This window comes from Crassostrea angulata, chromosome 2 (genome assembly GCF_025612915.1).
Source record: "Crassostrea angulata isolate pt1a10 chromosome 2, ASM2561291v2, whole genome shotgun sequence".
In the NCBI taxonomy this organism is placed as follows: Eukaryota; Metazoa; Mollusca; class Bivalvia; order Ostreida; family Ostreidae; genus Magallana; species Magallana angulata.
Genome location: NC_069112.1, coordinates 6,269,359 through 6,323,720, shown reverse-complemented (window position 1 = coordinate 6,323,720; position 54,362 = coordinate 6,269,359). Strand labels below are relative to the sequence as shown.

Here is a 54,362-nt window from a genome sequence, read left to right as displayed (position 1 = left end):
ATATAAGTTTTCGAGACAATGCCAAAGTTTTTAGGTTGGGGCAAGTCCACGGGTTAACGTTGCATTTAACAATGATGAGAGATGTTTGGTTCCTTCTGCGGTCGCCCCAACGGTCACACCGTAAAACATATTATAAAGATTAATTAAGTAATAATGAAAGCTAAGTTGACCGATTAATACATTAAAAACTAAATATTCGAACAGCGTTTTCCATTTTTGAAAACCGGTATATTCATCATCTGGGACCGAAACAACTTGTGGTCGAAACTGTTGGGTGGCGAAACGTCTAAGCTTCGCTGTGACGTATGTCAAACAGACGATAGACAGATTTGGGAAGAAGAAAGGAAAGTTTATTTCTATTCGTTTAGATGATTGTTCCCCGTGGAACAAAAGGTTTGTCATATCATATATTCTACAATGTAGTCTACTTCTTGAATATACTGTAGTGAAATGTACATTATTATGTAACTACTTATTATGCAAATGACCTCTGACCTTGGTCCACTACGCGTCCCAATACCAACTGAGGCGAATTCAACAGAGCAAGCGCTCGCGAGCGCTCGCCAAAATTCTCTATACCCGCAACACAAATTTTGGCGAGCGATCGCTCTGTTGAACACGCCTCTGGAGCTCCAGTATTCAGTTCAGTTCCGCCCGCCTACCCGTTAACACCTACAGTCTGTATATTGTATTGCCTGATGTCTATGTCCATGTCCATGTCCATTGTTGTTCGTCATAAGGTAGGGTTTATTGCCTTATGCACATGTACTGTGTAATATGTTTACATAATATCGGTTTCACGACAATACCATGCCAGTGACAATATATGTGAGATAAAACGCGATATTTTTAAAAAATCAACTAGGCCGATGTAACGTTACATATTGAATTAAAATGGCTACCCGGAAATCGTGTCATTCATATATATGTAAAGTTTTCAAGAAAAAACTGTTGTAACTTAGTTCAGGCAAGGGAGGAGGGGGTAAGTTGTTTCAATCCAACAGCTGTATGTACCGGTAGATATAATAGGTGATTAATGATTTCAGTAAGAAATATAACGTTACCACAATCTTGATGACCTACATTTTTTTCTCTAAGCTTTTATACCACACCCTGGAAAATTCCCATTACTTAATTCTATTATATGATTATATCTAAGAATGTTCGTACCCTTAGTCCCAACTTTTGAAATGCCCCAAGTAAAGAAAGGAAGTCGATGATAATATAATTTTTTTTATTGATTTTCACTCGTCATTAACTGATTAACATTATATAAAATTCAAATAAAAAATCTACAGTGGAAATAAATTGCGTCGCCGTCCTTAAACATGTACTACGGTCAGAGAAACAAACTCTAAAAGTTAAACATGTATAACATGTAAGAAATCGGGTCAGTTGTTATCAATGTCTTAATCACTTACCTGAATTATAAAAAAAAATATAGAAAAAAGTTGACATTTTGTCAATTAACTGAAAAATGCCTGCACCAGAGTAACTGCTTACACCTTTGGTATTTCAACAAGTGTGATATGATGTCCATCAACTATAATTGATTACATTTTTATACCATGAAAGATTAGTAGTAAACCTTTTACATTAATTTGTAAACAATGAAAAAATTGTGTTCTACCTCTATATGAATAAATCGTGTATACATCAAATAGGGAGGTTGAATGGGGGATGACCCCCCCCCCCCCCTCCTCAATTTTTTTTTTTCAAAATCATCTTTTATCTGAAATTTTTATTTGGAACAGTTTTAATAATTATAGTGAAATTTGACCTTAAGAACAATCAGTTTCAGCGAGCAGTAATACGGAATCGGAAAAAACTACAGTGTGGTGATCTGGAAACTCAGTTTAAACTCTGTAAAATTGACAGCATCAAGAAAGAAAAATTGATGGGTATATAATTTAATTCTGGTTGTAATGCACTTTCTGATTGGCTAAAAAATTGTGTAACCCGGGGTATTTGGGTCGGTCTTAAGTCCGTTGTGGATATAAAGTTGAGATGAATTCAGTTTACTTCTTTATTTGATGTAATCAATTACAAAATAGGTATAAATAAACCTTACAATGAAATAAATGCGAGTTAGCGGACAGATAACTCTTACAAGCATGTAGTTTTGACAAAATATGAAAATATTCCTCTTTACAAACTAGACTCAAAAATATTTGTGTCTATATTTAAATTATCTGCTTATTACATAAATAAACAATAATAATCACATCTGTATAGATAGAACTGTACGTTATCATGTCAAACTTATTTCACATGAGTTTATAATTTAATTGTAGAAATATTAATCAGTTTCATAATACTACTAATACTATGATATATATTTACATATAACTATACGTTAACTAAGCTTAAACAATGTTTAAACAATGCTTACCTCACATGAGGTGTAAAGGTTGATTAGGAACAATATTCAGGATGTACAAATAATACTGTAGTTGATAATCTGATAAATAATGTAAATTTCAAGTAAACACAAGTAGACTTCCAAATAGAAACCGGTTTAACAAAGAAATTTCCCACTAAAATTGTCACATGACCAAAAAAGTAACAGCTGACCAATTTTATCCAATAGAAATACAGGAATACAGGAAAAAGGGTATTCCTTCTAAATATAGATGTTGCATTGCCAGAGTTAAAAATAACAAAAGATAGGACTCTTACATTAAGGTTAGATAACTGTATTAAATATTTTTGTTAAATATTGCATTGACTAAATAATAATAATATAAAAATAATACACTGTACCAATATTCAAATACTTTCATGTTAGAAAAAGATTTGAACATAATCACCAAAATTATGCAATAATACATATAATATTATAAACATATTTAATTCATGAAATTTCGCTCTACCACATTCTCCCCCTGTTTGCAATATGTCGTCCCGACATTCACAGAATTCACTTCACTGAATTAGACGTCAAAATATCAAGAATCGCTTTTCCTGCCTCTGGTCGTAAATGTTCTAATAACGGAGAACTAGCTGCTAATGATGTCAGGCAATGGATTCGTTCCTACCAGTCTGGTGTTGCTGTTCTCATCGACTTCGAAATCTGAAAATCGCCAGTCCTATAACTGAGAGGGAATCGTCTCTCCCGTGTGGATCTGCGAAGTGGAACCATTGGTTGCGTTTCCTCGTCTTCGGATTCAGTATGAGATGCATCTTGGTTATCAGGTGCTTCTTCCTGATTCGTCTCATTCTGCGTAGCGCTACTGTCTGTACTGTCCCTCACAGAGATATCTTCTTCAACACTCACTGTGTCCCTCGAAGAGTGGGCGTCCCCTTGTGTCTCTGCTGGATCTTGATCTGCTTCAGTCTGAACTTGAGATTCACCAATAATATTTGAATTATTGTCACTTTGTTCTTCTTGACTGATCACAGCGTACCTCCATTCTGACTCATCTTCTGAGAATGTTTAAGAAAATCATCAGTTTTGGAAGGTTCTGTAGGGTTAATTGTAGGCTCCTTTTTCAGTATTTTTGATTTTCTCTTGACAGGAATAGGTTTTTGGAGTTTTGGGGTAGGTGTGTCCTTAAGTATTCCTATGGGTAATAGAAGGTTGCGGTGTAATGTTCTTCTACGACCTTCTCCGTTTTCCTTCTTGACCACAAACACAGGTATATTCTCATTAGGTTGTCCAATAACTATATAAGGATCTGGTTCCCACCTATCTGCCAGTTTATGCTTTCCTTCAAATGCAACGATCTTCACTAAAACTCTGTCTCCAATTTTCACTGTACCTCCTCTGATTTTGGAATTGTAACACTCTTTCTGCTTGTTTCTGGCTTTCTCTGCTGCAGCTGTTGCTAGTTTATGGGCTTGGATTATTCGTTCTCGTAGATCCTTGATGTATTGAGTAGATGGTTCTTTTTCGTTCACTCGAAGACCAAATGCTGCATCGACTGGTATTCTTGGGTTATTTCCGAACATCAGAAGATATGGGGTTTGTTCTGTGCTTTCATGTCGAGTGCAGTTATAAGTATGTGCAAATGGTTTGACGTATACTTTCCAATTGGTCTTCTTGCTGGAATCTAGTGAACCTAACATATTTAACAGTGTACTATTAAAGCGTTCACACATTCCATTTCCCATGGCGTGGTAGCTGGTAGTTCTGGATTTTTCCATACCCAAGATTTTACAAAGTTCTTGAATCACTCTGCTTTCAAAGTTGGCTCCTTGGTCCGAGTGTATTCTTTCTGGGATGCCATAATGTACAATGAAGTTGTTATAGAACATCTCTACTGTCGTCTTAGCTAATTGGTTTCTTGTTGGAATGGCCATGGCGAATCTGGTGAAATGATCAGTAATTACCAGTATGTGTTTATAGCCTCCTTTACATAGTTCTAAGGTCAGAAAATCTATGCAAACCAATTCTAATGGAGAGGTGGTTGTGATGTTCACTTAAGGTGCTCGTTGATTGGTAGGAGTCTTTCTTCTTGTGCATCGTCCACATTCTTCAATCCAGGTCTCTATGTCTTTGTGCATTCCTGGCCAGTAAAATCTGTCACGTATCAAAGATAAAGTTCTATCCTTACCAGGGTGGCCCATGTCGTCATGTAACGCTTCAAGTACTGTTGACGCATGTTCGATAGGTAGCACAAGTTGATGTCTGGTTTCTTCATCTATATGTGTAACACGACGAAGTACTCCGTCTATCAGTTTCAGGTGGTTGAACTGTCTGAGTAGAGGATTTGATCCTATTTCATTCTTGGACGGTTTCTGTTCATTTCTCACATACTCTATGACATGGTGGATGTCTGGATCTAAGGATTGTGCTTTTTCCCAGTCTATGATGTTTCCAGTGCAAATTCCTCTCGGGTCTATATCATTAAGTATAACATCGGATGAAAGAGTCAATGATTCTACGTACGATGAAGTAGCAGAATTGCAGATAGCTTGGACTGTCTCGATACTCATCAGAAGACGACTAAGAGCATCTGCGTCAGCATTACTTCTTCCTGGTCTGTACTTGATATTGAAATTAAATGCTGCCAGTGCTGCTAACCATCGATGACCCGTCGCATCAAGTTTCGCTGTTGTTAACACATAGGTAACTGGGTTATTGTCTGTAAAAACGGTAAATTGCTGTCCATAAAGATAGTCTTTAAATTTATCACAGATGGCCCATTTAAGTGCTAAAAATTCTCTTTTATGTGGTGGATAATTCTTTTCTGCTTTGTTTAATCCTCTCCTGGCATAGCTGATTACACGTTTATGTCCGTTTTGTTGTTGATAAAGTACATCTCCTAGTGCATCACCTGAAGCGTCCGTATGAAGTTCATAGGGAAGTGAACTGTTGGCGTATCCTAGAATAGGTGATGACGTCAGATGTTTCTTGAGCATCTCGAAAGCTTGGTCTTGTGCTTCTCCCCATTTCCACTCTTTGGTCTTTGTCTTCCTCTTTGTCTTTTTCATTGGTGTTGGCATGAGATCTGTCAATGGTCTGCTAATTCGACTGAAGTTTTCAATGAATCGCCTATAGTAGCCGACAAATCCAAGAAATTTTCGTACTTCCTCAGGAGTTTTCGGTTTCGACCAGTTAATTACTCTTTCTGTTTTATCTGGATCCATTTCCACACCTTCTTCAGACACGACATGTCCAATGAACTTCACTTTTCTCTTAAAGAATTCACATTTTTCTGAAGATATTTTAAGATGAGCTTCTCTGATGCGGTTGAATACTAATTTGATGTTTTGAAGTTGTTCCTCGAATGTTTTGCCAAAAATTATAATGTCATTTATGAAAACACAGCATATGTTTAAGTTGTAGTCTGTTAGTAGATTTTCCATAAGTCTTTGGTAGGTTGCTGGAGAATTGGTCAAACCGAAAGGCATACGATTATATTCAAAGAATCCAAGTAGTCCAACGGAAAATGCGGTGCGTTCTTTGTGATCTTCATATATTTCTACCTGATGAGATCCAGACTTCATGTCGATGTGCGAAAAGAATTTGTTACCAGATAAACAGTCAAGTAATTCCTCAATCCTTGGAAGAGCATATCTGTCTTTTCTTGTCAGTTTGTTTAATTGACGGTAATCGACACACATCCTAAGAGTACCGTTTTTCTTTCTCACTAACACTACATTAGACGCATATGGTGAATGTGATGGTCTGATGATACCAGTGTCTAATAATTGTCGTAGGTGTGATCTCACTTCGTCGTACATGGATGACGGAATCCTTCGGTATCTTTGTTTGAAAGGAGTGTTGTCTGTAAGGTCTATCCTGTGTTTTACCATGTGTGTATGGCCGACATCATTATCTCCCTTGCTAAATACATCTGAATAAGTCAATAGGAGATATTTTCCGCTTTGTAACTGTTCTGTGGTTAAATCACTTTCTGTTATATCGACTTCATCTAACAATTCTGTTGTCTCAGATTTCCACGGTTGTAGATTCTCGACAATAGCAGGCTGTACTTCACATATGATTTGTTTAGGCGGTACCGTTATAGTTCTTGTAGTAACGTTAGACAATTTTACAGAAATTATTCCGTTCTTCTTATAACTATACGGTCTCAGAGTGTTCGTGATATCAATATCTTTGAAGTCCGGTGTTAAAGTAGACGACTGTAAAACTGATGAAGTTTTATGATACGGAATTTCTTCGTCATAATATCCGTTTACATCAACAACACTGTTTGGCGGGAGTGTAATTCTATTCACTGTTCTTACAACTGCAAGTCTATAGTTCCTTTTTCTGAGTAGGTTTTCACGTATTTTCAAACATCTGAAGCTGAAGTACAATGGTGTAGTCAGAGATAAATTCTGTAAATATTGAACTCCATGTTCTTCTTTGAGTAGTTGCATCATGGATTCCAAAACGTTAGTTCCAATTAAAGCAGGTATTTGTTGACTGTATTTACTGTCAGGTACCACTAACATTACATGTTCTGATGTATGATATATGTTTTTAGGTATTTCCAAGTTAACTTCTATGTAACCTTTGTAAGGTAATTGAGTTCCTCCTGCACATTCAATCTGTATAATGCTGTCTAAAGTTTTCATGTCAACACTTCGAGATAGTTCTTTGTTATAAAAGGATTCACTTATAGTTGATACAGTGGACCCTGTATCTATGAGAGCTGGTATCTTTTTTCCGTTGATAAAAATTTCCGTTTCTGTAGGAGGTCCAAATATCCCTGGTGGTATTGGTGTTTTCACATAATTGTTTGTAGTAATGGGACCACGAGATATTCTGTTATTCCAGCCTAATACCGGCTCCTCTGTATAGGCTTCCTGGAGTTTAAATTGCGACGTGAATGGTCTAGTCTCACACGACATCCTATGGCTATGTGTCCAGGTTGTCCACATTGACGACAGATGATATCTCCCCTGTTTCTGTCTGCAGTTGGTCCTCTTTGCTGTTGTTGGAACTGGTTGTTGTCAGCTGATGTCTGATACGTGTTTGAGTTTCTCTGTTGTTGTCCATTGTATGTTCCTCTGTATTGTGTTCCTCTGTAATGTTGATTTCCTCTGTATTGCTGTGGAGCGTTTTGCTGTTGAACGGAGGACACTAGCTGTTGCACCATTCCCTTTAATTCTTCCATGTCACTGTTTTCTGCTGTACTGTTTGTTGATTTGCATATACTGGTAGCTGTATTTGATTTGGATGTTTTCTGGTGATCTTGCTGATGATCTTTTTCGATTTGTCTCACTTATATCTTGAAGTTCCTGTCTCAGTCCAGTCCAAAGCATTGAATGTATCATGGAATTCACTTCACTTTGTCAAACTATTCCTTTCTCTAATCCCTTTTCGAGGATTTCCTCCAGTCTCCTACTCTATGCTGTGATGTCTTCATCTCCTCTCTGTCTTGCTCCATAAAATTCTGATAATAACTGTTGTTTATTTTCTACACTGCCGTACACGCTATCTAATGTTTCTAAAATATCGCTTAATGGTTTATCCAGGCCTTGGTACATGACTACTCTGGCTGCTGATCCTGTAAGCGACCTTCTGATGGCGAACTATTTTTGTTCTCTTGTGAAGCCTGAGTCTTTTAACACCATCTTCACTTCATATCTCCAGATGTCATGGGTTGTATCTCCTTTGTTATCTCCACCGGAGAATGTTCTTATTTTCGGGGGATACGGATACAAAGTTGTCACAGATCGTGTCCTTGATATGCTGGATCCCTCGGATGGTTAACTGAGTGGGGGTATCTTTGGTTTTACATCTTGTCTTACCCCTGTTTGTTCCACTTTACTAGCACCTTTTGTTTGGGCTATATAGTCTTTCATCCATTGTCCAAAGTCTGCTGGGTTATTTCCCTTTGGATTTAGTCCCATTGATTGAAATGTGTGCAGCATCCTCTCATAGACCGCTTTGTCAACTGCTTTGGACTCAAAAGGACTAGTCGGCTGAGTTTTGATGACTTTATCTTCCTCGTCGCTCATGATGAATGATAATTAAATTCAGAATCACGATAAATTTGCACTTGGAATTCACTTATTTCATTCACACTGATTTCACAATTTGCTTCACTTATATTGATATATTTCACAAAACACATGCACTAGAATTTCCTCTCAGAATTCCAGAATTCCCAGAGAAATCACTTAAAATCATTATTTCCTTTCACATAATATCACTAAAATTCACTATCTATACTCAGAATGATATACTACTATTCTAAATACCAACAGACCAAAGTAAATGAATAATAATGTTCGTTGAGCATGTGCTGTTACTACCGAAAATAAACAAAGTGTCTGTAAATCTAAAGTCCAAACCCTTCGACGGCTGGTTAGTTCCGGAAAATTCACTCACAGTCTGTCGAGGATCGAGCCCCACGTTGGGCGCCATTGTAACCCGGGGTATTTGGGTCGGTCTTAAGTCCGTTGTGGATATAAAGTTGAGATGAATTCAGTTTACTTCTTTATTTGATGTAATCAATTACAAAATAGGTATAAATAAACCCTGCAATGAAATAAATGCGAGTTAGGACAGATAACTCTTACAAGCATGTAGTTTTGACAAAATATGAAAATATTCCTCTTTACAAACTAGACTCAAAAATATTTGTGTCTATATTTAAATTATCTGCTTATTACATAAATAAACAATAATAATCACATCTGTATAAATAGAACTGTACGTTATCATGTCATACTTATTTCAGATGAGTTTATAATTAAATTGTAGAAATATTAATCAGTTTCATAATACTACTAATACTATGATATATATTTATATATAACTATACGTGAACTAAGCTTAAACAATGTTTAAACAATGCTTACCTCACATGAGGTGTAAAGGTTGATTAGGAACAATATTCAGGATGTACAAATAATACTGTAGTTGATAATCTGATAAATAATGTAAATTTCAAGTAAACACAAGTAGACTTCCAAATAGGAACCGGTTTAACAAAGAAATTTCCAACTAAAATTGTCACATGACCAAAAAAGTAACAGCTGACCAATTTTATCCAATAGAAAAACAGGAATACAGGAAAAAGGGTATTCCTTCTAAATATAGATGTTGCATTGCCAGAGTTAAAAATAACAAATGATAAAACTCTTACATTAAGGTTAGATTACTGTATTAAATATTTTTGTTAAAATATTGCATTGACTAAATAATAATAATATAAAAATAATACACTGTACCAATATTCAAATATTTTCATGTTAGAAAAAGATTTGAACGTAATCACCAAAATTATGCAATAATACATATAATATAATAAACATATTTAATTCATGAAATATCGCTCTACCACAGTTGTTTAATATCATATAAAGAATGTTGCCTACGTCATGATAAGATTAACGTCAAAAATTTATCAATACACCTGACGTTACGTTTGAATTTTGTACAATTTTATGTCATTTTAAGGGCCAAATGACTGTTTTTACGTACAACGAAGAGTAAAAATTTAAAGTTTAAGCAATGAATTCAATATTCATTTGTTTTTTTACGATATAAAATGGTTTGGGGCAGTTTACGCTTTATAAACTGCGAAATTATAAATTTACACATATATCAACCATTTTAGTTTATATTTTTCATCCTGCTCTTGTAAAAATCAAGCCATGCAGTTGGGTTTTTATTTCAATTTTAAAGAAAAAGGTTAAGAAACATGAAAAGTAATTAAGAAAAAATTGGACACAATAAATGCAAAAATGAACCCAAAAATATTTTTTAAAATATTAAGCATTGCATCATATAAATGTGTATACATGTATATGATGTTAAATCCAGTGCTTGCGTGGGATATCATCAAATACTAGTGTGTAACAGTTGATGGTCTCTTTACAGGTTCCCTGTGTCTAACTGTTGACTGATAGATCTAAGAGAGAATATATGTTGTATAGTATTCATGTAAAATCACCATGTTCATGTAGCTATAATTTTTATTTTTAGGTCACCTGAGTCACTCAGGAGACCTACTGTCGTCGTGTGTCATTCATAGACATTTTAGTATACATCTCTTAAATGGGTATGAGGGCAGAAGTCATTGTGTTAGTCCTGGGGTAAGAACTGTTGCCCGATAGCATAGGCCGAGGTCAACATCAATTTCTTACCAAGGAACTGACAATATAACTATTGCCCACATTCCCATTTGATGATTGATGTGTTAGACGAGGAGAAACATATCCTTGTGGTAATGTGTGGGCTGGGATATTGTCCAATTATCTGCCCGGGGGACAGTAAAAAATCAACCAGGGTTAAAGGGAATAGCAAAGCATGGGCCATAAGCCAGTATTTAACATGTATACATTGATGGGTTCCCATTTTGCACACATTTGATAATAGGTGTTAATTGTATTTTGATAGCAATTACAGTCTGTTCTCTACATGGGGTAAAGACACAACTACATTTTACCTATGTTTTATAATTTAAAAATTAAACGATACTTACAAAGTAGACGCATACTTCGGAGAATTACAATCAAACTTCTACTTTTGTAAGTATCGTTTAATTTTTAAATTCTCCATCAGTATGCGTCAGCATCGAGATCACGTGAGAGATTTAAAGTGTGGCCACAGCACTAAATATGAGAAATGGACTTAGCAATAATGTCCTAATTTCTACTGAAAGCATTAACAAATATTCTAGTTTACCAAATTTATTAAAACAAACATTTTCAACCTATTGGGTTGAATTGTCACTTGTGGAATATTTGGATAAAACTGACAGTCCAAAATTATCACTATTTACAGTTCTGTGGTAAAACTTATGAAATGTTCCTGAGTTAGACCATCCTGCAGCATCCATGATACCGGTGAGCGACCATAGACTTTGCAGCACTAGTGGCAGCGGAGCGTGGGCTATGTGCACTAAAAATGTTCGTGTCTATGCCAGCATCTGTCATCACTTTTTTGATCCAGCATGCTACTGTTTTACTAGTTACAGCATAATGTGGTTTTCTAATCATCAACAATAACTTAGTTGTATCTCCTCTAATATCTGCTGTTGTTTTTAAGTAAAGTTTCAACAGTGAATATACACACATAGGTGGACTATCTGAAAACTTTCTTAACACTAAAGGCGCAACTTGAAAAGATGGTCTTATTTGCTTGAGTAACACATTAAACCTAAATACTATACAATCATCCTCTATATACATATCTCTTATATCTAAACAAGCTAAGGACTGACAACGTTGTCCTGAAACTAAAGCTAATAACAAAGTCAACTTAAAGGTCATATCTGGTAAAGACAAACTCTCATTTTCTAACAAACTAAGGTATTCTAACACTATATTTACATCCCAAGTAGTACCATATCTAGGCAAACAAGGTTTAATATTGAATACACCTCTCAAGAATCTTTTCACTAAAGGATGTTGGCCTACAGGGAGATTATCTACAATAATGAAACCTGACAGTGCTGATCTGGCTGTGTTTATAGCACTATAACCACAACCCTCTGTCATAAGTGATGCTAAAGAATCTAACACATTAGAAATAGTAGGTACACAATTGTTACACTGAACTTGACTTGAATATTGAAACCACTTCTTAATGTACACATTGTATTGTTTACAAGTGGAGCCTCTTCATGATTTCATAAGAACTGAAATTGATCTTTCCGATAAATCAAGTTTCTTGAAATTTTCCCTGAAACATGGCACACCATCAAATGAAGTTTTCGGGCCAGAGGGTGCACTTGTGTAGGACTGTTTTTCAACTGCAGCATTGTTTTGGATGGCTTCAGAACAAGTGGAGGTTTCACACACATTCTCAAGATGATTGGGTACCAGTTTTGTGTGTCCCATAGAGGTGTAACCAAGAGGCCTTCTGCTTTGTCCATCATGATTTTTTGACATACTCGGTCGATAATGCTAAACGGAGGAAAAGCATAACAGACAAATTAATCCAAGAAATAGTGAATGCATCAACAAAAGATGCTCCAGGTTCATTTTTCCAACTTACAAAACATTCTGACTGTTTGTTAAGTCGATATGCAAATAAATCAATATGTGGTTTAAAATATACACTAGTTATAGTTTTAAAAAGTTTTTCATTCAACATCCATTCTGTTTCATCTCGAATCATTCTACTCTCCCTGTCTGCCACTACATTATCAACACCTGGTAGATGTACAGCTGTTAACCACATATTATTTATTTGCAAAAAAGTCCATATTTCTCTAGCTTTATAATTAGATGCTGTTGATTTTGTACCACCCATATTGTTAATATATGCCACTGTTGTGGAATTGTCACAATAAATTTTTACATGTTTATTACACAACTCAGCATGAAAACTTTGTAGTCCAAGAAAAACTGCATGTAATTCCAAATAGTTAATGTTGGGCAAGGACTGTTTTTCTTCAATGGACCAATGTCCCCCTGTAGAGACACCATTGTATTCTGCCCCCAACCTATTCCTGATGCATCAGTGGTTAGTGTCGCTTGGATACTTTTCTGTCGAATTGGAGCCTTGATGCAACTATTTATTTGTATTGACCACCATTTTAAGTCTTGAAGTGCCTCTGCTGACAGTGTCATTTTTTAATCAAAGTTTCCCTTGTTACATTTAAGTGCTATGGCTTTTTCTTTTTCAAGTAGTTTGGTATGTAACAATCCTAAAAGTATTGCTACTGAAGATGAAATAAGGACTCCCACTAGTTCTGCCACTTGTCTAATTGAGTGTGTTTTATGTGAACAAAAATTGTGATAAAGATTATCGAATTTCTTTATCTTTTCCAGAGTAAGACTGATTGTCATTGATTTAGAATTCAAAACAAATCCTAAAAATACAATTTCATGTGTAGGTACCACCACCGATTTTTCTTTATTGATCTTAAATCCCAATTGTTCAAATAGATCTATTGTGTCTTGTATGTTTTTTAAACACTGTTCATAAGTTTCTCCTTGTAATTAGGAATCATCAATGTATGCAACAGACACATGTCCTTTAGATCTAAGTGAAGCATATACTGGTTTTAGGAGCTTAGTGAATAGTCTGGGTGCACTTGACAGACCATTTGGTAAACATGTGTACTGATAAAGAGTTCCAAATGAATCTTGATTTTTTCTGTAAGGATAAGCTACATTCACAGTATAATATGCATCACTTAGATCCACAGAATCCATATAACATCCCGGTTGAATCAATCTTAAAGCTGTACACAGTGTTTCCATTTTAAAATGAGCGTACTCAATGTTTTCATTCAGTTGTTTTAAATTCAAGATAACACGATAGTTGCCATCCTTTTTAGGACGTAAAAACACAGTTGAAATATATTCATCATCAGAGTGTGAAGCTTTCTCCACTACCCCTTTCGCCATTAACTTTAAAAACTCTCTGTCTAGAGCCACAGCCTCTGCAGAATTGAGTTTAGTTTCTCTCACTGAATATTGAACAGGTACTGAAGTAAATTCTAATGAATATCCTTTAACAGCATTAAGGATGTATCTGTCATGTGTGATAGTTTTCCACACTGATAAAAATTGACTAATCCGTCCGGCATGTTGAATGTCACCTACCTTCTCTACTTTTGGTGGGACACAGGTTTCTTGGTGTAGTTCTTCTTTGTTTCGTGATTGCTGTGGTGGTAGTTCCTGTTGTAATGGCCCAGCGGGTAATGCTGGGGTCCTCTCCCTAAAAAATCGGGTTTGGATCTTTCTCTGAACTTCAGACGAGGATTGAACTTCATTCTAGTTTTGGAAGTTTTGTCATCATAAGCCACCTTGTTGGCCATTTTGTTGTGTTCCGTGATGTTTTTCATTTTTTCCACCACGTCATCACCAAACAAGTATGCCGTTATTTCAGTCTGACTAGTGCACAGTTTTTTGTATTCTGGTTTCATGTTATTTTTTATACATACTTTTCTGTGCAAAGAAAGTTCAGTGTTACTAGAGGCCAACAAGGCCACACCATTGAGCAGATCTTTGGCTGCTTTGTTTTTGTCAAATTCATTGTTAGGTTTCAGCAAACTATCAACCACCTTGATTACGGGACCAATTCCTTTCAATAGGGTTTTCTCAATCTGGATCTTATGAACCTTTACGTCCGTCTATCTCGTAGTTTCGTTCATACAATAGTTCCATATGAAATCATTTACTCGAGGAAATTCCAACTTGCAGTGATCTGGCCGTAAATGTTTATCAAACAAGTCATTTTTCTTTGAATCCTCCAATTTGTTGACTAACAGCTTATTTACTAAGTCTGCCAATTTTGTTTTCACGGCATCGGAAGTTTTGTCCTCAACAATGTAGTTGGAAACGGCGAAGAAATTTTCGTCATGTTTATCCGAGCCGCCATTTTTGTTTACTTCTACGTCATGTCCGCCCAAGTCTGAAGGCCCTGCCTCCTTTTGACTGACAGCGGGTAATTTTCCATGCGCGGTCGACTCGCAGTTTATCTTGGCCTTTTTTTCCGAGTTATTAGAAACGTTGTCGGCCTTTCTTTTAGTTGTACTATGTTTTCCAACCGATTCAGAATCACTATCATCAGCCGATTCTGCTTGCACATAAATCAAATTATTTATTGCGTCCAAGGATTTCTTCATGGCCATCATAGCCGAATTTTGATCTACCATGAATCTTTTGAACATGGATTCGGTAACAAATTCGGTGTTGTGCACACTATCTTGTTCCTGCACACATCATCTTGTGTAGTTACGTAATCTTCTTTAGATCTTGGTCTCGAAGAATGATCGTCCACCCACTTATGGGCATTTGGTGACGAATTATGTTCAAGCGCATCTTGCTTACGAGAATGCATTGCACTTGAATGCGCATCTTGAGCAAGATGCGTTTCCGACTGTTCAATAACTTGGGTTAGAAAATCCCCCAAATGGCGTCGGAGCCTGAGGGACGCTCCTCGTCCATCATGTCCATATCGTAAAATCGTACGATAAAAGTTAACATCTAGAAACTCCTTTCAAATTTACCGCAAATGTTCTGCACCAATTCACTATCCAACGAGAAACGCTAAATGTACTAAAATACGGTCACAAAACAAAGTTAAATTACAGAGCATAACATTCTACGACTGATCAAATCTGGGTCAAACTTCGCATTAAATTCTGGGAATAGCTTTTGCAATCTCACGTGATCTCGATGCTGACGCATACTGATGGCGAATCCCATTTTAAAAAGTTACATTCTGTATTTCATAGGTGAATTGTAAATAAGAACATACTGAAGGTATGTGTCAAATTAAAAAAAACCAGTGGTTCAATAGAATCAGACAGAAGGCAAATCCTGTGTCAGCCCTCATTTTTCTATAACTAAGTTATGGTAATGTGTGTGTGTGTGGGACGGGGGGGGGGTAATAATTAAAGAGTAATATTACATGTACATGTTTAGAGAAAGTCTGTTTGAGAGAGAGGGAGAAAGAATGAGAGAAAGAATGAGAGAAAGAGGAGAGAGAATGAGAGAAAGAGAGAAAAAAGATAGAAGAGAGGGATGATAGAAAGCAATATTACATATAAGAAGAGAGAGAGAAAGATTACATGTCTAAGAGAATAAGTAAGATGCACATGTTTACATGTACAACAGTAAGGAGAGAGAGAGAGAGAGAGAGAGAGAGAGAGAGAGAGAGAGAGAGAGAGAGACTATATGTCTGAGGGAATAAGTAAGATGCACATCTTTACATATATAAGAGTAAGGAGAGAGAGAGAGAGGGGGGGGGGTTAGCAGTGAAAGTGTATAGCATTGAATGAATTATTTTTGACGTCTGCCGTTAGCAGACAAATTGAATAACGTGCGTTAGCGCGTTATGATAATTTGTCTGCTCATCTGACGGCAGTTATTGACAAGATGACGTCAAAAATAAATCATTCAATGCTTATATTTACATTCCCTTACTGATTAAATCAATTGTTTACTTAAATAACTAAGCATTGAATCATTAGTTTTTTAACTAATGATTCAATGCTTATATTTACGTTTTTTAACATTTTTTCCCTTTGTCCAAATATATTCATTTTTAAAAATCTCTGCCTTATTCAACGAGTAACGCACAATTAACGGAACAGCCATTGGAACACTCGATTTTTGCTGACAAAAATAGTCCACAGCGTTTTAAATCATGGTAACACAATTTTACTTTTTATTCTGTAATCTAATGAATTTACTTTTGGTATACTAAAACAATAATCAACTGAAGTAATTTAACTGTTAGAAAATATTCACAACAATGAAATATTAATCAGCGTAAGTATAATATCATGTTGTAATCCGGTTTGAAGTGGCGAGGAGAGTCAGTCATGTTCTTTGAGAAATACTGAATGTATTCATACGCATCAGATTTGGTGATTTGGTCTTCTGTGTTATGCATAAATATAAATATTACTCAAATCAATCAATGCAACTTGATAGGGGAAAAGAAAGTGAAAGTAAATACATCAATATAAATTGCAGATCACGGAGGGAGTAAATTAGTAACAGCGAGAACAGCTGTTATATAAAACCGGTTTAAACTGATTATCACATAGACTGTTGAGTTGAGATCGACGAGCATGAAAATATAATCCATGGAAAATAACTCTTGAAATTTTGCTTTTAATTATAAAGTCATCTTTTTTGTTGAATAATTGTAAAACATAGTGTTTTGACAACATTCATGAAATATATTTTTTTAACCGATAACATAGAAATCTTTGTTTGAGAACTACTTATGTAAATATCATGTAAATTCATACGCAGTGATTAGATGTTGCATTTAGAGGCATTTAAAGATCATAAATTTTAATGAAAAAACACAGTAAAATGTAAATATTGAGGGATAGAGAGAACAGATGGAAAGCAAACACATATTTATCAGGAAATTATAAGAGACAGGGGCTTTGAGACAGGGGCTTTGAGAAAGAATGAGAGGTAAGAAGTTCAAACTTAACAGTAAAATTATGAGATAGTGAATGTCACGACAGCCGTCGTGTGTCTAACCAGTCAAGCAATGAGAACAACAATAAGTATTTACAATCTTCATCTATATATACAATCAATAAATTTACAAATATACACATTCACACACACACCAAAAATATTAACAAAAAAAAATGTTTCTAATATCTGATTCGTCAATGTCCTATGGTGGTATATTTGACAGCAGTGTCCCTCCAGTGTTCCTCCAATGTGTCCTCCTTCGGTACCACGTCCTAAGATGACGGCTTCCGTCCACCGGCTACCAGCGTAGTAAGTGAATATTCGAAGGAGGTTACACGGGTGGTAAGATGTTCAATACCGGAACACTGGTGACTATGGCCGAATCATCACCGGGACATTGCTGGAGCCTGCTGGAACCTTGCTGGATCTTTTAAATTACTAGTATATATAAATAATAATATTTTCAATTAAACGTTTCACTTTCACAATATACTTATTTACCTAATTACCGCAACTGCACGCCATACAATCACTCCGAACAATACTCGCTGTGAAAAACCGTTAAATGTATCAGACCCCTTAACGTATCAAAGACAGTCACAGTTAAGCGTATAAGACCTCTTAACACGCAATATAGTTAAGTTTATAAGACCCCTTAACATCACAAAACAGTCAAAGTATGACCAATAACGCCGTATAAGACTACGAAATATAAACTCACAAATAAACTAGCAAACCACGCTTGTCACACAAACGCACTATAACTCTACGGTAAATAAACAAGTACTATGTAAAACGTTAACACGAAAATACTATCGAACACGTATAAGAACAGTTATCTAAAGTCTTAAATATTACAAACAAGACTAAAGTATGAAAAAAAACGAACTTACCCCTAATGGAGATGGTTACCGTAAAAAATACGCTTAGCTATACATCGTGTTACTACTGCAGTGCGTGCTAATGGACCCCGGCTCACTGACCATAAACATGGTTATTTATAGTATCAAAGTAAACAAATAGAACCGTCCGAGTCTAGTCCAATATTGACCAATACCTGAAGTGACAAAATCTGAGGCACCAAAAAGGATATGAACATAGAATAAAAATCAGAGGTACCCTACAGGAAAATAGTAAGCATGAATAAATCTATTGATTGTGACCGTCAATGAAGGAGTAATAATGAGAGAAAAAGAGAGAGAGATTACATGTCTGAGAGAATAAGTTAGATGCACATGTTTACATAACAGTTAAAAGGTGTTTACATGTTTATCAGTTCTGAAATTATGTGGGACAGAGGCTTGGAGAAAAAATGAGAGATAAGAAGTACTTGTTTATCTGTAAAATTATAGATAGTGAATGAAGGAGTAATAATGTGAGAGAGAGAGAGAGAGAGAGAGAGAGAGAGAGAGAGAGAGAGAAAAAAAGAAAGAAAGAAAGAGAGAGAGAGAGAGATTGCATGGCTAAGAGAAATAGAAAGATGCATATGTTTGAGAGAGAGAGCAAGAGTGCATGTTTAGTATTAAAATTATGAAAAACACACCCCTGCGAATGTTATTGTCATTTAAATTTTAGACCACGTGTTTTTATTTGACCCTTTCAGTTTCGCAGTCAAAACCGTGCCTCGTGTTTACTGTTTATTTCATAGAATTTTAGTACTTGTAGTCAATACAAAACCTAGAGGTTTGTTGATTTAAAACTTTATCTTCATTAATTGGTGGATAAAATGTGTTCTAGAAATAAATGTGACAATACCAAAAAAAAAAATAGTTTTTTCTGCTGTTGCAACAAAAAAAATGATTATAAGAGATCCGCCTTAGGGTTTATTTTCGATCCGCGCCTGACCTAGTAATAGCATCAATAGTGAAACAGACTGTACTATTTTATGCAGAATGTTCCTTGAAAATGGCTCGATATACTAATTTTTTATGCAAAACAGACACACATTTTTTTTTAAAAACATAGTATTGCACACAACAAGCATCAAACATGGCTATGATTTTATTAAGCAACCCAATGTATATATTTTTAACCACTCTACACGTGGTTGAACACGAACGATAACTCTTTCTGAATATCATCGTTTAATTTAAATAACCGCTAGGTAGTGAAATAAAACATACATCTCAGACGATTTTCATGTTTTAACATAAATCGAAGCAGGGTGTGATATGAAAAAGGACCAGTACTTACGTATTTTGAGAATATTATCCGAACACATATACTTCCGCTCGAAATTTCACAGGAACTGAACAATTCTCGGTGAAGTCTCGTGAACTTTCATTCGAGCACCTCTGGATTTATTATATTCTTAGCAACGATAAAGAAAACATTCCGAACACATTCGCAGGGGTGAAACAGAGATTAAGAGAAAGAAATAAAAAGAGCAGGAATACATGTTAGGTAAATTGAGACAGTAAATACTCGGTAATTGAATTCAACTAAATTGAGAGGTGTACTCTACATCTTATTTTATTTTTTTCTCTCTGACTTTCTTTGCTAGATAATCATATAGTACACTTTCTCAATTATGTACATATCCAAGAGAGAGAAACAGAGAAAGATATATAGAGATAAAACGATGGCAAGAGAGAGAGAGAGAGAGAGAGAGAGAGAGAGAGAGAGAGCGCACCTCTTTCTCTCTCAGCAATCTTGTGTTGTATTTTTCTATTGGTTGAGTGTCTCTATAATCAGAACCAGAATGATGGACCGTCAATTTTCTAAGTAGGGAAAATATGGTATTTCTTAAAAAAAAACTAAAATATTTCTTATAAAGTTTGACATTGCATCTATAAAGCAATAATAATTCTAAAACTCTTTATTTTCATTCAACAGGTTGTGACCCAGACCGCCCACATCATGGACACAGCAAGCACCCTGTACCAAGTACATCTGTGTTCTAAGTGTCCGGGGGACACAGAGTACTTTTGTGTATCGTGTCCATGTGATCTGTGTCCCCAGTGTAAAGAGAACCATGTACAAGATCTCAAAACAATAGACCATGATGTTGTGTCACACCGTGATCAAATCAACTACATCCCAACACAAGAGATCTGTGTGAGACATCCTAGCCATTTTTATACAAAGTACTGTGTACCTTGTCAAGTTCCTGTGTGTGATTTTTGGTTTGGACATAAATCACACAAATTCCCTATCAGAAGTTTTCTCTTTGGAAAAAAAAGCACAAAATTCAGGATCTGCAAAAAGCTTATAAATCAAAGCGACAACAACACAGAGGAACCATTCACACCATCAGAAGTGAGGCTCTCTTTTACAGACCTGTTCTCCTGACAGGAATCAAAACTGATGTCAAAACCTGTCACACAGAATTCTCCCCCCTTCAATCAGAGATGTTAACAAAGGCCCAGAGACTGAAGGATCGCATTGACTATGTGCTGTATGATCTATTGAACAATGTGTTATGTGACTTAAATTTCAAACACAGATGTAAAAAACAGAAGATAGAAATGATCAGACATATTGTCAGACTAAGGAGATATGAACACAGATATGTACAGCCAGCATTCATATTCAGTGCGCTACAATTCCTCTCATTCACAAAGACAGCCCTCCCCCAGATACATCTTACACTCCACACCAGCCAGCTCTCCATGACTGAGTCACTCAACAAGGAGGATGTGATGGAGTCACTGAGTGCAATCCAAATCACAGAGAGAGGAAACCGACGCGTAGGAAACCAGTGTCTGCTGAAACTGACGTCTGGTGCTGAGTTCCATCAATCTCTCACAGTGACAGATGTTTATCGCTGTTTACACATTTCCTGTGTGACATTAGACAGGGTCTGGGTCAGTGATCAATACAATATCATGTTGACAGACACAACAGGTGTCCCTCTACATCGTGTGGAGGATTCATGTAGTGGTTACTATAGAGGATTACAAACAGTGAACAGTGAGAGTGAACTGATATATATAGATGAGGATTATAACATCAACAAACTGTCAAAGGATATGAAAACAACCACCACATTTATAGAGAGAACAGACTCTACATGGGACCCATGGTGTGTGTACTGTTCCCCGTCCACTTGGGATCTACTGGTCGGGATGTATAACAATGATACATACACAGGCAAGGTAACCCGGTACAACCAGAGTGGACAACTCACACAAACCATACAGAACGACAACACAGGACGGGGACTGTATAGTAGACCTTACTATATAACAGAGAACAACAATGGGGATGTCGTGGTGTCTGACTGGCTCACTGCTGTAGTGGTGACAGAGCGTGGAGGAAGACATCGTTTCTCCTACACAGGACATCCATCAGGATCAGGACTACTGCCACATGGAATCTGTACTGACGCGCTGTCACACATCCTGGTGTGTGATGGTAGAACCGAAACAGTACAGATGTTGAATAAGGACGGTCAGTTTCTGTCACATCTACTGACAGAATCACAAGAGATGGGTAGACCACGGGGCCTGAGTTATGATGTCAACACTCACCGTCTCTGGGTCGGATCATGGGACAACAACAAGGTGTGTGTCTACAGGTATATCACCAGACAGGACGCTCTGACAGGTAAGTCTGAGTCATTATCATTCACATTAATTAGATATAGATAACTAAGACACACAGTCCGTGTTAATTATCAGTCAATAAGATACATGTAAGACATGTTTATCTGTGTGATTGTTTGTCAATATAAACAACTCACTGTTACAGGGTTAGCTGTATCTACCAGTCATTGGGATTCATTGTTTATCTAAAAGAAAGAGAAATTAGATACATTATTTTATTGATTAAATGTACAGTTACATGTCATTGTATTTAGTGAATAGAAATAGCAGGTTTCTGTATTTAATTATAAAATATATAGAGTTACACATGTATTTGTAATAAGTTATTTTGTTACATGTTAATTGACTTAACTTAATTAATTAGATAAATATTAAAGAAAGTGTCAGGGTAATCAGGTTAAAGTTTTAATTTGTAGATGTAGCTCTATCATTACATATACTGTACGTATTAATTAACAGCTAATTAATGACTTGTTGTAGATGAACACAGACCCCGTCCTGATGGAGACACCCGATACACGACACCTCGTCACAACACAACTCATCAACTAAACGAAGGTAAAACTCACTGATGCATGTATTTGTAATCAGTTGTTTTGTTACATGTTAATTGACTTAATTTAATTAATTAGACAAATAATAAATTCAGTTCAATTCAGTTTATTTCGCTCACACCATGGAATGGTACATGAGGTCAATCATTATTTACAATTCAAAAGTCAGAGGTACATTGTATAAATGAATAGATAAGTAGTAAATAAATAGTAAATAAGCATAAATATACAATATTTACAATGAAGATAGAAAAAAGTATAATAATGGAGGACAGACTATTATATCAAACTGTATATTTTGATAATAAAATAACATAATTTTTTCAGGTTTGTAGCATTTGAACAAGACATAAGTTCACAAAACTTAATAGTATTTGGCGCTGACCAGTATTTTTCATCAAGATATTTACGTCTAAATGTCAATAGTTCTTTACATTCCAGAATATAATGAAATTCGTCAGCAATTTGACCAGAATTACACAGTTTACACACTCTTTGGTTTAAAGGTGTATTGTACCATCTCCCAGTCTCCACTGGGAGATGGTGATTTGAGGTTCTAAATTTCATAAAAACCTTTCTGAGCCTAAGTGGCAATATATTAATGTAATTTTCGTAATTAAAATTTTTCTTAAAAATCTTGTAAATTTGCCCTTTTGACGAGTCATTAATGTCACTAGACCATTTTTGGATATATTGGTCTTGTAACCTTTGTTTTACAATTGTAGAAATCCACTTTACATTTAAAATATTTTGTTCATACCAAATATTCGAAAAACCACACATATCTAAAATATTTTTAACACCTACAATCCAAGAGTTTGACATATTTCCCTTTTGATATTGCAAGACCAAAAACTTATATAAAACAGATACAATTTTGCTTTCAGAGTTTGTAAATAACTTTGACCAGTAGGAAATCATTCTGGTATATACATTGATACATAAAGGGAAACGACCTGTTTCCCCGTAAACCATATAGGATGGTGTACTACTTTTTAAGTTAAAAACATATTTTTAAAATTTTAAATGTACACGTTCAATAACTTCTATATTTTCGTAACCCTAAATTTCGCACCCATACAATAACACTGGGACTACAATTTTATCAAATAAGTCAAACTGACAATCGACAGGTAAATTAAATTGTCTTATTTTTCTAATAACACTGTACATTGCTTTATGTGCCTGTTCACACAAATGTCTTTTTAGCTTTAGCAAATGATCCTGTTCTGGAAAAGATTATACCAGGTATTCAAAATCTTTGACATTTTCCATAGCAACCTTATTGTAATAAAACACGTTTTCCGGTGGAGGGCCTTTTGAAAAAATCAAAATTTTTGTTTTGTCAGTATTGACTTGTAACTTCCATTGACTACAATATACATAAAATTCATTCAGTGCATTTTGGAGGTCTTCGGCAGTCTCAGTCATAATTACAGTATCATCAGCATAAAAAAGGATAAACAGTTTCATATACATAAATAATTCATTTTCTATAACATCAGAAATACTCTTGCGACCTTCAATGTTTTTGTCTAATAAGAAATTCTCCAAATCACTGATATACAATGAAAACAAAAATGGTGATAGGTTTTCGCCTTGGCGAACTCCAACATTACAGTTTATAAAATCAGATGGTGTACCATCCATACTAATAAGAGATTTAATACCCTGGTACATATTTTTAATATAAACATAACATTTTCCACTAAGACCATTTTTTTGACATTTTGTACCATAATCCACTTCTCCAAATAGTGTCAAATGCTTGTTTAAAATCGATGAAGGCACAAAATAATTTCTTTTTCTGTTTCATAAGAGTTTCTGATAAAAACTGCAAAGTTAACGCATGATCTAGGGTAGAATAGCCTTTTCGGAAACCAGTTTGGCTCTCACTTATTATATTAATCTCATTTGCATATGCTTCCAGCCGTGTGCTTAAAATAGATGTAAATAGTTTACCAAGACAACTTAATAAAGTTATAGGACGATAATTTTCAGGTTTCGTAGGGTCCCCTTTGTTTTTAGCTCACCTGAGCTGAAAGCTCAATTGAGCTATTCTGATCACATTTTGTCCGTCGTCCGTCTGTCTGTCTGTCCGTCTGTAAACTTTTTACATTTTTAACTGCTTCTCTAAAACCGCTTATCCAATTTCAACCAAATTTGGCACAAAGCATCCTTATGTGAGGGCGAATATAAATTGCAAAAATAAAAGTCCGATCTGTATTCAAAGCGGAGAAAACCTTGAAACTGTAGAAAAAGGGGGGTGCATTTTTAAAAACCTTCTTCTCAAGAACTATTGATTCCAATTCAACGTAGTTTAGCATAAATTATCCTTAGGGGAAGGAAAATATAAATTGCAAAAATAAAGTGCTAATTCTGTTTCAAATCTGAGTTATTACGAAAATAATAATAAAGGAAATGCGTGTTTCAATCAGTTTAATAGCTTCGGGTTCGGTATCTGGTAATCCAGCATCCGGTAAAATGGGTAGGCAAGACTTGGTCTGGGCAAAACAAAGATTGGCAGTTATTAATCTGCCAATCTCATTAAAATTTCAGGATTTTTGATGGACTAGTATATTTGTATTCGCTGTAAATATTGCTGCAAAATAATGCGTATTTGGAATTGACGATTGCCGATCTGCCTTGGCTTTTATTTTGCCACGACCCGGGTTTGCATACCCATTTTACCTAGACTCGTATTCCATACTTCTAAAACGAGGTTCTTTGTTTAAAGCAGCCATGACATTATGCGAAAAAGGGTCGATCTGACTATGATGAATTTACTTGTTGTGCAACAGTTCGCGTATGAAGGGAAATTTTTGAAACATGCAACATATATTGTTGCCGATTTTGTGAAGTAAATTGAGGCTAAATATTTCAATGCGTTGTGTTAGCTTGTTCCGATTTTCGTTTCGTTTTCATTATTTCTGCTTGTAACCTGGGAACTATCGTCTGTATTATTTCGTGATTTTTACGTATCAAATCAAACAGAGACTTTGGTAAATCAAACAGTTAACTGTTTACCTGCGCAAATTAAGCAAAATCTGATGTATCAAAAAATATTGAAATACAATTCATTCTATCGGTAATTCGATCGGCATTATCTTTTGCGTAATGGTAGATTAATGCAATAGGTTTTGTTGCGATGCTCGGCATTTTCTCGAGTTTATTCAGTTTAAATAAATTTTGACATTGCTAACGGAAATATGTAGGTATATACATGTATATACAGGTGACACTCGATGGCTCGAACTTCGATCTCTCGAAGTTCTTGATCCCTCGAAGTGAACTCACGGTCCCAATTTTTGTTATCTATATAACTAAGCAAATTTACTCTTGATCTCTCGAACTCCGATCTCTCGAAGTTCTTGATCTCTCGAAGTAAAACCTGGGTCCAGTTATACATATTTCATTGTTTTTCACTCTTGATAACTCGAAGTGGTTGCTGTGTACACACACGGCCGATCAAGCGTATAATTATCGCTCCGCGTGGACCTTACCTGGATGGTTGAGTGAACTCCTGGGGGCTAGCGTGGTAGTGTTAATTGGTTGATTACGTAAGTGACACTACCCCTGGCTTCTTTCAAAGGGTAGATAGGTAATTTATAAGTGAACTATTAATTTCAACAACTTGTGAATGTTACGGTAAATGCTGTTTATTTAAAATATTCTAACGTAATGATTAAGAAAACATAATATGCTTAATAGTTTTTTTAAAATGAAATAATACACTTAATAACCACACAAGTAAGTTCTGTATTATTTTAATTGAAGTAATGTAGCAGAAAATACGATTGAAATCATCTCAGACTATCCTTCCATGTTCTACATATAAATTTCCGGCCACTATAATTTTAGAACCAAAATGACCGGAACAAAAATGTCCGGATTTTTTTAAACTTTTGATCTCTCGAACTCTTGATCTCTCGAAGTTTAATTAGGGTCCCCTGAAGTTCGAGTTATCGAGATTCACATGTATATGATTCATTTCGAAAAAATAAATTGTGTTCTTTATTTGTTATAGTGAATGTTTCTTGTGTTTAATTGTTTTCAATTTCTATTTACTAACCATATTTGAGTGTTCAGCTTCAAATTATAAGCAAGATACAGAGATTTGCTCACAATTCTATGTTTGTACACAGATCTTAAAAACTAAAGATTAAAACAGTAAAAAATTTGTCTATATTTAATAAGAAAATTTTCAAAGTCTGTTCGTTCAGAAATCAACTTTAACATCTTATTGTATTGTAAACTTAACATTTTTTCGTCATTATTACTCCTACTGTACATTTGATCCTTCACTGTGTTTGTGTACATTTGTATAAACTGATTTTGAACCTCAAATACCAGTGAACTGGTCTTGAGTGAATAAAAGAATATAAAATCTTAGGCCATTCGTTTTTTCCAGTTTAAATGCTGAATAGGAAATACCAAGTTAAAAATCATAAGCTGAATGTAATAAACTCATGTATTTGTGTACATTTGTATAAACTGATTTTGAACCTCAAATACCAGTGAACTGGTCTTGAGTGAATAAAAGAATATAAAATCTCAGGCCATTCGTTTTTTCCAGTTTAAATGCTGAATAGGAAATACCAAGTTAAAAATCATAAGCTGAATGTAATAAACTCATGTGAACAAAATATGAATCAAACCTAGGCGAACTGTGAGCTCTGTATCTTGCTTATAATTCTACAATTGACGCTGAAATTTTGGTTGAACATTAGAAAATCTCTATGAATTAGAGTATGTTAAATACTTGTACAAACAAAATAAAAGAATGATACTAGTAATCTGTATATATCTACTCTCTGCGGCCCTCTCTTTATACAATAAATAATGTGAAATCTACATCAATTTTGATAGTTTTTCAGACACGAGTAAATAAAAACGACATCTTTAAAACAGTTTCCATATTTCTGACACATTTCTGTTGCGGTGCGGGGATAAAGTAATTATCGCTATTCCTAAGAATATCACAGCGGAAAATTATCCTGGATTGTACGCGAAGTAAATAACAGTCATTTAATTATAATGGAGAAGACAAATAAAATTTTTGAATGTTTTTAATTTGAGGAATTGAGCACATTGAGGTACAATTTTCTTCTTCAAATCTATACATATAGGGTTTTTAAAATAAAAAAAACAATAACTATTATTTTTAAGCAAAACTTATATTAAACAGCTGCACAAAATTTTATGAAACTTTTAAGGTATTTAGGACACAATGTGTAGATGTGCTAATTACTAGGAAGTTCCGATTCATTTATCTTTCTGGAAATTTTAGCCCCATTGAACTTGAATTTTGGCCATATTTTGAACGATTTTTTTGAATGATTTTTTTGTAAGCGTGACTCTTCTCAAACAGCTGTATTGAATTTCGTAAAACTTTTTACGTAGTTGGGGCATAATGTGTTGATTTTCATGTTTCTTGGAAATTTAATTACAATGTTTTGTCTTGAATTTTTTAACCATTAGAATTAATTAGTATATTGTTGTTGTTTAAGATAAATGATTAGATATGTGCATAATTGCAGAAAGTTTTGATCTGATGATGTTTTGCAAGTAATGACCTTAATCATTTTTAGCTTACCTGAGCTGAAAGCTCAAGTGACCTTTTCTGATCACAATTTGTCTGTCGTCTGTCTGTCTGTTTGTTTTTCTGTCTGTCCTCTGTCCATAAATTTTTCACATGTTCAACATCTTCTCCTAAACTACTGGGCAAATTAAAAAAAAACTGGGCACAAAGCACCCTTAGGCAGAGGGAATTCAAAGTCGTGAAAATTAAGCACCATGCCCTTTTTTAAGGTGAGATAATTAGAAAATATTGAAAATTCTTAAGAATTTTTTTCAAAAATCTTTTTCTCAAGAATCATTTGGCCAGGAAAGCTGAAACTGATGCGAAAGCATCCTCAGGTAGTGTAGATTCAAAGTTGTGAAAATCTTGACCACTGGGGTTAGGGTGGGGCCACAATGGGACGTCGAACTTTTACATACGTATATTTAGAGTAAATCTTTAAAAAAATCTTCTTTTCAGAAACTAATCTGGCAGCCAGGAAAGCTGATATTTTTGTGGAACACACCTCAGGTAGTGTAGATTTAAAGTTGTAAACATCTAGACCCCCCCCCCCCCTCCCGAAGGGTGGGGCCACTATTTAGTCAATGGGGGATCAAATTTTTACATATGAATGTACTAATGTAGAGTAAATGTTTAAAAATCTTCTCCCCAGAAACTATTCAGCCAGGAAAGCTGAAACAGAAGTAAAAGCATCCTCATGTCAAAGTTGTGAAAATCATGACCCCAGGGTGTAGGGTGGGGCCACAATGGGGGAAGGGGGACGAACTCAAGTTTGTTCAAATCGTGATCCCCTGGGTTAGGATGGGGTGACAACTTGGGGGGTGAGATCAACTTTTTACATAGGAATATATAGGGAAACATCTTTAAAAATCTTCTTCTATAAAACCATTTGTGTAGAAAAGCTCTAACTTTAATGAAAGCAACCTTAGATAATATAGATTCAAAGATCAAATCTAAGGAGTAGGGTGGGGCTACATTGGGGATTCAATTTACAAGGAAAACATTTTAATTGTTCACAAAAGCTGAAATGCTAAAGATATAGATAAATAAATAAATGTATATATATATTTTTGCTTTTATGCCAGCATTTTGAATAGGGCTGAGTCTTTAAAATTGTTTAGACTTTGGCCTCTGACTATTCTTGACTATTATTTGGCCTTACAAGGGGTTCACAGTTTTATAATATCATCCTCTTAGAAAATGGACTAATGATATTAAACATTAGAATATCCAATAGGGGGAAAATGGATTTTTATTTATACAGAATCTAAATGTATTATACATTGTACTACATTGTCCAGCTAGTTTGTATTCTGACACCATTAGGCTGATTTTATCATACCTGTTGTTCCTTAGGTGAGTGATGTGGCCCATGGGCCTCTTGTTTTGTTTTTTTATTTAATGCATACTCTGTCATTCATGATGTGTAGCATTGTCAAGTAATGGGAGAACGTTGGTATTTGAGCTTGCTCACTTTTTATACCCCCGCTCCGAAGGAGAGGGGGTATACTGTTTTACCCTTTTGTGTCTGTCCGTCCGTCTGTCTGTTTGTCCGTCTGTAACAAAAATTTCTGTATTATCGCAGATGCTTGAAATTTTTACACAGTGTTTGTTAGGGCATGCCATATCGTGGAATATATTTTTGTACCAATCGGACGTCAACTTCCTGTTAAATGACGACTTTGCTTATTTTTAGCCAAAATTGTCAAACAAATTTCCGTCAAAGATTTCTCAGCAACTATTTATCGCAGATGCTTTAAATTTTAACACACTTTTTGTTTTCACATGCCTAGTGTGGGATATATTTTTGAATCAATCAGAAGTCAACTTCCTATTAAATAATGACTGTTTATTTTAAGCCTAAATTTTCGTCAAAGATTTCTCAGCAGCTATTTATCGCTGATGCTTGAAATTTTTACACAGTGTTTGTTAAGGCATGCCATATCGTGGGATATATTTTTGTACCAATCGGACGTCAACTTCCTGTTGAATGAGTACTTTTTTTATTTAATCTTAAAATTTTAAACAAATTTTCCTCAAAGATTTCTCAGCAGCTATTTATCGCAGATGCTTGAAATTTTAACACACTATTTGTTTAGGCATGCCATATTGTGGGATATATTTCTGTACCAATCGGATGCCAGCTTTCTATTAAATGTCGACTTTGCTTATTTTGCATATTCACATCAGAGCGGGGGTATCACTAGTGAGCATTGGCTCACAGATATCTTGTTCTTTCTTTTATGATGTGCAGCATTGTCAAGTAATGGGAGAACGTGGGGTATTTGAGCTTGCTCACTTTTTCTTTCCTTTAATACAGTTATAAACTAATTATTTGTGTTTCTTGCAGACAAGCTGCTTTTAAAATGCCTTCAGGCCAGTTCAGTGGGAGACAGTAGAAAACCTGCCTGGATTACCCATAATTCCAATGGAGTCACAGAAGTCAAGTAATTCCAATGGAAATAATGCGCCATCAATAGACTCGGTTTTTCTGAAAGTAAACTGAACATAAATAACGCATCATCAATGGATTCCATTTCTGTGTTCATGGATTTAACATTAATGTGTTAGTCATCCTTTTTATTAATTCTATTTAGTATTAGTTTATTAAGTTGTCATTTTACATTTGTACTATATGTGTGTTTCACATAATAAGCTCCTGGGATCTCTTATAAATCTCTGCTGTACTTTGGTGCTGGGACAGAGATATTCCTTAGAAATTTTACGAATGTGTGATGATTTTTTTTTTTTAGTTTTGATTTGCACACAAGAAATTGATTAAACAACACATGCAAAGGGGGATAACTTCAATTTGTATTCTTGAATTTGAAATGAAAGAAAGTTATCCCCTTCTACTAATGTTTTCTAGAGATATCTGTATTTTATGTTGTTGATCCCTGACATTTTTTTGTAGGAGAGTTTATTGAGTACAGTGGCGTCGGAAGTAAATTGAAAGTCGGGGGGCGGGAGGCTAGATTAATCAATCTTGACAAGCAGAAAACTAATTCCCAAAATCCTAATGCGGGGGGGGGGGGTATACCTATAGTTCCAAAAAAAAAGAGAAATCTTACTAACAAATAACCTGTAACTCCAATTTCTCAATATTTCCATCTTTTCAAGGTAGATTTAGGAACAATTATCTTTGCTGCGAGAAAAAATTGGGGGGGGGGGGCTGAACCTGCTCTGGCCTTATGGTTAGGCCTAACTTCGCAAAAAAAAAGTGGGGGGGAGCTATGGAGTATCAGTTTATATATTAATATATTACTACAAAATGTCATGATAAGTGTGATCAATGGGTGATCCCACATTCAAATTTGACCATACCTAAATACTGTATTTTATTGTAGTGAACATTTTTTAAAGTAGTTATTTAATGTGTATGCCAATATATTATATGTGTACAGCTGAATGATGCCTTAAATGATCTAAGACCTGCATACTTACAATGTTATTACAAGTTACACCATGGGATAGTGGTGTAAGGCAAATGTTATATAGGCCATGTGGTTAATCATTTGATGCAACTCTTTGTATTGGGTTTATGATGCATTTTGTAAGAACATACCTACAAAATTTATACGTACACTAATGGTGGATGTAGCACATTTCTCCCTCATAAAAAACTGAGTTATATTGATCAGGTAGATTGAAAGTTCATGTTTATGTAAATAGTTTTGGAGGAATATTGTGACCAAGTTTAAGTGTACTGATTTTTTTCTTTCTTTGTATTTACGCTTACCATGAAATACATACTACTTATATACAAATGATGTTTGGTGAGTCGTAGCAATCTGTAGATAGAACTCAATAAATGTGTTTTTCTTTTTAGTTTTAGTTTTTTTCTTAGAAAGACACTACTGTTGTATTTGGTACAAAAAAGTAAAATATGATGCTGTAACTTTATATACAATAACAAGACAATTATGTATTGGGGCGAACCAAATCTGAAAACCAACCTCCTTTTGGATTCACTTTAGTTAGATGTGTAAGCCTTCCGTCTCACGGATCCAATTGAGGGTCAGTTCAAACTTAGTGATGACAAGTCCAGTATTTCTTTCTCAAGCGGTTTTATTAAGCGTGATCGTATAGTTACAATTACATCAGCTAATAGCAGCCCAAATCAGGAGTCTCATGATCTATCTCAATAAGCGGAATCTATCTAAATCTCTCTATCTATCTATCTGCGGGATCTATCTTAATCTCCTCAACATCATTTTACATGGGTATATATAACATTTTACTTATGATGGACAGTTCTGACTAGTTCGGCCCATTTACGGCGATCATGAGTGAACATTTAGTGTTCAAAATTAAGATTAATAGTTTATTCCTAAATAAAGTAACAAAACCGTCAAAACTGCCAATCAAAGAGTCTGGATGCAGGATTTGAGTCTCCGAGTCCTGGGTCTCGGAGTCCCCCACCTAGTATGAGGCATCACTTACTCACAATACGTTCATTCATACACGGCATAAAAGGTTACAAAGGTTAATATATAAAATACACAATACATGACTCAATATAGAGTACTAGAGCAATCGTTGCAGACACAGAATCGCCAAACATGTCACATGTTGTTAAACTCTCAATTTGGATATTATTATGCCCGTATTATGCACCTGGTTTTATAACATCATTTAGGAATACTACGCATTGCTACAAGAATCACAGAGTTCATTCTGTCAATTATCATTAACACCATTCAGTGCGCAGCATCTAGGTACACATAAATATCATAGTTACCATTATGTAATGCTAGCAATTCAAGGTCATAGCATGGCTATCTGTTTACATACGTCCCCCAAACAAAAGAAATATCCCGAAGGGAGATTTCTCATGCCTGGCGCCCGGAATAGGAAAGCGTCCTTGATCTACCCTTGATCAGACGAACTTCCTAGTGACATACCAGTCAGAACATCTATGTTAAGAGATAGTAACAAGCGACATGTTTCCACCTCCGGCTTGGAACATCATTCATCTACAAAAACAAATCTATAACCAGGATGTATACATAAAATCATATATAGTTGTTTGATTATATCGCATTACGACCATGAAAACAATAATGAATAAAGTATGACAGTAATGATCAAGATGAAAATAATCGTAATTCATCATCAAAGTAATACTAAGTATGGTTAAGCTTGATGTCACATATATATACAAAGTTCATGCTTGTAAGTTCACAAAATATCTCTTCCTTCTTAGGGGTGAGGTTTGCGTCATAGGTTCGGAGTCCATCGGTTTCTTCCTGAAGTTCTCCAGAGTGAATCACCAAATACAAGATTTATATTAGCACAAGATAACGCACATTTCTACTTTAACACATTTCACATTTTTTAATTTTCGCTAAATTTCACAATCCTTTCATAAGGAATACACAACTTCTTCGCGGCTGTAGCTTAATTATTCATCCATCATCGGCACCCGTGGATAGAGGGTCGGCGCGGATGGCGAGGCGACTTCTCGCGGAGCGTCTCCTGCGTTCCTCTGTTGCGTAGACATCGCGGCCTTCACTTCCAGGTATTTACGTGCCAGCTCTGGGTCCGGTCTATAGTATTTTGCCCATGGATATTCTTCATTTTTCTCCTCTCCAAGAAATTGTTGTGCTAGTTTAGTCGAAATTGTCCCCGTGTTACTGGTCAATTAGCGAGTTGCGATTCTTCCGCTCCGTCGGGGTTTCTCTTGGATCCTAGTGCCTTTCGGGATTGGTTCAAGTTCAATAATGTCACTAGAGGTCCATTTCTTTGGATTCACACAACAAAATACAGTGTCTTTGGAAGAACCTTTCTTATCTCCGTCACTACCCCTTTTTCGACAACCTGTCCAGCAACCACCATGCACATCATATACCAACCCACTTTTTAATAGTTTTGCGTTTCTTAATACAAAGTCCTATCGTTATTGTTACTGCCAAAGTTAAACACACATAAAACCAGGGGCTTCCCACTCAAGACAAGGATTTCATGGGTTGCAAATTAATTACTGGCAATTCCGACATAAGTGAATTCATGGAGAAAACTTTAATATCGTTAAACCATGAAAACCTGCGGAACCTTGTCCCATACTCAGGATGTCAAACGCAATATTGGAATGTTTTTACCAATAATCTTAAATCATGTAGTCTTACAGTTTCTTTACTTAGTCGCTGTTTCATGTATTTCGAGTATATGTTAAATCTCTTTAACTCCGCATATACATACAAATAACCGAGGTGCTGATTCCGCGTTTGCTAGTCGGCGAATCTCAATACATGTTTTATGTCACAGGGGGTCATCCTGTCATACCTTTTTAAAAGCGTGCAATATATACAAAGCTAAGCTTATTCAAGATTATTTACATCTACATATACAATAATATAATTTATTTAGTTTATTATTTTGGCTAATTCCTTCATAATAGCCAAACAATCTACAGCAAACTTTTGTTTACTATTTTCCCTACAGGGTTTATGGATTGATTTACGCGGTTTAGGGATTGGTTTGAAGCCTAGACCTACTTTAGGGACTATTTCATCTATTTCCATATTTTCATCTAAGGGGACATTTGGGTTATCTAAGGGTATTTCATAGTCTTGGCCACTATTTTCACCACTTTGATTTGACTCATGGGTCTCATCTGATTCTGAATCTACGGTCTGATCATTCTCGTGTTTATACTGCTGATCATCCATGATCTTCTTAGCTCTTATACGTCTTTGAAGTTCTGCTAGGGGAATATCCTCTTCGTCTGAAGATCCTTCTCTTTCCCATTGTTTGGACTGTATAGCTCTTTCCAATGGTGCTGGTTGCATGTCTTCATTTTCTGACGACGATTCATCTTCTGGTGGCACCACATAGTTAGTTTTTCTTAGAGTTCTTCCACCATCTTCAGTAGTTGAAGACAGGGGCCAGTGCGAAATGTCTGCTAGTCTTAATTGTCGTGCATGGCATTTGGTGGTTAATCCAGTCAATTGGTCTCTCACCACGAAACTAACTGTTCCTTTCTGTTCTATGATTCGATAATATGGTAGCCACTTTTTATCTAACTTATTTTGTCTTCTGTTGTTCTTAAGGTAGACAGGATCACCTACCTGAAAATTTTCATCTTTGCTTTTCTTATCGGCCTGAGCTTTCTGTTTCTTCTTGGCTTCCTTCATATTACGATGTACTAGCAGAAAAGCTTTATGTTGTTCTTGAGGGGCGATCTTGTGTTGATCTTCTCCCGCATATCTCCTTCGAGGTTTCATCAACGTATCAAGAGGTAATACGACATCTCTGTTGTACATAAGGTAATATGGAGAAAACTTTGACGAATCGTTAGGATGGAAACGAATGGCTGCCAACGTCTGATTAAGATGAATATCCCATGTTTGAGCGTTGTCTGTTATTTTCTTAGCCATCACGTCATGTAGAGTTCTATGAAATCGTTCTACTTTACCATTACCTTGAGGGCTGTAATAAGATGTTTTGATATGGTTGATATTCAATTCTTTTAAAGTTTCTTCCACTTTCTTATTCACATTTTCTGTTCCGTTGTCTGTGAGGATTTGAAGAGGACAGCCATATCTTGGATATATTTCTTCTAATATAAGATGTACTATGTTGTCAGCTGACTTATCAGGAACGGGAAAAGCTTCTGGCCAACCAGAGTAAATGTCAATAAAAGAAACTATGTACTTGTTTCCCGACAAGGATGTTGGATATGGTCCTGATAGATCAAGTCCTACTTCATCTGAAAGATAGTACATTAAACCATCAATTTCCAAAAACTTCTTCTCTTCGGTTGCCGTTGCTGTTCCTTTATTTAACCGATTCTTCAGTTTCTTAATCTGCTCATCGTGTTGTTGACTTTCTTTGATGTTGATTTCTTCTGGTAGATCAATAAAGGGTTTGACCAATTCGTCGTGTTGTTTAACTTCACATCTGGCTAATCGCTTAGGCGAAAAGGCATTGGAGTTAAGTACGTTTACTTCAAAGAAATTGTCCTTAACATCTGGTTCATCATGCTCTGATTGTTCTTCCTCTTCACACTCGAGGTTGACTGTCGGTAATCTGGATAAGAGATCTGCACAGCAGTTAAATCTTCCTTCTATGTACTCTACCTTACAGTTATATCCTGCAATACTTAATGCCCATAGTTGAATTTTCTTATTTTGCATTGGAGATTCTAAGATATACTTGAGCGGCTTATGGTCTGTTCTAATAGTAAACTGAGCACCGTGTAAATAATGGTCTAACTTCTGAAGGGCGTAATGGATTGCAAATGCCTCCTTTTCTATGGTTGACCACTTTTCTTGAGTTTTACTCAGCTTGTGGGATAAGTAATATATTGGCTTATCTTCTCCCTCATCTGTCTTTTGAGTGAGGCACGCTCCAATACAATTGTCGCTGGCATCGGTGTACAGGGTGTACGGTTTATTAGTATCTGGATATGCTAGTAAAGGCACTACCGTTAAACTTTCTTTAATAAAGTCAAACGCTTTTTGGCAACATGGTGTCCATTTGAACCTTGCATATTTTCTGGTTAAGTCAATCAATGGTTCTGCAATCTTAGAGAAGTTCGGTATAAATCTCCTGTAATAACTACACATACCTATAAAGCCACGAACTTCTCGGACTGTAGTGGGCGCTTGTAACTTTCTTATAGCTTCGACTTTCTTTGGATCAGGTGTGACGCCATGTTCATCAATGATGAAACCAAGATATTCTGTCTGTTCCTTGAAGAAACTACATTTCTTTAGCTTCATTTTAAGTCCATGCTTCCTTAGGCGGTTGAAAATGTCTTGAATATGACGAAGATGATCTTCCGGTGTCTCTGAGAATATAAGAATGTCATCCAGGTATGCGATAGCAAACTCCTCTTGTCCTTGAAGAACTATGTTCATCAGCTCCTGAAAAACTGCTGGTGCATTACTCAACCCAAATGGCATACGGTTGAATTGAAATAGTCCTTTGTGACATGCAAAGGCCGTTTTTTCTTTACTTGAATCTTCTAATTTCACTTGCCAATATCCACTCTTTAAGTCTAGTGCAGTGAAATATTTTGCCTTACCTAGTAAACATAGGATGTCATCAATCAACGGTAGCGGGAATGATACGGGTTTAACTATCTTATTCAAGCTTCTAAAGTCAACGCACATCCGGTCTGATCCGTCCTTTTTCTTCACCACTACTAAGGGAAATGACCAAGGTGATTGTGATCTCTCAATAATCTTTGCGTCCATCATTTCCAGTATGGCCTTGTCAATTATCTGTCTTTTATTTAAGGGTACACGGTAGGGTCTGTTCTTTATTGGGTGGTGATCTCCAGTTTCTATCTTCATTTTAACAGTGTCAGTCACTCCAAGATCACTGTCTTTCTTTGCAAATAAATCATTGTTTTTGCTCACAAGTCTTTTGATTGAGTGTTCAAATCTCTTAGGTACATCAATTTCTTCTTTTGTGTCTTGAGTAGTCTGTATTTCTGAGATTTCCTTCTGTTTTAATGCGGTAATTCGTCCTACTATGTAGCCTCTTGGAATTTTATAATTTTTGTTAGTTTGGTTAACGAAGATCATTGGAACTTTCTTATCTTTCCGAACTATACAAACGGCGTCTTTTAAATATAGTCCTGGGTCTTCCATAATGCAGTTATTGTCTATGCTGTTCACTTCAACCAAGTCACTTTTTTCAGAGGAAAATTGTTATTTATTTTTCCATAGAATACAGTCACCGTGTTTGGTCTCATTATAAGTTTCTTAGGAGTTCTTACAATAGTTGAGATGTGTAAATCTTCTTTAAGTTCCGCGTATACTTTGCCATCAATACGCATGAGTCCAAGATCAAAGTATAAACGAACATTGTTTTTCTTGAGCCAATCACGACCGAGAATCATGTTTCGGTTGAGTCCCTTTGTCACATAAAGTTTGTGGTCTAAAGTTAACCCTGAAATCTTAAAGGAAATATTTACATACCCTATCGCAATTAAAGAATTGCCATTTGCTGCTTGTAAAGAGGGGATATCATTATTAAACAACTTGGGGCGGGGAAATAGATTTTCATACATTTTTTTACTAATTAGAGATACGGCTGCACCTGTATCTACCAAAGCTCTAAATTTATTTTTACCTACTTTTAATAAACAGCTACTTGGGTTGTTAGTAAAATTAATTTCATATGTAGGTCTTTGTTTAAAGTTCTTTCTTTGGGCTTCAACGAAGGATGAACGTCTCAGTTTTCCTGTTTTTGTTTGTCAAAATAAGAGCAAGGTTTGAAATTTTGAGATGATCCCCTATTTACTTGGTCGCTAGATTCATATGTTCGGCCTTGACGATTTGATGGTCTGCCCCGATTTTGCTGCGCTCTTTGATACATATGCGAGCCCCAACAATCTGCACGCACATGACCTACTTTACCACAATTCCAACATTCCACATGCGAACGGGGTTTCTGCTCTATATTATGGACGGGTTTGTTTTGACTGGGTCGTTTATTTATTTGAGGACGGGACCTGACTTGGGGTTTATTTTGAGTACAAAATCGAGCCCTATGACCCGTCTGTTTGCATTTAAAACACCTACTATTACGCGCATGGTCAATTTCCATTGGTTCTACATGCCTTGTTTCTACTGCCTCTGTCTCAGATTTTGTTTTCGCATTGCTATTTGAATTGCGGATTCTAAATCTTTAGGGTTTTCTCGCAAGATTTTCATTCTGAGATAGTCGAATGTCAACCCGTCACAAAAGATATCTACTAACTGTTGTTGTATCAAAGGATCTTTTAGTCTGTCATTACTGTAGGCGTCTTCCGCGATTTGCAATAGTCTCTCGGCGAACAACTGAACACTTTCATTTGAATTTTGTCGAGTCTTACGCATTACTGCTAACGCGTGTTGGGGATCTGTTATTTCTGCAAATCTATTTTTAAGGGATTCCTTAAGATCGTTCCAAGATGGGATTTCTTCAGACGCATTTGTTTCATCTAAATACCTTTTAATATAATCCCCAACTGAACCCTTACTCGTTATGTATGCAAGCATGGGGATCTCATGACCTTGTTTCCCAGACATAACACTGTACTTTTTAACTTCCTTTATCCACTGTTTAAATTTTTGAGCATCTCCCTCAAAAGGAGTTATCACAGAAGATAGGGGCACTGGGAGTGCGGCTGTTATAGCTTTAACTTGACCAATGAAAAATTCTTTATCATCATCCTGATCTGGGACTCGGTGTCGAGGTTCACGAGTTTCATACGGCCTAGCATCATGATATGTTTCAAAAGTATTTTGTTTAATCTGCTCTTTTTCTTGGGACTTTTGACCTGTTTCTTGCCCTTTATTTTCTTTGTTCTGACCCAACCCCGCGAATTGTTTTTCTAATTGCTCCATTTGATTTCTAAGTTCTTTTTTATAAAACCCATCACCTGTTGCCATATTGGTTGCTTAGACAAAGTTGTTTACTTCGAGATAGCTATAAGAGACATATAGAAATGGTTCTTACCGTATTCTGTTTTGACTTCTGGTCACGGCACCAAGAAAGTTCATGTAAGCCTTCTGTCTCACGGATCCAATTGAGGGTCAGTTCAAACTTAGTGATGACAAGTCCAGTATTTCTTTCTCAAGCGGTTTTATTAAGCGTGATCGTATAGTTACAATTACATCAGCTAATAGCAGCCCAAATCAGGAGTCTCATGATCTATCTCAATAAGCGGAATCTATCTAAATCTCTCTATCTATCTATCTGCGGGATCTATCTTAATCTCCTCAACATCATTTTACATGGGTATATATAACATTTTACTTATGATGGACAGTTCTGACTAGTTCGGCCCATTTACGGCGATCATGAGTGAACATTTAGTGTTCAAAATTAAGATTAATAGTTTATTCCTAAATAAAGTAACAAAACCGTCAAAACTGCCAATCAAAGAGTCTGGATGCAGGATTTGAGTCTCCGAGTCCTGGGTCTCGGAGTCCCCCACCTAGTATGAGGCATCACTTACTCACAATACGTTCATTCATACACGGCATAAAAGGTTACAAAGGTTAATATATAAAATACACAATACATGACTCAATATAGAGTACTAGAGCTATCGTTGCAGACACAGAATCGCCAAATATGTCACATGTTGTTAAACTCTCAATTTGGATATTATTATGCCCGTATTATGCACCTGGTTTCATAACATCATTTAGGAATACTACGCATTGCTACAAGAGTCACAGAGTTCATTCTGTCAATTATCATTAACACCATTCAGTGCGCAGCATCTAGGTACACATAAATATCATAGTGACCATTATGTAATGCTAGCAATTCAAGGTCATAGCATGGCTATCTGTTTACAGATGTTAATAGCGACTAGTCAACAATAAATTACAAAATGAATTTTACATCCAAGTACACAAAGTTGTTTCAAGAATTTCATTATAATTGATAGGTTTAATTCTGAGTATTATTTTAAAAACTGTTATCTGTCCTAAGCTTATTAGTTGGTCGATAGTTGTAACATGATCATGCGATCAATTCTGTTAAATAAATCTCACTCAAAAAATACCGGGACAAACCTTAATACACGTATCTTCTTCCGGCAACCACACACTTTAATAGATGAACTGTTACCGGAGTTGTATTTACTTAACCTGAATAATGTTACCTTGCAGTCATGCTCATTAACACATATAATGTTACACAGAATGAGGAACTGTTACGTTTTTACCGTCACAGGCAATCACCCACTTTAATGCATACACTGTTATACGCAATCAGGTGCTTTTACGCATATAGTATAAATACTGTTACGCGCAATCACCCACTTGCATCTCATCTATTGTTACACGCAATCAAAGACTTTAAAGCATATACCGCTACACGCAATCACAAACTTTAACACATATACCGCTACATACAATCACACACTTTAACACATACACCGCTACATACAATCACACACTTTAACACATATACTGTTACACACAATCACACACTTTAACACATACACCGCTACATACAATCACACACTTTAACACATATACTGTTACACACAATCACACACTTTAACACATATACTGTTACACACAATCACACACTTTAACACATACACCGCTACACGCAATCACACACTTTGACACATATACTGTTACACACAATCACACACTTTAACACATACACCGCTACACGCAATCACACACTTTGACACATATACTGTTACACACAATCACACACTTTAACACATATACTGTTACACGGAATCACACATTTTAACACATATACCATTACTCGTAATAACACACTTTTACACATACCGTTTCACATAATCACATTTTAACACAAATAACATTATTTGCAATCACAAAGTTTAACATGTTTACCGCTACAAGCAATCAGGATTTTAACACAAATACTATCTCCCACAATCACACACTTTAACACATATGCCTTCACACACAATCACACACTTTAACGCATATGCCGTCACACACAATCACACACTTTAACACATATGCCGTCACACACAATCACACACTTTAACACATATACCATCACACACAGTAACACACTTCAACACATATACCGTCACACACAATCATACACTTTAACACATATACTGTCACACACAATCACACTTTAACACATATACTGTCCCACACAATCACACACTTTAACACATATACCATCACACACAGTCACACACTTTAATACATATACCGTCACACACAATCACACATTTTGACACATATACCGTTACACACAATCACACACTTTAACACATATACCGTTACACATTATCACACACTTTAACGCACATACCGTTATACCAATTCACACACTTTAAAACATATAGTTGTACGCAATCACGCACTCTAACGCATAAACTGTACCACACAATCAATCACACACTTTAACTCACATATCATTTTACGCAATCGTGCACTTTAAGACATATACCGTTTCACAAAACCAAGCACTTTAAACATACACCGTTACACACAATCCTGCACTTCAACACATAGCATTACACACAATTACACACGTTGACACATATACTGATACACATTTTCAGAAACTTCAACACATATACTGATACACACAATCACACACTTTAAAAACACATATATACTCTACGGCCAACGCGGTTTGCGTATTTACCGCGAGTCCTTGTTGTGTGAAATTGATCACGGTTTAGCAAAGGTAACTCAGGTTAAACCGTGCATCCTCGCGGTACAGCTTGTCACCTTGTCCACACCGAAACCAGTCCCAGGTGAAAACTGTTCTTGTTTTTAACGCGAGTTACCTTCCCCAATTTCTTCTCATACAGGAAATATTCTTTATTTTATAAATGGAGTTCATTGTTACAATTTATTATTATTGTTTTAAAAAAAAAGTTGGAGAAGTTAAAGGAACGTGTAATTATGCTTATACAGAATTTTGTATACTATTTTGTATACTCTATATCATTACATATAAATTAATTTTGGCACATTCATCGCTGACAATGCTTGGTTATCAAATGATTTGATTAATTACATATTAAATATTTCATCAAAATAATTGTCTTATTTGGCCTCGAGAAAGGGGATACTAATTAGCGTTTCATTTACAATCTTTCATAATTTATTTTTACCTTTAAAACATACCTTACACTTGACTATTTCTCTTAAATAAGTTCAAAGAATTCGTTTAATGAATAACAAAGTACGTGTAGATCTAAACTGTTTAAAGTGCACTCGCTTATCACCGTTGCGACCAGAGTTCAATCCCCGTGATCGACATTGGTTGAATGAATATGCTGGTTGCGTGCTTGGACACGCGGGTTTTCTCCGGGCACTCTGGCTTTCTCCCACATCGATGACCCCCTCGCGCAGACATCCGTGCCAACGAAAGATATTATTATAAGTTGTATAACTTGTTATCAATCGTTTTTTTTAAAAAAAAAGGTTCAATCAGTTTAAGGAAAACATGCTTCTGTTAAAATCGTGTGTATTTAAAAACTGACTTCCTTATCCGATCTAGCAAAAGTATGATGTTTAGTGGGTCGCCCAATATTTATGTTGGTTGTTCAAAACCCGGGATTTAAAATATGAATATTCATATATTCTGGAGTATCCATCACACGTTAAAATTTCGCAGTTTCAGTTCACCAACAGAGAAAGGTGAATTGCGTAACATTCCGTATACAGTATGTGTATACAGAATTTGGGTGGTTGCCGTCGGGGTGGGTGACCTGCAGCAATTAGTGTGACTTGGAGTCCGCTAAATAGAAGTATATAGTTTGTTCTTACAAACTAACAAACTAATTTAATTTCAAAGATATGAAAATTTGTTTTTCAATTTAAATTCAAAGAAATTATTCTGCGTATTCATAACACAACGTTTACAGAATACATCCATAAAATTACCTCTTAATGATATACTTTACACTCCGTCTCGATTGAAATACAATCATCATCGGAAGTGTGCATAGACCACCGTCTAGTAAGGAAACATACATAGATCATCTTTGTGACACAATCCAAAATCTCTACAACAACAACAACAGAAACGCCATATTCTGGATAGGTGGGGATATGAACCTGTCTGACATCAACTGGACAGACGTATCCATCAAAGGAAACCATTTTAGTTCAGCAATTAACCTGAAATTCCTAGACACCTTGCAAAATTGTGGCTTGGAACAGATGGTGACCTTCCTAACTCGCCTAGACAACACATTGGATATATTCCTATCAAACCGACCAAGCCTCGTCAACCGATGCACCCCCATACCGGGTTTATCAGATCACGATGCAGTCTTTGTTGTAACACCAGCTGTGGCAAAACGTGGAAAACCTGTAAAACGTAAGATCTATCTATGGAAGAAAGCTGATGAAAATAAGATGAAGTCAGAATTCATTGAATTTAAAAAGCAGTTCCTTAACAACTATGACTCTTCATCGCTGATAGAGGATATGTGGAACTCCATCAGTACCACACTCAACAAGATCCTTGAATCTACAGTACCATCAAAGATGTCAAGCAGCAGATTTAACCAACCGTGGATAAACCGAGAGATAAAAGCTCTGTCTCGGAGAAAAAAGAGACAATTCAACAAGGCAAAATCAACAAAACATCCTAAGGATAAAAAAAATACCAACATCTTAAAGTCAAAACTAGAGATGCATGCAGGAAGGCATACAATGAATATATCAATAACATCATCTCACCAGACTGTACATCCAACCCAAAGCGATTCTGGGGATTCATCAACAGCAAGAACAAGGACAGTACAGGGGTAGCGCCATTAAAAGCAGGCGACGGACTTACAGATCCCACCACCAAAGCCTCAATCCTGAACAATCAGTTCTCTTCAGTATTCAACTCCAACGAACCGGTGAACAACATAAAATCCATGGGTTCTGAAACACATCCTGCAATGAACTGTATTAACATCTCAGAAGCTGGTGTCAACAAGCTTATTCAAAGTCTACAAATCCACAAAGCCACTGGAGCTGATGGTATTCCTGCAAGACTGCTAAGGTTTCTTGGGGCGGATCTAGCTCCGGTCCTCACAGTTTTCTTTCAGGCATCCATAAACCAAGGAGTCATCCCAAAGGAATGGAAAAGGGCAAATGTGGTACCTATATTCAAAAAAGGAGCCCAAAACAAACCAGAGAATTACAGACCAGTGTCCCTCACATCTATAACATGTAAGATGCTTGAACACATCATCACCAGCAACATCATGCGGCATGTTGAAGGCCAGAGAATGCTAACGGACGCACAACATGGCTTCCGAAAGCAACGATCCTGTGAGACTCAGCTGATTGTTACTATACAGGATCTTGCCAAGTCTATTGACGACAAACGCCAGTCAGATGTAATTCTGTTGGATTTCTCTAAGGCCTTTGATAAAGTCCCGCACACTAGACTGATGAGCAAACTACATCATTATGGAATTCGGGGAAGCCTACATAGCTGGATTGCTGACTTCCTGCGTGATCAGCCACAAACAATAATCCTTGAGAATGGAAAATCTGACCCAGCTCCAGTTCTATCAGGAGTTCCTCAAGGGAGTGTCCTTGGTCCGAGATTATTCCTATTATATATCAATGACCTTCCAGAGTATATAAAGAATGGCTCCTCAGTGAGACCCTTCACTGACGATTGCATCCTTTATAGACGTATCAAAACGTCTAAGGATGCAGTGTTGCAACCACTATTGAAATAAAACCACTATTGAAATAATTCATTTCAATAGTGGTTGGGAATATATTTCATTAGAAAAATCAACTTGCAACCACTATTGAAATAAAACCACTATTGAAATAAATTATGTCTATGGTGGTTGGGGACGTATTTCATTAGAAAAATCACTTTGCAACCACTATTGAAATACAGCCACTATTGAAGTAATGATTTTATTAGAGGTTGGGGATGTATTTCATGATAAGAACTATTGTTTTCCCTTGGACTGAAATGTCACACTTGCCTCATATATCTCTATATTTGTTCGGTGAGAAATAATATTAGGCAATATGGCCGTCATTGTTCGACTCTTCGCTTACTCATTTCGACATTTCTTAGAATTTAATACATAAACCGCATGCCGTAAGTTCTTAATGTATTTGGAGTAGTTGCCCTTTGAAATTCTTTGAAATTAGAGTAGTTGCCCTTAGAGTATTGACGTCACATTGTTTTGTCTGGAGAAGAACAAAATGGCAGCGTCGATATTTGCTCAAATCTCTGCACAGGGGGGGGGGGGGGGGAGAAAACATTTAAAACTGAATAGCAACAAAACATTGTAAGTAAACATGGGTAAAGCAAAGATTTTTAAACAGTATTTGAAAGGTGGGATTGAAAATGTCAAAGAGTTTAAATCAGTTAAATTGGACAAGGTGGTAGACATCTTGTACATGGCTTTGCGTAGATCATCGCTATTTGTGAATAAACATGTCGCTTGATAGTCCTCGGGAAAACAAAACAATTATTAGGTTAGTTACTGACTCACTATGGAAATATATTGGGTTGATAAATCTCATAGACGGCTCGGCTTCGCCTCGCCATCTATGAGATTGATCAACTCAATATATATCCGTAGTGAGTCAGTAACTAACCTAATAAGTAATATTTTACAGACACCATTAAAGGTCAGCTACTATTATTTTTTTTATCTTAGATGGGAATGAATTACTTTATAAATATAACTATCTAATCACTATTGTAACACATTTGGAAAGAAAGAAGTTATATATCATATTTGCAAACTATTTTGAAATGAAAGAAATCTAACGAATAATATCAAATACACAATTATGTTACAATTTTCATTGCTGTGTAGAAGTAAATAACCAATTCTCGCAGATAAACATGCATTTACATTTGTTTTCGTCTAAGAAACAATTCAAATACAAAATTAAGGTACTAAAGACTTGCATAATTTACGGTAATAATAATCAAGACTATGATATAAATGTACTTGTTTTAGGATGTTCACTGTTGTGCAGAAATAACCAATCCTCGCAGATTGACATATAGAAATGTTTTCATATTTTTTCTTTACCTTGTAACGTTGTAAATTGCCAGAACTTCTATTCAAAACCCCTGCGTATTAAAAAACAATTTATAGCTTATATATCTTTATAGATTTATGTAATAATGAATATCACTATTAGGATAAATAATTTCAATAATAGGGATGTACTTCATTAAGACCAATATTGGATGAAATAAATTATTTCAATAGTGGGTAGATAGGCATTTCATTACAATCACTATTGAAATAATTTATTTCAATTGTGGTTAAGGATGCAGATCATTAGAACAATTATTGAAATAAAATATTACAATAGAGGTATGATGTTATTTTAATGCCTATTATTCCTACTGTGCATAACACTTTCGGTTCCAGATGACAGGTGGTATGGGGAACATGACCATATAGAGGTAAATCAAAGAACATCATAATCAAAAAATCATCTCATAAGACATACTTCTTTTCTTAAGAAACTCCTCTAGCAGAAAGGAAAGTGTTACAAACAGACATAATAATAGACATAAAACTGAAATGCATCGTCAACCACTATTGAAATACTTTATTTCAATAGTGGTTGAAATGAAAGGTATCCACAACCACTATTAAAATAAAGTTTCAATAGTGGTTGAAATGAATCGCATCCTTAACCACTATTGAAATAATGTATTTCAATAGTGGTAGTAGTAAAGTACACCCCAAACCACTATTGAAATAATTTAGATTAATAGTGATATTTATAATAATATTAATCAATAAATAATTATTCCATATACAGGGGGTTTGAATAGAAGTTCTGGCAATTTACAAGATGTTCACTATTGTGCACATAATATACAATATCATATGACATGATATGTTTGTAGAAAGAGAAATGTAAAGAAAAAATATAAATCTTTAAATTAATATTAAGAAAAAAAAATCATTCTAAGCTACGATTGAAAAAATAACATTGTTCAAAGGACCTCCCTACTACATTGGCACTGCGTGTTTTAATCAAAAATGATAATTATTATTACTATTATTATTAATAATCTTTTTTGAAATACCCTTACAATTGAAGATGTTCTCTCAGAGAAAATTAACCCTAGAGAAATCATAACCAGAATGTGAAATATTTATAAAAACTATTTTGGTGCACAACGATAGATATATGAATTTTATAAATGATAATTTTGTATAGATCGATCTCGTAAAGTAAGTTTTATATATTCATCAGTTCAATATTTGAAGGGAGTTGGACATAATTTGAGCTCAAAATTTATAAACTTTATTTTGGCTAATGTAGTATTTAGAATAAGATACCAACAAGGTACATCAAGTTTAAGTCATATAATTTATATTTACCTACATAGTTGTTAAATTGTTGTATATTTTTATATTTTCTGAGTATAATGATAATTATAAACAAAAGAAATAATTTACCAGTCTTGTTATAAGTATCCTCAATTAGTTATAGTAATTTTATTACTCATCATTAAGTTCTCCAGTTATAATGCAATCAAACCAATAAGTTTTAGGTTTTTAGCGATTTTATATGCATTGAATGATTAATTTGTTTCTTGTTAAACTGCTCATGTAATCCTATCAAGTGCGCTTGAAACCACATTTAATGTTTATTTTTTAATATATGTGAATTGTTATACTAGATAATAGTAAACAAATGATACAAATGAATGTGTATTGCTTAATTTATTCTGTTGCGTCAAAAGATAAGTTTTTAAATCTATTTTACATTCAGTTTACGATTTCTCTAGGGTGCATTTTCTCCAAGTGAAATGTACCTGGGTACGTTTTCTTTTAGGGATGTTCTTTGGTACGTTTTCCCCAGCATTCATCTCATTCTGCATGTCATTTCAATCGATAGCATGTGATTGATACACATGTACACAATTGATAACAAAACAGCTATGTTAAAGACCTAGATCGTCTCTCTAAATGCCAAACAGTCAGTGGAAATACTGAGCTGCTACTATAATAAAGTTTTTGTTTTCGTGAATATTGCAGAAAAACAAAAACCTTCTAGATAGAGAAATGTTGTTTTGAAATAACGCCTATTTTTTTTTATTTCTTAACAACATTTCTCAACCCCGAACTTCATTGTCAGAAATTACTTAAACATCAGTAATTTGAAGACATTTTTAGTAATGCAATGAACTTTGCAAAGAAGACAACTCATAATTATTGATAATTTGCTAACAAACAAACCTTTGCGTGCATAAAACTAATAAGTAAATAATTTTGCTATACATTTGTATTTCTGTACAAAAAAAATCAAAAATCACCCTTTACGGTGTACAAGGTGCAGAAAGAGTCCAGAAAGAAAACAGTAAGAACATTGCATAGAAATTTACTTTTACCTTTAATGTCAATTTCAGATGCTGCATGTACTGAATTTCCCAAACAGCCAGACACACAAAATAAGAGGAGAGACATGCGTCAAAAGGTGTTAGCAGAGTCAGAGTCACCAACATCACCTGATTCAAGTGAGGATGATGATGATTCAGAGGTTAGCTAGGTGGTAAACAATAGGTCAGTGAGGATGAGGATGATTCAGAGGTTAGCTAGGTGGTAAACAAAAGATCAGTGAGGATGATAATGATTCAGAGTTTAGCTAGGTGGTAAACAAAAGGTTAGTAAGGAAAATGCACACAGTGGTATGTTAACTAACGTATTTACCATTAGAATGATTCCAGTGAATCTTTCGGTGTAACGTGCAAAAATACATTTGGTACATCATGTGCTGATAATATCGACGTTGGTCGTTGAAAACTCGGTAACAACACAGTTCGATCTTTTGACTGTAGAATCAGATCATGTATTTCCGGTCTGGTGTGTCACATAATTCTAATTTGTCTTTACCAAATATAGATGATAACGTGTTGCCAGATACTAATGTTTTTTTTTTCCAAAATAATTCCAAAAAATTTATCCATTTACTGACTGATACGGAGACTGGGTTATAGGATCCCAGCCAGTTGAAGTTTGATATGTCTGAAGAAGTAAGAATGTTCACAGTTTTATTTTTATGATTTTCAGTTGCTACATGTATATTGGTTTTTTTTAATTGATGTCCGTATTGATCTAAAGCCAAATTTGTTACACTGTTTTTCGGGTTCAAGTGAGTGAGTGTGCATGTCAGTCTATATTATCTAATTTTTAGCACGAACTTTAAAAATTAATATCAGGACGCCAACCAAGACAGACTGTTGATGTCTGCTTCATAGCTCGTCAACTCGACTAACTACACCATCTAGTAGTCCTAAATCGCTTTTATACTTGATGAGTGAATTGGATTAAATATGTGTGATTAAATACTATCTAACTAAAGATAATTTAATGAGTGAATGTATAGAGTGAGAATATTTTGGTAATATTATAATTGTATATGATTATATATCACCTGTGGAAACCATATATTCAATAATATTCAAAATACAAGAATAAATTCAGTGTCATTACACAAAAAGGTCTTGGAGTTCTGGTTTCCAATGTTACTAGGAAATATATATAGCAACTATCGGTTGATATAATCATGAATAATTTTTGTAACAAATCACTGTCAAATCATTTTGCCTTGAATTTGAAAGAGTATTTGTGGCCTAGAGCTGTAGAAAATAACATATTAATGTCTAACTTTTGCTGTATCAGCACTTTACAATTGCCAGAGAATCCTACATATTAATTATTAGGATATATTTTGAAACGATTGCATCAGCCATTTTTCTTGTGAAATCTCATTTAAATTCAGAGCCAACATTCTGTTTTAAGAAGCCACGGTCTCAATTTATTAACTTATTCAAGTATTCATATAGAGTAAATCATAATAAATTGCACATTAGCTTGATAAGAAAGAAAAAGAAACATTGAGAGAAAAAAGAGAGAGAATCGCTCTAGATGTTGAATAACTTTGTTTTGGTTTTCCCAGGCCTCAGCAAATATACTGTCTTGCATTTATTTGTGTCATACATTGATGGGGGATAAAAATAAATTCAGAGAAAATACAGTCACGACAGTTATTCCAGTGTTAATTTGTATTAAGTAAAATCTTCATGACAATTTCATATTATATTGATATTCAAATATATGACTTTTCATTATTAGTTAGTTAATGATATGTTGTAGATGAAGCAGCAAACAGGCCCCGCCGTCACCAACTTTCCTCAAGTCATTACTCAGCCTCAAGTCTGAGTTTTTACCCCAAATTCATGCACTGTTCCTTTTAGGTTTTGAGTTGAGGACTGAGCTGAGGGATTTAAAAATTTTGGTGACGGCGGGGCCTGTTCTAGTAGATATGCCTTGCCAAGCTCAAGAGGGGTTTTATAATGGCAATCACCTCGCGGAGGTGTTAAGGAAGCATATGGAATCTAAGTTACATGTAATTTCGTGAAATCACAAATCTTAGTTATTATATACATATTCAAATATATAAGCAACGAAACGTAGACCAAAAACAAATAAAAAATACTGAAGACAATTTTTCTCCAGAAATTAGTTTGTATTACGTAGATTTACACATTGATGACGTCATGACTAAAAGTTGAATGTCGTGTGAATTTGATCGGAAAGCATTGTAAACATATTCAAAATATGACTAATCTAAGAACTCTAATAAAGTATTGTGGTGTGGTTTATTAAGAACTGAACATATGAATACTGGTAAAGATGTTAGTTTTATCAATCATTCGCTAAAAGGTATGTAAATTTGCTTTTATTTCTCGGCCAGGCTTTCCTCTGTCGTTGTTTACGATATAAAAATCCGTTTAGAACAACACTACCCCGTATATATTGAACTTGAAATTTTATACGTATCGTTAGTTTGATCAATGCTTAAATTAAAAAGTGCTGCTAGAATCCCATGTTGTGTGTTGCTTTGATGCAATTTGCCGTTTTCCAAGCAAACTTTATAAAAGTTGGGGAGGTTTTACGAGAACCAGATGAATAACTTTTAAATAAGGAAAAACATAGGATTCTAGCAGCGGTTTTGATTAAACTGAGATGTTTTGCCTTCACTTGGTATGTTTATTTTATTTTGGAAACCGCGGGGTAGTGTTGTTCTACCTCATTTTATGTTAAGGAATATACGTAAGCTATTTATAGTTGTCACGTGATAATGCACCAATGTGGCAGTGATGTACTACCCGATTTTATTGCACTGACATCTATTTTAAAGGAGAATACTAAGTTTTTGATCTTATTCAAAATAATTATATAATTTCACGATTTTGAATATAACAGTCAAAATAAGACGCTAAATTGCCCATATGCTTCCTTAACACCCCCGCGCTGAATGTTGCCAATGTTTCTGTACAAATCGAATAGGTTGAATACAGACTGACGTTTTTCATATTTAATGTTAGGCCATTGTCATTCACTGAATTTCCCGATTATACTGAAGAGCACACGGTGGATGTAACCGGTGAGCTCACTTCTCCATGGCACCAGATCCTACCTCTAATTTTTGTAGAGGTCCGTGTTTGCTCTGATCCTCTTTTGTAATCTTCATGTGCACTTTTGATTTTGATCATGCACTGTTCGAGTGTTTGACATCACCACATTTCATGTAATAATTTGACTCGCCATTGTGGATTTCTCTACTCCCGTGAATCATAGCTCGAACAAACTTGAATTCACACTACACACAGCACTGGCTTTAGAATATGACCTGAATGGATGCCAAATATTGAAAGTGAATTTAAAAAGTAAATGCAACTTTTTTTCTTAAAAATGCAGTGGCTATATCGTAATATTTAATTTTACAGCTACGAATAAGAATTTTACTCCTTACATTAATATAATTGCTAGAGGAGGAAAGGGGGAACCCTAGATAGAGATTTTTTTTCAGAGGGGGGGGGGGCAAACTTGATAAAGCAACGTTGACAATGGTGTTTATTCTTAAGTTTTAGGACTTTTTGAAGCGAATTATGTTTTTATTTGTGCTGTGTGCCTCTCTTTGAATAAAATTATGTTGTATATCAGCATATTTATAGGTTCGCTATGTAAATATTTAATGTTGAGTAAATGTTTGTTTGTTGAAACCTTTTGCTTGGATTCAATGATTCACAAATATATACTTGCAGCTTTGTAAATATTGTATGACGTATATTTCTAGGAGGAGCTTTGTAATGCAATACTCTCAGTGATGCATTCAATTCATTTAATTTTCAGCAGTAAAACCTATGATGCGTTCGAGTTTTTTACTAGCAATAAAACATTGTTTTGTTTTGGTTTGGGTTTTTATGTGTGTTTTTTCTCTCCGTTTATTTCATTTCAGAACAGCCCTTAACTATATATGCAATTTGTATTATAACAGCTAGAGCATATCTGCAAATTTAACAATATTAATTCTAAACATTTGTATTTCTTAAATATGTACGAGTACATCAATATTGTATCTAATAATTTTTTTTCAAATATAAAACCAGAGCATTTTATATTTAAATATAGAATAGGCTATGAAAGACATGATATTGTAGAATCATTTTTCTTTGACATTTCTAACCTATCTGATAAAGATTTTGCTAAACAACCAATTTGGAACAATAGTTTATTTCAATTTGAAAAATATTGTCAATATCTACAAAAAGTCAGGTGATTTTCTTTTTATTAATGGTTACATTGTATAAAAGACAAAAAATGTAATTTTTTCTACGAAAAGTTTGTTGTACAAAAAATTTAAGCCACCTTGTTCCCAGGAATTGTTTAAAAGACTGTTAACAGGTGAAAAATATACACAAACAAAGTAAAAGATGTATTTGACAAACGAATATGTAATTATGATAACAAATTGCTGATCAATTCAGTTTTCTGTAACAGCTTTCTTTTAAAATGCAAATATAGGTATTCTGCCTCTTGTTATATTAGTAGCGAAATTGAAAATGTAAAACGTTTGATTTTAGAGTGTGAACATGGTAAGATGATTTGGTCAACTTTAAAATTAATTTTAGGATTTTATATACAGTGAAAACATGTTATTATGGGTTTTTATTTTGAAAGAAATGCAAAAATACGTTTTTTAAATACTATTGTGTCTTTCATAGCATACAAGATATTAAAATAGGTTAGAAATGTCAATGTTTTAGAATCGTTGAAAATACAACAAAGTACTTCTTCATAAAAAAAAAAGAATTGCGAGTTTAGAAATGAGTAATGGTTTTAAAGTTAGAGCTATTAGTCTTCGATACGTTAAGTATATTTATATTGATACCTACATTTAAAACTCTTAGATAACTATCAGCTATTATGTTAATTATACATGTTTTGTCAATCAAGATTCCATGCAGCTTTTAAAGCCTTAAACTCCGATTAATATCAGCAAATCTTATATCGATATATCCTTGCCTTCCATTTACAGTATCACTTTATTTTTATCTCTTTTATTCCAAATGAAATTAAACATGCTACTTTTTATTTTTAAATATACTGAGTGCCAGGCATAGGTACATGTGACATCGTCTGCATGTTGAATATTTTTATATCGTCTATCATGTTTCAGTTGCCAGTTTTAGAAATCCATCCATTATTTTTAACTCTAAAAATTAATTTGTATAAAGTATTTTGGCCCATAACAAAGTTTTCCATCAAAATTGAATTGCTTGAAAACTTGAAAAAGAAAATTCCATTCGACTTAATCATTTGCTCTTTTCAAAATCGAAAAATAGCAATAAGCTCTCATTATTGTTGTCCATGCAATATTCATAGATGTTTACGAATAACCTTGCATTGATGCCCATAAAACGTCCTTTTAAATGTGCTGATTGTTACCTGCTAATTAATTTGTAAATAACTGTTAGTAATATTGTGGCAAGAACAAAAGCTAAAATTTTATAGCCGGTATGTGTTAATGGTCTGTATTTTTAAGGTTATTTTTATCCTTTCTTAAATAGAAGAGTGAT

General features: G+C 35.0%; 2 protein-coding genes, 1 long non-coding RNA gene and 1 pseudogene across 3 annotated transcripts; 2 read left to right on the top strand and 2 right to left on the bottom strand.

The window, feature by feature from the left end:
• Positions 1-8,886: 8,886 nt before the first annotated feature.
• LOC128173078 (uncharacterized) lies at positions 8,887-9,393 on the bottom strand. Its single transcript, XR_008242426.1, has 2 exons — positions 9,265-9,393; positions 8,887-8,941 (listed from the first exon to the last, which is right to left on the bottom strand). It is a non-coding gene; the product is annotated as an uncharacterized LOC128173078 (long non-coding RNA).
• A 4,580-nt stretch (positions 9,394-13,973) lies between these two features.
• LOC128173077 (uncharacterized) lies at positions 13,974-15,324 on the bottom strand (annotated as a pseudogene).
• Positions 15,325-20,455: 5,131 nt separating this feature from the next.
• Positions 20,456-22,478, top strand: LOC128173076 (uncharacterized). Its single transcript, XM_052838802.1, has 2 exons — positions 20,456-21,864; positions 22,344-22,478. Exons 1-2 carry the CDS (start codon positions 20,667-20,669, stop codon positions 22,433-22,435), a joined length of 1,290 nt encoding a protein of 429 aa, XP_052694762.1. The 5' UTR covers positions 20,456-20,666; the 3' UTR covers positions 22,436-22,478.
• A 21,047-nt stretch (positions 22,479-43,525) lies between these two features.
• Positions 43,526-50,658, top strand: LOC128172041 (uncharacterized). The gene is made up of 4 exons (XM_052837811.1): positions 43,526-43,922; positions 44,165-45,019; positions 48,846-48,976; positions 50,593-50,658. Exons 1-4 carry the CDS (start codon positions 43,526-43,528, stop codon positions 50,656-50,658), a joined length of 1,449 nt encoding a protein of 482 aa, XP_052693771.1.
• The last annotated feature ends 3,704 nt before the right edge of the window (positions 50,659-54,362 follow it).

Bases quoted from the DNA above. Each gene is read 5' to 3' on its own strand.
- LOC128172041 (XM_052837811.1), top strand. From the start codon at position 43,526: ATGAACCTGTCTGACATCAACTGGACAGACGTATCCATCAAAGGAAAC. The intron at 43,923-44,164 runs GTACCACACTCA...TCATCTCACCAG, and splicing joins GGATATGTGGAACTCCATCA to ACTGTACATCCAACCCAAAG. The intron at 45,020-48,845 runs GTCCGAGATTAT...TGTCAATTTCAG, and splicing joins TCCTCAAGGGAGTGTCCTTG to ATGCTGCATGTACTGAATTT.
- LOC128173076 (XM_052838802.1), top strand. From the start codon at position 20,667: ATGTTAACAAAGGCCCAGAGACTGAAGGATCGCATTGACTATGTGCTG. The intron at 21,865-22,343 runs GTAAGTCTGAGT...GACTTGTTGTAG, and splicing joins CAGACAGGACGCTCTGACAG to ATGAACACAGACCCCGTCCT.